General features: G+C 35.5%; 1 long non-coding RNA gene across 1 annotated transcript; it reads right to left on the reverse strand.

Moving 5' to 3' along the window:
• Positions 1 to 10,516: 10,516 nt before the first annotated feature.
• On the reverse strand, positions 10,517 to 43,263 carry LOC149252510 (uncharacterized). Its single transcript, XR_016266065.1, has 2 exons — positions 42,181 to 43,263; positions 10,517 to 11,066 (listed from the first exon to the last, which is right to left on the reverse strand). It is a non-coding gene; the product is annotated as an uncharacterized LOC149252510 (long non-coding RNA).
• Between the last annotated feature and the right edge of the window lie 28,826 nt (positions 43,264 to 72,089).

Genomic DNA, 72,089 nt, shown 5'->3' on the forward strand with positions numbered 1-72,089 from the left:
GCCATAAGCTATTGCTAAGGAAAAATATTTACAAAGCTAATAGTAAAACTGTACTTGCAGAGTGATAGTTCTACGTGATACAAAGGCCTGAGACCCAGTACTCTGAAAACCAACCAGATCGATACAACCTGAGACCAAGTACTCTCAATACCAACCAGATCGATACAACTTTTGTATGAGCTGAATATCCATGTATAAGCAATGAAACATAAAGCAAGAACTGTCCGACAAGGCTGCAATTTTTCTTATAAAAATATCTCCCACTGCAATGAGTTCATAACAGAAATTTAATGGCACTCCCCTGCAGTAATAAATTGAGAGGTATGGTGTAAAAACGATACCCCTCATGATTTTTATTTTTCATTATTAAACATATACAATACAATTAAATCAAATCTGGTATAACCTGCCCCTTACAATGAACTCTCTTCAACTAAAATTGATATGTTGTCCATCAAATTTCTACAATCTACAGACAAGTGAACCTTTCACAAAATTCTGCAGTTGCATTCACAAGTACACCCCCTCTAGTTATCCACAGAATTTCCTGGCTCCTGAGCTCTGGGTAGTTACTATATTCATGGATAATAATTTAGCTTCAGAATAAGTGGCAGGATATACCTGAGTTTAATCTGGCCTCAATCATTTGGGATATCTAATTTCTTTTCTATTTATAACAAGGGAAACCTCAACACCTGCCATACCAGAGAAGTAGTAGCCAAAAACAGTAGTCGGAGTTGCTAGAATGCCTTAGTGTTCCATTTAAAGAATTAAAGGCTCAGTGAAGGCATTCGAGGTCGTTGGTGTATGTGGGTTGGTCGATGTATGTATACAAATTAATCCCCTTAAGCTGAAATTCCCCGCATCACATAACTCGCACTCAATCAATATATGAATTCAAATTTATCTTTTTGAATACTGCTTGATACCTACCCTACATGCATGGACAATTATCAAGAGCATTTGGTATATGGTCAAACATTAAATGTCTCTAGTCTACCTGATTTATTTTCTTGTTCTCAGTGCCAATGGCAAACCTATATTAAAATAACCCACATAGGATTTCCACTAGCATTTGCAACAACAGAACAATTTGTCAAGACCAGAGTTTGTCTAAGGAAGAAAGACGAAACTATTTCATCATAGGAGATCACCAAGCAAAACAGAAAAATCCATCCACGTAAATATCCCATGCTAATAGTATGAAAGACAATGAATCTAGTTTCTGGATACCAACAATGACTGTAAGGACTAGTTCCTGAATATCAGTAATTATTTTGCAATCATGACCTATGTTGAACCATAAACTCTCGTTAGGAAAATGAGGCTTCATTCCAATTTCATGCTTAGTGAGGCTGACAAAGAAAATATGATGTTAACTTCAAGGAGAGTACCGTCGAAGTGATTCTTACCTTCTGCTCCAACATATTGTTGCGGTACTAATGATAGACCTTCAAAAGAACCTTTTGTAATGAATGATTTGAAAGCACAGTCAACAGGTTTGTTTTTAGAATTGCATGTCTTTATGTAATTAGAGTAATCTGGTGCAGCCAAACAGGTCTCTGAACCTCTAAATACATTGCATTCTATTGCATTATGTTTTACATATATTTCACCAACTTCTTTCAGCACAACCTTCTGTGACCATAGTGGCAAAAGAGCAATGCCTTCCACTGATTTCTGAAAACTTTCTAATTGAATGAAACCTGCACTCAAGATAACCAAAAGGTTTTCATATCAACACAACATTTATTCATTCGCTAACAAATCATATAATTTATAAATGATTGGTTTCGTGCCATCTGTGCGATAAAACACGGTCAAAATCCTACATCATGAGCAGCAACTCAATCGTATTCTATGCAAGCATAAAATGGAAGACAGATGGACGAAACGTATATAAATACATATATATGCATACCAAAGTTACCAGACTTGCTTTAAAGCAATCAACTCAGCGTGGCAAGACAGTCAACAGTTGACTCAGGACTTAGCAAGCCTATGCAGTTGACTTGGAACATGCTATAATTGGGACCTTTTCCAGTTATTTTTCCCCAGAATTTGACTAAAAATTTAGAATGAAACGTTTCCAATCATTTTTCTTCCTGATCATTTTTGCCTAAAATTTGGTTAAATAATTTGTAAAATAACTGGAATCATAGATATTAATCGTTGAGATTGCACGACCAAGATACAATAAAAGTTCACCAACAATTTTTCTATAACCAAATTCCAATAATGATTGCTGGAAAATCCAAATCATAGAACACTTAAGACTTCTAGGAAAATATATTAAAATTCATACAAAAAAAAATTGGAAGTTTACTCCACAAAACTTGGGAGCTGACTCCGCTTTCTCTACAGACTTGGGAGTTTGCCTAGACTTGGGAAAGCAAACGGCGTAGGGTTTAGTATATATATATATAATATGAAAAGTTAAGAAACAATAATTTTTTAAACTTTGTTGGTTTATAAGGGCCCTGTATAGTTTTGCAGCTTGCGCCACAGCCTTCCTACGCTTTGCTTTTTCTCAAGCAATCTGCAATTTCTCATATTCTTGCTTCAGTCCCTGGATATTTCATCTACTGTCTCTTTTTCCTTTTGGTATTTCATTTTCAACGGTTGCAACTTATCTCTCAAATCATCAAGCTCCATGGGAACCTATAAGAATCAGAAAAGAAAATGAGTTATTTAAAGGTTATGGTACTAACGGTTCTTATCGACCAACAATTTTCACTATGTCAAACAACAGTGAACACCCCCAACATACAAAGAATTTTCAATAGACATCTTTACATCAGAGAATCCCCATCATAATAAAAATGCCTACAGGCTGATCACTGATCAGAAAGACAGCGAAGAAAATGCAATAAGGTTATCTCAAGTACAAACCTCAGCCAAACGAGCTTTACTGGGTTTATCTTTCTCCTTTTCAAGGGCATGCAACTCAACTTCTAGTTGAATCCTTTTCCTTTCAAGGGTGTCGATTTCTTCAGGTTGACTATCTAGTTGAACTCTCACATTTGCACATGCTTCATCCACAAGATCAATTGCTTTGTCTGGAAGATGTCGCCCTGTTCAGACAAACGGATTATAATGATTTTCAAAACGCCTCAGAGGAGTTATTGATCTCTCAAGAATTAAGAGCAGAACATAAATTGAGAAAGAGGATCTCCTTTTTAACTTGTCATGATATGTTTGTCAGGACAACCCGTGTTGAACTTTTGCTTATAGAGTATGTAATTGTATAGTTATTTACTTGTTATGAATCTCGACTATGTGTGCCCTAACGCGTGTTTGTGGGCACTGAACCAAGGCCCTGCGTGTGTATAATGGAACACAATGGATAACTTAATCATTTGTAATTTGATTAAGTATTTATTTTAGGTTAAGTCCAAGACATTCACAGTTCCAGTCGATGGTCTTTTCGATCATCCCTCGCCAAGTCCGAGTTTGGTGACCAATGGGAATGGCCATTCAAAACCTAATCCCAAGAATTGTAGGTCCAAACTCTGTTTTAACTTTGTAGAATACCTTTTGAACTGCGACCCCAATTCCAGGCCTGTTCTAAAATACTCTTTGATTTTTGGTCCGGCCCAACATGTTATAAAAAAAATGACCAGCTAAAAATTCATTTAAATAGTAGGCAGAAAAATTGGCTTAAAGCCCTTTTCTAACTTTTGGTTTCGATCAAAACCCTATTTGATTTTATGTTTGGCTGAAAATCACTCGAGTACTGCAAATTATTGTAGATTGTAGAAGTTTCAGTCTTTGTTTCTTTAAGGGCCCTGTATAGTTTTGCAGCTTGCGCCACAGCCTTCCTACGCTTTGCTTTTTCCCAAGCAATCTGCAATTTCTCACATTCTTGCTTCAGTCCCCGGATTAGCCCAGAGGAACAAAGTCGTCCATAGTCTCAAGTAGTAGAAGAAACTGCAAATTTGCCAAACCTAGAATCTCCCTACAAAACTCTTATTCCTAAACAGAAAACCAGACTTAACCAAAATCTACATAAAAAATGTTAACCAAACACATTCAAATGTGTGAGCATGTAAAGTCAACACAACAACTAAGGTGAAAATTTTGCAAAACAACCAAATCAAAACATTGATAGTCATCATACACCCATACGGTAACGAATACAAGTGAATAACAACTCATTCCAGAAATCTTCAATCTAGAGCAACCCAACAAGTAAATTTTTGTTTCCATCATAACCCAATACAGGAATAAGCATAATTTTGTGATTTTTTTCTCTCACGTTTTACTGAAATAAGTTCAAATCAATGTTTGCGATGACCAAGAAAGCTCAAGCCAGACTTGGAGTGCAAGCCAAGGAAGAGGCAAGGGAAGAGGAATGATGTGGCGTGGGACAATGTCAAGGGCTAGCCGGGGAATGGCAGGATCAAAGGCTTTGGGCTTTCATCCAGGTATGGTTTTCTGGTGATACTTATGGCTTTGACAGGATTGGAATGGGCCCTGTGGATGGGTTTGCAATGCCAGATATGTTTACTGCTCCAGCGAGTCAAGGCAGAGGATTTCCTCCTTATGGCCAACCAGGTCCTAGATTTGGCCCAGCTTCAGGGATCAATAAGAATTATCAATTCCCTACACCCTTGGAAAGCAAAGTGACATACAGAAGCTTGTTCCATGTATCAAGGACACCCGGTAAACACCAATGGCTACAATCTGCAAACTGCTCAGGACACTGCTTCTCATCACTAGTAACGGTACTACTGTAAATTGAAGGGTGACCATCTTTGCGAAATTGGGATAGTCCTGTGATATCCAGCAGATTAACAAGAAAAATCATAGTCCCTATAACTTCCTTCACTAGGGACATCTGAGGAATCACTAGAGGCGAGTATCCTTCAAATTGCACTGGTTCAGTCTGACCATAGCATTTCTGCCCGTTCTTCTGATTCCAATAAATTGGGCTGCACATTTACATCAATTTTATGAGGAAAACCATTTGTGTATACCTAAAATAAGAGCCATAGCTACTTGAATAGATTTCATGAATATCTTGGAATTTGATCTATCATAAGAACAATTATATTTTTTTAAATCTTAAACTTCCAATTCCAAAATATTCATGAAAACTGCAATCCACATCAAAAATGCCCTATAATATATACAATGTGTGTTTGTATAAAGATTTACCTGTAATGTGTAGGGGACGAGGTGCTAAAGAAGACAAGTGATTTTTTGGGATCGATATTTGCAGGTATCCAGTTTGCCCACGTCGTCAATGCCCTCTTGTAAGCCACAAGTGGATCCATGTTTGTGTAAAGCTGATTGTTAGCCATGATCAGGGCCCATCTGTCCAACCACATTCCAAACTATTACATTTTTAATATCATTTACAACACTAAATTTGGCTGCCCCTTGTTGAAAATTTTAATCAGAAAGTTCAGAGTTTTGATACTTCCCACCTTTGATCTTGCCACCAATGGGATGACTCAAAAACCAATACATCAACTCCTTTCCAATAAACACCATTATCCGCAAGAGTGTCCAGATTGAGAATTCTCTGGTTCTGACTGTTATTGTGCAGATCACACCAGAAGTGGAGCCCAGAAAAACTCCACAGAAGCATCATAATCCTTTTCAGAGAAAGAAGATTGTAAGACTTCATTACTCACCATATAATCAAATGCACAACTATCCATGGAAACTACATTTATCAGCTTACCAGGGCCTTGAATATTGAAGCTTATTGACTAATATTGCTAGGAATCACTGCTTGAAGCATGCAGACCATGGATTCCCATTGGTTTTGACTTATTGAGTCTCCAACAAACATTAATCGCTTTCCTCTTAACCGCTCTAGCAGATTTTTGGCATTGAAACTGAAACACCATATACAGAAAAGTCCAAATCCTTTTATTCTCATATACAATATCACCCTGTTTTTTATCCATTTATTTTCATATGCAATATCACCCTGTTTTTTTGCATTTCATTTCCTTTTAGCATAAATGCAATGCAAAAGAGAACATACTTCTAGGTAGGTAATTTGTTTGCATTTTTATTTGCGGGGTTTATTTTGATTTCTGAAATATTTTGGAATAGAAATGATTGAGGTAAAAAACTGATATTTTTTATTTTGGAATGGGATAAATAAGAGGAGATGTAGCACCGAAACTCTTGGCAATCCCCATAGACCCTTTGGAATTTCTCCACTGAACTTATTGTTTGCCAGTCTAAACCGAAGAATACTTGTACAATTCCCATATACCTCTGATATGCTACCATTTAGCCTATTGTTGATCACATTAGAATTTGAAGCTTTCCCCCATTACAGAGCTGGGTTGGCAATGGCCCACTTAACTGGTTTTCAGATAAATCCAAAACCTCAAACTGGTTCTTGCTTCCAAGCTTCTGAGGAATTTGCCCAGTGAGCGAATTGCGAAACAATTTCAGAGTTTTCAACAAGGTCAGCTCAGCAATCCCTGGAGGAATCTCGCCGGAAAATCTATTTTCAAACAAATTCAAAGATTTTAGCCTAGTTAAATTGCCTAAACCCTTTGGAAGTATTCCTGAGAGCATATTATCCGAAGCATCTAAAAATTCCAATGCCATCGTACCAATATTCTTAAGAATCTCACCCTCAAGTTTATTCTGGTAAAGCTGCAAACTAACCAACTTTCGAAGCCTGTTGAAATTATGAAAATCTATTACAGTCAATTTGTAGGTTAGATAAAATTCTAGCATTGCCAATATCTTTAGAAATGCTTCCTTCAAAGCTGTTAGAACTGAGATGTAGCACCGAAACTCTTGGCAATCCCCCTAGACCCTTTGGAATTTCTCCACTGAACTTATTGTTTGCCAGTCTAAACGGAAGAAGACTTGTACAATTCCTATATACCTCTGATATGCTACCATTTAGCCTATTGTTGATCACTACTAGAATTTGAAGCTTTCCCCCATTACAGAGCTGGGTTGAAAAAAATACAAAAACAAACGACTGTTACAGGCCTAAAACATCAGAAAGGCAATCTGTCCATCAAATCAACCAAATTTAGAGATTTTTGGTTTGCCATACTCATGTGACCGAAAATGAAGCATTAAACTAAAATATCAGAAAGGCAATCTGTCCATCAAATCAACCAAATTTAAAGATTTTTGGTTTCCTATACTCCTATGACCGAAAATGAAGCGTTATAGTTTAACGCATAGCAACGCGTTTGGGAAAATCCCAAAATATGGTTGGTCTGACTCGTAGCCCTTGTGATTAGAGAATTTATGTATGGTTAGCATGCCATTCCATTCTTCTCATTGGGTATTGAGTGCCATAGATTTGTTTTTGTTGTTCTTAATTAGATTTGTTTTCTTTGTAACCCTCCCCATTTTTATTTTCATATCAACAGGGAAAAAGGTTTAAAAATAGATTTCAGGAAATCGATCTGTCATAACTGGGAGTATGGAAATCTGCGGCTCGAATGCTACAGCCATTCAGCATTTTCCAGTATTTAAGGCATAAAAATCAATAAAAAAAAACAATAGAAATCACTGAACTAACACTAAGATTGCATTTAAACCAAAAAGAACAGAAGCATGCCCAGATATTATGCTCTGTGATATCATGCATAACAAGATTATATGGAAAAAGGATGAAATAATAATTGATTAAAAATTGGGGAGAGGGGACAGTCTCCATCACATTGTCTTTCTTGCAGAAGGAGATAAAGAAATTGCAGCCTAAACAGCAATACAGAGTATCTCAAACATTGCATCGGCGTTAGATGCAGAAACTTGCATGGCACGAGACGAGGCGCCCTGTACCTCATTTTTGGGGCAAGTTATATCAGAGTGAGTGTTGTTGTTGGAAGTTGGATGATAATACATACGTGATGTCTGAGGGCAGTGAGAATTGAACCTGGCAGCGATCCTTATACCCGCGTCCACCATTTCCATATATTTCGCCATCTCGGCCGATCCCGCAATAAATGATGCTGCTACTTCGATTACAAACAGACTGTAAGTAATCAGTAGGAGGAGGTGCCAAAGAGTGTAACAGGGATCAATAAATGATGCTGCTACTTCGATTACAAACGGACTGTAAGTAATCAGCAGGAGGAGGTGCCAAAGAGTGTAACAGGGATCTGAATGGAACGACAACAGCAGTTCAGGATGTGACTAATTAATAGCAAATAGGCGTCCACCACCAGCAATGGCAGCAGGAGGAAGACAACTATTTGGGCATGAGAACATATGAAATGCAATCACATGTTGAGAGTGTGGAGATCGTCGAAGCTATATAAGGTTAAAGTAGGAATTGGCATAATAGTTTTCCGTTGTGCGAGGCCTGGGCAATAGAACTCGCGCCAGCTGAAAATATTTTCGATTGAGACCATGCCAAGTAATTGAAAAGGAGACGCTGAATGCCTGCTGAAAAATATTAAAAAGAGGCCTAATACGAAAACTGTTTGCCCGCTGAATGTGGACGACACGTGTCAACTGTAGAGAAAAAAGACGATGTGTCAACCTTAATGATGCTGGTAAGAAGGCTCTATTTATCGAGTACAAGAACAGAAAACCAGCAGTGGGGAAATGGAAAACCAAGGAAAGGTACCTAACATCAAAAATCTCCTAAGCAAACGAACAGAAATAGGACTTTCACCACCACTGCTCAGTGACTCAAAAGACAACACCAGGAATCACTGCAATCATTGCAGTGTTGATTTATGGGCACACTGAGAAATAATGCTGGAAATTACATCTGAAATTATATCCTACAATTTGGAAGAAAACATCTACGAGAATGTTGAGTGACAAAACTGGAAAGTTTCCAGAAGAGAAGAATATAGCTTATATGAGTGCAGACCACCAACTAAAGAGGACACATTATTTAATCCATTGTCACATATTTAAAGGCATATGTCCATCTGCGTGCAATTTTGACTTGTCTAGCAGGGTATAACTCATGAGGTACTCACCGATGAAGCTTGATATGCATTATCCAAAACAAGCAGCAAACTTCACTTTTCCAGCAAACAATTAGTAAAATTTTCATTTTCCAATCTTCTTAGGCAAAGGATCGATTCAGCAACCCCCAAAACCCTCAGCACACTCTGTTTAAAAAAATAGCAATTAGTTTTGGGTTGGGACTATAATCCCTCATCAAATTTTCGACCGCAAGTCCACTGGAGGGGCATCAGATAACAAGGTGTGTTTTGCTTAATTTTTGTGAAATGCGCTCACCAATCAGGTTCCAACCCACAAGTGCTCACAGAGATGACTTAATAATGGCAAGTTTAAGTTGTCAGCAGAGAGTCAGACTCATGACCTAGTTAACTAAGGTCAGCAGCAGAGCCCAGCTGGGTTTCACCCAGGAGAACCCTGAAAACTCTGTTTTTTTCAACAGAGCTGGTTGGTAACATAGCAATAAAGAAGATTAAGAGCTCAAGCCCAACCCTATGTTCTTATTAAGATCTACGACCTCGTTCTAATCAAAAAAATGGGAGCTAATGTTAAAAAGAGAAGCCCAACCCATGTTCTCCTTAAGGCCTGCGACCCCACAACTCAAAAAATGGGGAGATTCCGTATAAAAAAAAGGCCCACGACTATGTTCTTAAGGCCTGGGGCTGCCCACCTCTCTTCCTCGCAAATAGTTGGCCTCCATCTAGACCTTCTCATGTTTAGACGCCCTCCATCTAGACTTCTAATCTTTAGAGCCTTTTGGGTTCCACCTGTGTCTAACCAAAGGAGGGTGCAACGAAGTAATTTTGGTACTCAGAAATCTCAAGCAGAGAACCGCTTATCCAATTGGCTAGTGAATGTTCATTTGCCAAAAAGTACCCTTGGGTTCAATGTGATTGGACTGAGCAACTGATTATATAATATGGGCCCCATTGTCTATGGCACAGATGGGATTGTAGGTCGTGGAAGAGGAAGAGGCCGTGATTTTCGATCAGATGAACAAATGCATGGAGTGCCTGCGGTAGCCTGATTGTCTGATACAGTTAGCCTTAGAACATATGGATGCCTGCTCTTGGAAGCTTAGAATTTTAACGAGTATATGAATTTTGTGTATTCTCACATCTTTGACGAATGAATCGATTTGACTGAGTTAAGCATAAGAGTAGTCAATTCATGCTAGTATTTTCCAATTTCTCTCCCAACAATCTAAGTTTAAATTGATCATGCGGATTCCCCCTGGGATAGGCAGTCTCCTTGGTCGGCAAGGCCATCAAGGTGACAGTGAGTGGCTTGCCTATTATGCGTCTAGGCTATCCCATTGAGGTTAGGACTTTTCCTCCTAGGTGATAATTTGAGTGGTAACAGTGAGTTTGGGTGATATTTATGAGTTAAACTTTAAAGAATAAGTCGGGATTGATTCAGATTCAGCTGATTAGACTCTGTTTCCTCTTAAAACATAGTCAAACTCGCGACTCCACTTGGACTGGGAAGAGTCTGATAACACTGCCAAGAAGCTTCGTATGGCATATGGCATAAATTGCAGAGCAGTAAAAGCATTAGTGGACTGAAAAGAAAATGTCATACAGATCAACTTGGTTAATAATTTACTCAGTCCATCTATATTTAAGAAGCACATCTATAATAATTGAAAAGCCACTGACCTTGAAGAAGAGGGGATGGTTGAGGTTCTGTTCCTCCATCTGTTTGAGGACTGCAAGCCAATCTACTCTTTTGGGCTTCATTATTCTCACCCACTTCATGATTAATTCAGATGGATCATCCTCTTCTGATAAACAAATTATATGTTTCATCAAGGCCTTGCTCCTTCCAGACAACTTTGGAGGCAGAGCTTCTATGAGCCTTTTTTGCGCCTTATCCAATCCATTGTCGTCTACATCAACCCACCTCAATCCCTTGCCCTTTACTTGCTGGTTGTCTTTATCTCCCCCAACATCAGAATCTGATTCGTCCTCTGCATTTTCAACCTCAACTTCATAATACTTTTCTTCTTCGGTTGTCGCTGTTGCTGTCGTTAATGGGTGTCCGGGGCAACAAGGTCGGAGTGCAGAGAATCGAGAATGTAATATTCTGGGAGGCACGGAAATTGCAAAGCACGTGGAGCATAAACTGCAATGTACAGAACCCTAGAATTGCATTGCACACATAAATCCTAAGATAAGTCAGCTGGCATCAAAATCAGAAAAAGCATAGCACTTGGAGTGCATTAAATTTTGATGTGTGGAACCTTAAATTTGCATTTGTGCACAACATAAATCCTATTCAGCATGGGAAACCTTTCAGGGAAACATCCTATTACATATAACAGAAAGCGCAGCACCTGTAGTAAATTCCAGGGAAGAATAAAGATGACCCTTGCAATTATGTTCAGCTTCAATTACACAGGCACACACAAAAATACAAAATAGTTCCATTTTAACCCTCAGTAGATTCAAAGTAGCTTTGTGAATTTGAATGATGAACCTTGGGGTCCACAAAAGAAGTGAGTTAAATTTTGGAAGGAAAATAATGCTAGAAACAAGATGTGACCTGATCATGATTTCTATTCTGTTATGATACCATTGTCAGGCCAGTGCTTTAAATTAAATTTAGATGATATGATTGCAGGGTTAAATTTTTCTTTTCTCCTTACCATAACACCCCTTATTTTTTGGCCAAGTCAGGGACTGATTTCCCCAATCTGCTGCTAAAATCTATTCATATCAGAACTGCACTTCTGGGTATATGGCTGAGAATTCTCTTATTTTTCCTGGGAGCCCAACTTGGGCCAGCAATAGTAAACTCCCACATTTTTACAGTGAGACCACAACTCAGCTGACATGGCACTAAAGTTGGTACCAACTTATTATCAGATGCATCTCATGGAAAGTGAGTAATTGGAATTGGAAAATAATATGGTACATATGACCATAACCATGTACACGGGATAGTCCTTCCCATTAATATATACACTACTAAATAAATAAAAGATGAACACTTCTATTTGAATCTGGAAAAATGACTTCTAAATCAAAGTTTTATTGCATCAGATCATTGCTATAGCTAAGAAACAAAATGACAAATTCTTTTATTTGTCAGATCACCACACAATGCATGGACAATGGGCTATTTATATGTTTCAACCAAACTAACGGTATAAGCCATCAAGCCTTCCAAGATAAAATACGAGTTCATCAGCGAAATTTTGCATCCTGGATTTAGAAGGTAAGTTCGTAACTCAAGTCCAGATATTTCTCGTAGCTCAGAGAAGGATATTTTCTCAATTCAACACAAACAGAGACAGATGTAATTGTTATTACATAAATAAACAACAAACGTCAAGACCCCCGGCGCTCATATTTCTGCACAAATTCGAGCGTAAAATCTCGTTGGCGGTATCAATAAGCCCTCCTAAGTCCACAGTTCCATTGGAGCCTCGTTCTCCTTGTCTTTCTTCTCCTGGGTTTAGCCCTCTACGCATAAACTCAGTTTGCCTTCTCAAAGAAATTCCGTAGATATACTCTCTCCGTGAACCCTTCTCCTCATCATAGAGCATGAAATGACCGTGCCATTCCCAACGCGGTAGCCGGGCTCTGGGTCCTCGTGGAACCCCACGCAAACCTGGTGCTCGCCAATGGTGACGGCCTGGCCGGAGTTCGCCTCAGTTTATCAGTGTCCCGCTGGATAAAATCTGAACGATATTCTTCCCAGCTTCGCCTCCTCTCTCTCCAATGGGCTCTTGCTCTTGTCCGCGATGAAGCGATCATACGAGTTGATAGGAAGGTAATGGGTCCAGAAAAGGCTGCGCATATTTATTACCGACTCATCATGGTGCTCACAACCAGGCTTTCGAAAGAGTTTTTGGTGGAATACTGGTTTGCCATTTTTATTTCCAAATTTCCCTCCGAGGCCGATATCCACTCTCCAAGACTTCCTTCGATGGATATCAATATATAAATTGCAATGGCCAGGCATATGTGGGCTCTCAAGGAATTTAACAGCTTGGGAATGAGGAAACCAAAGGGAAAGGGCGAAAGCAATAAATTCCTTTGCCTTTATCGCCATCAGAGTATCAGTGTTTTATCTTCAAGCCTGACAGTTAAACCCCAAAAATAGCATCCATCAAGTTCATATCCTCTGGCAGCATTTAAACAGCTTGGGGATTGGAGGAAACCAAAGGGAAAAGTGCGAAAGCAATAAATTACCAGGAAGCGCAGGCATGGCGCGCAAGATGCCACGGGCTTGGGACTCTTCTTGACCTTGACGAGACACATACGGCATTTTACGGCGATAGAGAGGCAGGAATGATAGCAGAAGCGAGGGACAGGCTCGAATGATAGCAGAAGCGAGGGATATCGACCCCCGCTAGGCACGATAACAAAATGCCACCATTTCCGCCTGAAGGATGAAGACCAAACAGAAATGATTGAACAATTTCCGTTGAATGTGGACGCCAGGTGTCAGTCTCAAAAACAAAAGGACGACGAAAGTTTCCTTTCAAAGGAAGGCCTATCGGCCTAATAATAATCGATTCCTTTCTACTCGTGTTTTGAATTTCTGGAATTATTATATAAGAAGTCCCATTTTAACGAAAGCTCACCTAAGGGGGATTCTCCCTAAGCACACTAGCATTTCCTTAGCTCTTGTTGTTGCTAATTGAAGTCTTTTTTGCTGAAGTAAAATGCAGTGGCATAGATTATCTGTGTTCTATGTTCCCAATCCCAGTTTTCATAAATATTGTTTTTTCCATTGTTTGCAGAGTGGTATCTATGTTCTAACAAGACTGATTTGAACACTTTAAGTCAACGTAGAGTGTTACGTTGGTATCAGAGCTCCCCCTTACATAAATAAATCTCACAATCTGGAAGATGCAAGTGGAATGGAAAACATCTCGGTATTGGCTAGTCCTCTGTGCTTTTATTCAAGTTACTCTAATATGTTACCTGGTACAATTATGTTTTGTTCTAGCTCCTTGAATCTCTTGGCTGTATTGACTAAGTTGTTATTTGCAGCATCATGGTAGTTCACTGTGCACTTAATTTGAATTCCTCTTACTTAGATGCACTCTTTCATTCATTTCATTTGCTTTATTGATACAGCCATATCTAATTAAATCTCAACCACTTAAAGATTAATATCCAAAACTTACCCTTGATATTGACTGTCCATGGACAACCCAAGAGGGATTCATTCTTTTGGGCAGATTGTCTCGAGCAAACCAAGAGGGATTCCTTTCTGTGCTAATTGTCTCGAGCAACCCAAGAGGGATTCCTTTCTGTGCTAATTGTCTCGGTAACCCAAGAGGGATTCCTTTCTGTGGATTCCTTTCTGTGGATTCCTTGAGGTATCTTTGAAATGCATGGCAGCAAATAGCATTTAGGACACAGTGCCCAACGCATCCATGAACCAACAAACACTTAACCAACTTGGAATTGCATCTGTGTCCAATGCTGAAGTCAGTTGCAACCTCAATAAGAGTAGCTTCTGACCATGCTCACTTTATCAGTTGCGCTTCCACTTGCGCCTTTAGTTAAAAGAGACACTTCCGCTGAGCCTGCGATAGAACCATTTCAGTGCACCATATAGTGTTACATCCAGTACCGTAGCACTTAATCTAAAGGAACCCTTATCTGATGTTCATATCTTGGGCCCGCAAAATCGGACCTCGGTATTCTCTATGCCAAGCTCCTCACTATGGTATGTCACCCCCCGTGAAAAAACGAATCAAGGGCGATCTTAGAAGCATACAATTTAGTAGGATAAAGAAATCATGTTTGAAGCCACACTTGGGTAGAACTACCACCACTCTACTGACCCCTTGATAATTGTACTAGTACTTCCGACTACTGCACCAGGCTGACTACAACTGCTAGAATAATGATTGTACCAAGGCAAATAGAAAGCAAACCAGAAAAAGAAAGAACCATAAAATGACTTATGGATGTTGAGTGGTCAACACTAGGGCTAGCTCTGTGGTTTATCGATTACCTCTTCGACAACGGGTTTTCAGAATCTCTGGCTTCCTTCATTATCAAGAAGCAGACATTTAGTAGGCTAAAATTCAATCAGGATTGCCTTACAGTTCTCGATGATAGATTTTTACTGATGAACAGTAGTTTCATGTTCTAACTCTAACCAGGCACTATGCTTTGCTAATCATAGCACTATGTTTTTATACACCTATAGGGTTTATCTAAATATTGTTTTGGTTCTTTAGACTTCTTATGGAGAGAAAATCTCGTCTGAAGTTCTTTAGTGCAGTGTGTTACTATCACTGGTCCCTCCAACATACATATGGAAACTTCCCTTCTGTAGATTTGCAACTTGAGGTCACATTGTTCTCCATGTTCTTTATGGTTTTGAGGTGTGAGGGCCTTGCCTTTGAGACAAACTATGCCAAGATATAGAGTGTAGAGACCCATATGCTTCTGCATGATAAGAGAAATAAAACAATTCTGCATGCCATTGTTTCAGGTAGAGTTTGTGACCCATTCACTCTGGCTTGAGACCATTTTTAGATTAGTCTAGTTGTTGCATCATATTTGCTATATCTTTGACACAATATTTATAGATGTTATCCATACTTGCTTTTTATATACCTATTAGGCCATAGCCTGAATAGAGACCCATTGATTTGGCTTCATCGTTGAAGCAAACTCGAATAGACCCATTGATTAGCTCCATCATTGATGCTTTCAAAGTTTCAGACCATCGTCAGTCAATTGGCATCTTGGTGGATTCTTTCTGTTTCACATATAAGGCAGGATGTCTAGGCTGACTTGACCTACCAAGTGGGTTAAAGGGCAAAATGGCCTTTTTTAGAGTTGTTCCCTCATATGTTATGAGGTATTCAACCTGGATTTCTCGATTGATCTATCAGTACAGTGTATGGTCTCTTCCATTTGAGCTACAGGTGTGGGTCTTTGTTCCGTTGGTAGTTCCAGGGCTCCCTCCAAAGTTCACCCATGCCAAATGGAATAGTCAGATGTTTGTGCCCCTTATTTTTCATCGTTTAAAATCCTTGGAGCATCTTTTAAGGGATTGTAGAATTATAGATCACGCTGGAGGTTGTGCAGGACTGGCATTTTGTTCTGCTTCGTGGGCAGCTTGATTCGTGCACACAGTTTATCATTGGTGTGCAGTCTTCTTGGGTTTTTTCGTGCTTGGTTTCAGCTTTCAGGGTTTTGGGACTGTATTTAGATTCACTTTGATCCACATCTAGAAGCTTCAAAGCAATTATGCTAGAGGACAATTATTGTCAATTAAATTTTTTTCACTTCTTTAGCGAAAAGAAGTAGGTATGAAATTATTTGTCAAAGGATATACCTCCTAATAAAGGATGCCCAAAGAGCTTATTCCTATCGACTTACTGAGGTTATTGCTGCCTAATTAACTCATCAGGAAAGAGATATGATTCATGTATGAATACACTCTTTTCTATTTATTGGTTTTTTCTGTTATCAGATACTAATTATAATAGAGCAAAATTTTATCACTCCTTGTGGACTTCCACTAATGAGCAAGGTAATTTGCCTATTCTCGTTCTACACTACATATTAACACTGTAAAGCCCATTGCACAGTTTGTATAATAAATTACACTAATATTACAATGTAAAGCCCATTGCACAGTTTGTATAATAAATTTGCAATTTTTTTGGATTTTACACTACATATTAACAATGTAAAGCCCATTGCACAGTGTTTTTAATAAATTATGCAATTTATGTAAAACATACCTGGGTAATTGCAGAGATCTTATAGATAAATTATAAACCTTGAGTGAGTAATTGAAGTAGCATTAAAGTCATTTTTTTCAATATAACAATAGTGTTTTCAATGGCCCAGAACAAATGGGAGGTAGCAAGTCATTTAAGCATTCAAATATTATTGTTGAAAAGGCCTTGCAGGGGCAGGGGGTCAATGTTTTATTGCCTCTTCACTGTTAGACTATATGCAACTGTTTTCCTCTTATCATATCTTTAATATCTGGGATTGCTCCAGAAAGGAAGGTTCTCATCTACATTTACATCGAAAACCTGTTTTCTAGCCCAATCACAATTGAGAATGAAAAAAAAACTCTTGTGAAAACAATACCTATTTGTATACAATGTCATCAATGCTATTTTATTTCCATGATTTTCCTATCTTACCTAATTATAATTTTTTTTTCTTCGAGATTTTTATTTGAGAAATGAATTATTAGTTAGTCCTAAACTACCTTTGAACTATATTATGTTATGTGGGCATTAAACTACCCTTGAGGTATATATATACATGTGTACTGGGCATAAACATACCCTTGAGGTATATATAATATGTATGTGGGCATTAAAAAGTAACTTGAGAAAGTTGTGCTTTCACAAAATATGAACATGATCCATTGGCAGAGAGCTTGTAAATAAATTTAAAACTTAAGGGATATAATGGCTTTGATTGTGTCAGAAAATTTCAGGGAATAAAAATGATGGCAGTTTGAACATGTTTGAACGTATAAAAAATGATCTTTGCTTTTGAATACCGAATTATTCTGAGCTGATTTGTCTGGTTTAATAATATGACCATATTCACATAGGTTTATTATTGTATAGAACACTATAATCTATTAATGCAATAAATTATTGTTGGGTAGGTATGTCGTTGCATTGCAGCCTTGTTGTTCTATCGAAATCGTTTTCATTCATGTTTAAACAATCACACATTTGTTTTTATGTTTCTGGGATAAATATTAAGCACTTGTAAATTTTATCACTCCTTCGACTTTACTACTGGCAAAATATTTTGACTATTAATTCTACCTACATATGCAATTTATATATAGCACACTTGTACATTAATTAACTTACAACCTTGAACCCATCATTTTGTAAATAAAAACATTTTTGTTGATTCATATCACAAATTTTGGAGGAAGTACTCTATTTTATTCCATTTTATTATATTTGTCAATCAAGCCATAAAATCCTGTTGGGCACTAGGACTTCTATTGTTGGAAAAGTAACTAGAGTTATCTGAATGATTATGGGCAAAATCTTGAGTAACTGAATTGGGATAATAACAGAATCAGGGTGAAAATGTTGATGTTTAATATATCATGGGAACTCTGGCTTCTGATTACTGCCCTCAAAATCAAAATCTTCTAGAAAGTTTGGCTAACAATTTGTATCAACGTTTTATGGATACAGGGATCCCGATCTGGTTAAAAGAATTGGAGCTGCCATAGCTCTGGAAGTTCGATCTACTGGCATTCAATACACATTTTCTCCATGTGTTGTTGTAAGACTCTGGCATGGAAGTGCTCGATGGAAGTTCATTCAAAAATGAGAGTCAAGTTTTCACTGTTTAGAATGTCTTGTTTGATGCGAGCAGGTTTGCAGGATCTTTACAAAGGGGGTGCCGTATGTGGCTGGACAGTAAGTTTCAGACTTTTTGTTTTATCCCTACTTAGAACATAAATTTCTTTGATCAATCAATTGTACCACAGTTTTCTATATAATTGGACATTAAGTTGCAAACCTTTTGCTTTATCCATGCTTAGAATATGAATTTCTTTGATCAACCAATTGTACCACAGTTTCCTGAAATAGTTTTCTAACCATGTGATTTATTGATGTTTGTCAGGTCAAATATTGTAGCGTGTGCTAAGCACTTTGTGGGCGATGGTGGAACAACCCAGGGTGTCGATGAGAATAACACTGTCAGCAATTATAAACAATTAGTCAACATCCACATGACCCCCTATTTCGATGCCATTGCCAAAGGAGTCTCCACCGTTATGGTTTCTTACTCTAGTTGGAATGGACAGAAGATGCACGCTAACCGTTTTCTCATTTCTCATGTTCTAAAAAAGCAACTTAGCTAATAGAATTCCCAAATCTATAATAGAATTCCCAAATCTATTTTATATCGTATTGCATATTGTAGATTAGTAGATTGATCTGAAATTTAATTTTCATTACTGGTTAAAATCATGTACATACTTTTATGACAAATCAACTTTCCTCAGAAGCATCAATTAGTTAAAAAACAAATGGAAGCCATTAGAATTCTCTGTATTTCAAATATCGGACTAAATCAGATTTGGGCGTCTTAATGTATTTGAATTCTATTTCCTGTGCTTCAAAAGATTTGTAGGCTCCAAGCTGTGATATATATCTAGTGCTTTAAGCAAAGACCGGTTTTCAGTATACCTAGCCTCGTTTCTCTGGTTTGAAGCGATGCAATTGGGAGTGGAGTCCCATTAATATTCTATAATTGCACTTCAAATCTAAACTCCTAATGAATTCTGAGTGCAGGCATTGAGGGTGTCTTCAGTCTCATATATCACTGCGTGGTTCATTATATTATTTTCAAATGTTTGTTAGGATCCCCATTCAGCTTAATAACAACGAATGTAAACACATAATTTAGGAAATTTTAAGGTGTAAATTTCAGTCTTAAATTAATTTTGTATTTTCTAAAATGATTTGACTAGGATAAAAATATTTTACATTAAAAATTTCCAAATCTTTTTAAAAGCTATATAAAATCCTTAAGAATTCTAATTTTTCTAAAAACTACATGATCAAACATGTTATTATTAGTATTTTAAAAATTAATATTCATAAATTTGGAATTAACTTATATCTATGCTAATAGACTTGCCAGCTTGAAGCATTGGCTTCTTTGAAAGCTGAAATTCAAAGCCTTTCACACATTCATTTGATTCCTTAACCAGAAAACCAAATCCAGGTATTTGGCAATGTATCTACCATATACTTTTCATTTCAGTGGCTTGTTAACATACTTGCTATAGGGGTGCAGAGCGGGTATAGAAAATATAATTGGATCCTGCTATACGGGTGCAGGGTGGGTTATAGAAAATATGATTGGATCCTGATGTGGTTTTCCTATTTCATAACCATAGAAGGAAAAAACTATAAAGACACTTGTATCTGGTTGATGTATAGAAATTGCATCAGATACATGAATTGTCAGCACTGTGTGCATATATTTGCAGGGCAATGATAAAGGCACTCAGTACAAATCTGGCATATATTACTATTCAGCTGATCAAGAAAGAGCTGCACGGGAATCAATGGAAAGGCACCAAAGGCCACTGCATAAAGAGATCGTGATAGAGATCCTGCCAGCGAAGAAGTTTTACAGAGCAGAAGAGTATCATCAACAATACCTGGAAAAGAGATCAGCTGGTGCCAAACAATCTGGGGCCAAAGGATGCAATGATCCAATTCGATGTTATGGTTGAATAGTGACTCGATCAAATTAACTGGACTTCTCTCAAAATTAAAGTATTTGTATCTTCTTGTTTAGTTCAGCTAGATATTACAACAGAGTGCTGTATAGGGGAATAGGGGAGTATTATGGTGGTGGAAATTTTGCGTCATGCCTCAACCATCCATCTTGGATAGTGTCATCCGATTTCAAGCTCTTAAAGATGATTTTGATTTCAAGCTAGTAAAGCTCATGGCTCAAGTATAACTCTATACTTATCTTTATTTGTAATCCTGCTGTCAAAATAAGTTTAGCTTATCTAGTTAACTATGTTGTTAAATGTCATTTGGATTTTACTTGAAAGAAACAGAGGAAGAGATGAATTGTTGCATATTTATTGATATAATTTGATTCTCTTCAAAAGAAACTTTATGAACAATGATAGTTAATAGTTCATAACTTTAGGACTATTATCTTCTCTCAGGAAATATGGTTTCTAAGAAAGAGTACAATGTACTTATATTCTACTCTTGTACAGAAGGAATTCCTATTAGACATTGGAAGACTGTTTGTGGGACATGGAGTTAGACTTACTTGTTTTACTGTATGTTTTTGAACTTGATTAAATATGCCATTAGAAGACTGTTTGTGGGATATGGAATTGGACTGTTTTCATTTTTTGGATGCAAGAATTGACAGTATTTTCTCTTAGCATCATGCCCTTGGGCAGGGACTTGTTACTCGCAACCCATCTTGTTAAAATATCAATCCACAGTCCAAGCGTATTTTACCAAAAAGGGTAAAACATAAACAAAACAAGAGACATGACTGCATGGTGAATAGAACAAGAAATAGGACTCAAGGTTTCTGGCGAATTATAAGCGTAAATCACCTCAGTGACGGCGTACATTACCACTATAAAATTGAGTTTTGGAGATACAAAACCTAATTTACTAGAAATAGGAAACATAAACATAACTAGAAACAAAACAAAACTAGAATCGTGACTATAGAATTTTAACGGATAAGCAACTTGAACCCACCCATCTCCCTGAATATATCATGCACTTAAAGACTGGTGGTGTTGTAGAAGTGTAATCCCAACAGAGGAATGGAAATGATAATAGGAACAAGAACTGAATGGAAAAGAGGTATACTAGTCACGCCTCTACTGACATTGATCTGAACAATGTTGCATGTCATTAAATGGGTATGTAGCACAGGGTAGAGAAGTCCATCGGTCAGGGGTAGACCTAATCTTCCATTCATTTCCCATCGTAGTTTTAACAAAAATTTACTTGGGAATATCGACATCCAACCTAAACCGTTCTATTGAATGACATGCAAGCTATTAGTTATTTCAAAAGTGAAAAACTCTACATAAGCCACCAATAAGGCATTGGTTCACTAGTGAGGTCAGCAGAGTTTAACCCAACCACCAGGCTTTACTATCACTGTTGTCCATGCCACCTAAATGGCATAACAGAAAAGCACCGGGCGATTTTGGTAGAAAAATTACCATCCAGACTTATCACCTAAACCAACGGAAGTCACTCATGGGCAAGTTTCTTGCATTAATTCTTATAATTAAACAATAAAAATAAAATGTAGTTACCTACCTCTTGAGTGGGTTTAGTATCCTCTGGAAACCTCTCCTCTGGCACAGAGCCTCGATCCTGCTTGTCTTAGCTCACATCCATTTCCTCGGCATCTGATTTCATTGCTCCGGAACTCTCGGAACCCTGTGGTACAAGCAAATCTGAGGCCTTTTTTGTGTCTCTGACATTTATAGGGACGACTGGATCATCACAATCCACCTGTGGCAGAGCATCTAGATGGTGACCTCCTACAGTCTTGGGACATTTTATTTCCTCGTCTTAATCAACGCATTTTTGCTCTCTTTTCTGCTTAATTTCTTCACTGATTTCAGGGTCGGAAAGACACCTATCGCTTCTTTGGCACATAACACATACCTTCGGCTCCATCTTCCTCTGCGGAATCTTGTACATACAGCCTCTTGAGTGCCTCTTGCACTTGTCTAGAAGTATTTTAAAGTTGCAAAGAGTGATGGAGGCTTGGGGATGGGCCATCGCACAGGAGTGTGGGGAACCTTGTGCAGATCCCTTCGTAGAATGAAACCACCACGATTGGAGGCACCTAGAATCCAATTTCTTGTATTCAACCAAATGTATCAAATCAAACCTGCGACAACATGGCCGCGACCTTCCTCTTTCTTCCCTGCAAAAACCCTGCAACGTGAGGGAAATGAATAAATTTTGATCTTTGAGAAACATAATGGGATGATATGGCGACCTTCCTCCCTGGAACGCGAGGGAAATGAAAAATTTTTGATATTTGAAAAACCCTGGAACGCGAGGGAAATGAACAAGTTTTGATATTTGAAAAGCAGAAATGCCGTGAAACCTTGAATGGAACTTAAATGAAATGCTATTGTGTTTTTCAATTGGAATTAAATGAAATGTGTAAGTGTTTTTTTTGGCTTAATGGGGGAGGTATTGCTTATGGTAAAGAATTTTATGCAGGAAAAATTATTTGAGGGGATTTTAGTTGAATTGGAATTAAATGAAATGTGTAAGTGTTTTTTTTGAGTTAATGGGGAGGTATTGTTTATGGTAAAGAATTCTATGTAGGAAAAATTATTTGAGGGGATTTTGGTTGATTTTTTAATGTAATCATGTTACATTAAAGGTGAATTATGGTGACATAAAAACAAGTTGTGTGTGGTCAAAAAGTGCAATGAAGTCGTAATATTATAAGATTAATGATTATTTCTAATAAAATGTTTGGTTTAGTAAGGTTAACTAATCTATGGAGATGCTCCAATATTAGATAAGAAATTGTAGATAGAACAGAAATCAAATGGAAATAAGGAATTTGTCTAGAGAATATCAGATAGAAGAATCCGAGAGGAATTTCCATGGCGGTCTAACCCTAGGGTTTTTTCTGGTGCGAAGATGGGTTTTCACCTACACCCGAGAGCGATAACAGCGTGAGAGAATGGTCACAACGCTAGCAAACAAGGGTCAATACACCTGGTTTATATTTATCTGCGGTGGTTTGGCAACTTATGGTCTCGCGGGTTTTCTCGGTCAACTAGTAAGGGGATCAAACAGTGGAGGTGAACGTTTTGTTCGGTTGGGCCAATGTCTCTCGGAGGGTGTTGTGCACAGCATCACATGGGGATAGTATAACAGAGTACATGTGAACATCATTTTATATCGATGAGGAACTTGTGGATTATTCTTCTCATTCTATGGAGGCTTCCCAAATTTGGGTTGAGGGGCCACATCAACACCAAACTGGGGTTTCACCGGCGATACACCATGAACTGGAAATCCAGGTCAATGCATTTACGTCAGAGATGGATGATGTGAAGGTTTCCCTAAATTCCCTAGGGTTTTCCCACCCGGGCTCGATGGTAAATCCAAACTTTCTTCAACTGCAGGAGGACCAGGCTCAACCGTCCTGAATATCCCATCACCATCGGAGTTACAGTATTGGGAACTCGAACAACAAGGTCTCGCAACAAATGTACAGGGGGCGTCTTATGTGGTGGTTGAGGGCACGAGCGTTCATGGAACTAATACATATGGCGTCGTAAATACTGGGAATAATGTACCATGCTCACTAGGAGCAGACCCCCAAGGCTAGCAGCCTGCTCATGTGGCTCGCACTTCAGGACATTTTGATGGCATCACTCGTCAGGAACCTTGTATTGAGGATACTAGAGCAGCGGATTCGAATGAGTATGAGTCAGCAGAGGACGAACAACACCCAATAGACCACGCATAGAGAACGGGGGGGAAGAAAAAAACAAAATGCACCAAGGTGCATGAGAAGGGACGTCTATTGGTATTCAGAGAAGGTATTAGTATGGCCCAACAAGCTAGACAACTTCAAATTGTATGTCCCTTTCCAAAAGGGGCTTCCTCCTAACGGCCATCTAAGAACTCTAACCACAATTGGAGGGATCTTAAGGAGAGAAGGGGATCTAAAAATTCAACTAGACAGGGAAGAGACAACCCACAACATCCTAATACATTGAACAATAAATCTTAATGCATTCAGAGCATATTATTTTGGATTAAATATTCCTCTACACGTTTCACTATAGAAGTAGATATGTCCCTCTAAAGTTGATCTAGTGTCTACTAGTAGATCTGTGCTTGAGGTTGATTGCTACCTTGTTCCATGAATTAGGATAAACTTTGGGTCCTCTTTTAGTAGACACTCAAGCAACTTTGGAGGGACATATCTGCTTCTATAATGAAATGCATAGAGGAATCTTTAATCCAAAACAATATAATCCAAATGCATTAGAATTTATTTCTTAATGCATTTATCTATGTTCAATATCATCTTTCTATTCATCGTGGTACTCACAACTTTGAGCCCAAGAACTAGCATGAGGATAGGGGATATCGGTTGAGCCATATATAGGGGATATTGACCTACAATGTGGATAGCATAGGAGGAAGACATCTAGCAATTAGGTCAATTTTGAATAATGGTTTTGGCATATGACCATTATTAGCTTAGTGAGAATAAATTAGATGATGTGGGAAATGTGTGGGTTAACCCAATTCATTGTGTGCACTAATAAGTCTTGATTGTGGTTTGATGATTTGTCATCATGGTTAAGTAGAGATCTATGCTTAAACACAATTGTGGAGCTCAATGCTAGTGTATGAATTATGGTGCATGTACTAAAATAACTCTGGATAGAGAGATAGAAAGAGGGAGTGAGAGGGATAAAGATATGTATAGAGGGAGAGAGAGAGAGATAAAGATATAAAGAGAGAGTGGGCATGAAAGAGTAGTAGATAAAGAGAGAAGCAGAGGAAGGGAGAAGGAGAGAGGGAGTGAGGGAGAGAGAGGGAGAGGGAGGTAGCGAGAGATCTAGAGAGTGGGAAAGCGTGGGAGAGAGAGGGAGAGTGAGAAGGATACGGTTCTCAGATATATTTGAGGTCATTAGGTCATATCAGATATATCATATTCTTTGGGCCACTCACATAAGTGTATCTTCCATCTTTGTTTGGCCTCCAATACCTCCATTACACAACAATACTCTTTTCCAAAAGATTCGAGAGAGAATGACCATAGGTAGAAATATCACCAGTCATCCAACCCGTGAAAGGTATATTTTTAATAACATTAAAATTAAAATTAAAATTAAAAATTAAATGCTCGAATAAACTTTGAACCAAAGCCTTATTATTTCCAGCACAATACCCCTTTCCAACCCGAGAGAGAATAAGCCTGGGAAGAAATATCACCATAGTCATCCAACCTGTGAAGGATAGGTTTTTAATAACATTAAACTATAAAAAACTAAATTAATTGCTTGGATGAACTTTGAACGAAAGTGTTACTAATTGCAGCTGGTGAACGCTTAATATCTTTTCATCAGTGAAAATCACAAAGTCTTAAAGAAACCACGAAAACAAACTCAAAGGCTTCTATAGATCGCTTAATTGACTTTTTCTCAGTCTGGGACATTGAAGCTTCATTACTATTGTTCAAGTCGTTGGGATTCAACCATAGCTTTGAGCTAGCCTCCTTCTCCCCTATCTGTCGATCTTTATTTCGCTGGATTTGTCCACAATTTCACTGTCAAACCCTTAGTGTTAGGGTTTTTACTAAATATATTTTCTTTCAATCCTGAGCTTTACTAGGCTTGTTAAGCTGGAGTGGGTATGCAAAGACCAAAAAATTATTAGATTTAGTCATAGGTCGTTGTTCCCAGACCCCGTCTTGTTCGAGGTATCCAGTGATGTTTTTTCCTATGGGAGGAAGAGGGCAGCTGCAACAGGGGGCTAGTAGCAACAATACTCATCACAGTAATAACAATCACAATGCGAAGGTGCATTAGTCCTGGGGATTTCATGGACCAGGCAATCGGTCCATCGGGCAGACATCCTCAAATATGGGGAGTGAGTGCATGGCCTAGATAGGGCAAAAATAGGACATTGCTACTAGTCAATGAGTTTCTTGTCACCCCTTTATGTCTTCATAGTCCTTGTCATGGAGCCACAGTAGCTCACAGGACCACTCACTTTTTATGTCCTCTGGTTATTCCTAATAACACTATGATTCTAGGTTTTCCTTGTTATCATCAATCTTTAGGAGTCTCATAGTTAAAATTTGCATGGCATGGCCCCATCATGGCACACCATATGGTACCTCAACTCCTCCATGAGTTCATGTACGAGAATCCTTTTCTTGTGTCCAAAATAGGCACACATTGACATGATTGTTTTGATTGAGTTGTGATTGTACCTTGTACATAGAAGTGTGTGTGTTGTTTTGTATCCTTTTGGTTTGATGTGTGATGCAAGAACTTTTCTACTATATAATTTTTGACAAAAAATACCAAAAAATTCTAGGGAATGAAATATTCTAGAAAAAATATATGGATGTTGGTTAGAAATGACTAATCTGATGCTTTGAACGCCAAACAATACACTAAGTATGGATGTTGGTTAGAAAAGACTAATTTGACGCTCTCAAAGCCAAACAATACACTAAGAACGAATGGAGGAGGCATATTCCTAGTGTTGATCTAATGTTCGTGCTCCAACAAGCTCAAAATGAAGGGCCCAATATATGCAAAAGGGTAAAAAACATAATGATGACTACAAATAAATATAAGGAAGGAAATTGGTTGATAACACTTCATATTATTTTCTTATGCCATACACAATACACTAAGATTATATTTAAATTTTAAATTAATATTAAGTATAAAATTTATTAAATTGCATAATAATTGATAAATTCAAAATTTGTCTTCTCAATTAATATATGTGATGAGTCTCCCATAAGGTTTTTCTAACCACTCCTAGGCACATAAAGGCCATATTGAACCTAATTTTGTTCACTTAATAATACTTTCTTAGCTTAATGAGCTCTTAGGAGAGTCCAAGATATTTTTCATACTTTATGTGCATCAATGACGAGGTTGAGATCTCCAGCCACTATTATATTCTGAAGGGAGTAAATGTCTAAGAAATTAGACAAGGTTTGCCAGCATTCTTTCTTCTCTGTAAGGTAGACTAGAACATCAAGGTTGAAGAGAGAGATGGAGAGCTTACTAGAGAGGTGCCGAAGTTCGGTGAATATCCAATGTTGGGTCTCAAAGGAGCTTTCTAGTTGATACTTGTCCTCCGACCACAATGTTGCTAGGTCACCAGAGGTACCTCTTGCACTAATGGCCTTTCCTGCATTTTTTCCCCATTTTAATTTGCTGATCTAAAGAAGGGTTTCCCCTTCAATCTTAGTCTCTTGGAGCATGAGGATCTCGGGAGTTTCTATTTTCAGAATATCTTTGATTGCTTCAGCTTTCGAAGGGTTCCCCAAGCCTCTGCAATTCCAAGAGACTAGTTTCATTATTTAGCGGGACTGGAGTGAGTTGATGCCCCCTTAGAGGGCCTTGTTCTGGTGTTTCTCCCGATAGACATTTCAATGGTGGATTGGTTGCCTTACATTTTTTGCCTCTCGGCCTCTTCTTCCCTGGCTTCCTTATGAGATTTCCTTCCAACTCTTTTAGAGGTTCTCTCGAATGTCTCGTCTTCCGATGACCCAGAGGTTTCCGGGGGTTTTTCTTGTCATTTCTGCATATGTGGGTGAGGAGGAGGTTCCTGCTGGGGAGTGAAGTTGGGTTACTTCCATGTTCTTCTTTTCTGCTTTGAGTGAGGGAACTTGTCGCTCAATCTCCTCTATCTCTGTTTTTGGAATTTCAATTGAAGAGCTAAGGGTTTCGAATGGGTTTATTGTGGTTGTTGTCTTTGGCTATTCTCCTCTTCCTTCCATTTGAACCATTCCTGTTAAGGGAGTTCCAGACTCCATCGATACCTCTTTCCCTTTATTCCTGTTACTCACCTTGGCTTGGACTGCTTTCTGCACTTGGATCCATTTCTCTCCTTTCGACTTCTCTAGATCTTCCTCCTTTTTTTTTGCAGTATCTTGCGAAATGCCCATATTCATGGCAATTTCTGCATTTGAATGGTAGTTGCTCGTAGTCTAACTCTTGGATATAAGACTAGTCTGCTATTGTTAACTTTATGGCTTCAGGTAACCCTATTTCCAAGTCAACTTCGACACATATTCTTGCACATGAACACTGATCCCTTCTCTCTGCTCTGTCTATGTATTTTCCCAGGGTGTTACCAATCGTTTCTAGTGACTTCGGGTTCCAGCAGTCAGTGGAAGATGAGGGAGGCGCACCCACAATGGAACTGCTCATGGCACATCTTGTGTCGGATCGAAATCTGGTGACCATGAGTTTAGATACAGACCCTGAGGTCCCATGAAATATGGTCCATTCCTAAAGATGAGATTTCTGTCTTCTACTGAATAAAAAACAAAGACAAAAAGGCCCTTACCAACCAGGAAGCTTCCGATGCCTTCCTTTACTAGTGATTGCCAGTTCCTATGTGCCCACGCCTCGACAGCCTTGGGGGAAGGCCATAGCCTTGTAAATTGGCTGATGAGCCCTCTTTCAGCTAAGTTCAAAGCAGATCTGCAAGAATCTTCAACGGGCAGGGTGACTGTGGGAATGTTGTCCAGTTTCTTTACAAACTTGCACTGAGTTTCCTTTGCTGGGCGTTTACTACTGTCGCTGATTAGCTTCCTGAACGCAAGGATCTCTGGTGGAGGAGGGGCCTCAGGGCTCCCTCCTAGGGCCATGGCGATGGAGGGAGTATTCAGGTCGCAGCAGGGGCTGCTGCTGTGCGCGTGAAAGAGGCCTTTTTTAAAAAGTTCGCAATCATAATAACCGAAATTAATCGATTTCGTAGTTGTTGGATTCCTGTTTCCATGATTACTTTGTTAGGTTCCTATACCAATAAGAGTCATAATTTTATGGGTTAGGTTTTAATTACTATCTTTTTTATGTAATAAATTCATTTTTATTTCTCAATGAATAACCATGAGAACTCTTCGATCCTTAAAAAAATACAACCTTTCAAACCCATTTCCTTTTTATCTTTCCTAAAAAACAATCCTGGCTTAAATGACAATAAGCTTGAAAATAAAAAAATAAGAAATAAGAGTTAAAAAAAAAAACACATAATTTTACATTCTGTCGCACCGTGACCCTAATATCTCCGCAATTTGAGTAAAAGAAAGATAAAATCTATTTAAGAAAATTAGAGATTATAATGATTCCAAATTATTCCCTCCAAATTTACGAATTTGAATTATTGCCTCCAAATTTATGAAAAACATAGGTTGCCTCCAAATTTTCACAAATCATCACTGTGCAATCCGAATTAAACCATGTGCACAGTTTCAGATTTTTCCATAAATGAAATAGTCATAGCCTCTGTTGCCCTCCTGAACCGATTTCAAAATCATTATCTAGGTCAATCTTGCCCTATAGTGGGCACAGTTTTTTCAGTTGAAGCGTCACCAAGTAGGAAAAGAGAACCAGAGTCTGCATTGTCAAAGACCGATATAGAAATGGGCACAAAGGCCAAAACTGGAGAAAAACTTGTGAAGTTTGCTATTTGGGGCTGTGTCGTCTTCAATCTCATTTTTCAAATTGGCAATACACGATTTTGTCTCAGATTGGTCGAGTTGAAGCGTTTCAGATTCTTTTCCTCTACATGTTACACAGTTCGGCATAGGTATCTTTTTTCTTTCAGTTTTATATTCTTGCCCTATAGTGGGCACGGTTTTTTCAGTTGAAGCGTTACCAACAAAAGTAGAAAAAGAGAACTAGAGCCTGCATTGTCAAAGACCGATATAGAAATGGGCACAAAGGCCAAAACCGGAGAAAAACTTGTGAAGTTTGCTATTTGGGGCTGTGCCGTCTTCAATCTCATTTTTCAAATTGGCAATACACGATTTGTCTCAGATTGGTCGAGTTGAAGCGTTTCATATTCTTTTCCTCTACATGTTTCACAGTTCAGCATAGGTATTTTTTCTTTCAGTTTTATATTTTATTATTTTCTTCTGATTTTGTTAAATTCAAAACATTTTGAATTTCCAAATGTGGTTCTGATTGCTTCTACGCATATTTTAACTTAGTTACTACCTCTTTGCAATTCTGGGTTCCGAACACCAAAATACATTATTAACATGGTTTTGAAGATGCATGCAAAATAGGGTCCTATGCATTGAGGATGTAACCCACCCTAACCAAAGGTGGTTACCATCCTAACCTTGAATCTCAATGTGTATATGGGTGACTTCACCTTCTCCAGCGATGCCGTGTGGGGGCAAGGTCATTTTTCAAGGTTTGCCTTCAGTGTGGGGCAAGGTCATTCTTTGGGAATTACATATTTGACTGCACACAATTCCGAAAGTCACCTCACATAAAGACAACCATACATGCACTACATGTAACCAAGAAATGCTTAAATGCATAACATGTTTTGGCCAGTCTTGGCCTCTGCCATCAACACTTTCATATTAATAAGCATAGTCACCACTGGATCTAATATGCCTATTGATGTGCCCCATCATATGTCAAAATATGCTCAATTCTTTAATTTGAACCTTTGTTGAAGGTTAACAAGAATCCAACTGACATATGGATAACTTGCAGCTTACTAAAAAAAGGATTTAGTACTCGGGATCTCCTTTCATCTAGACCAAGAGTTTACAGAGAATTATCAACTGCAGTCTCCATTTACATTTCAGCAAGTAGTATACCTATTTCTATGAACAAGATTGGTGTCGAAGGAAATAAACTAGTATCTCTTGAAACAACCATGTGAGTAATGATAACAAGAGTATGCATCTTCTACCTTATTTACGCTCTATATATCTTCATTACTTTTCAAGTTGACAGATCATGTAAACTGCGCACACCGAGATGGAACTATGCTCAATCTACTATGGCATCGATTAAATTTGGCTTATGATTTTTCTACAAAGTTAGGCTTATGATCATTTTTAACCAGGTGCAAGTTCAAGCTCCCAAACTTGGCCGAAATTTGAAACAATCTATAACATATTCCAGTCATGTCAAAGAGTTTGCTCCAAGTTCTGTGTTCCACAAGTATGCTCCACATTCTGTAAGTATAATCCAAGCATAGTAATCTAAGACCAATATGATGACCTAAAGACAATAATGAGATCCAAAATGAAGATCCAAGTTCCTTGGATGAATCTCGAAGTTCTGTTTACTAGAACATTGTCTACAAAATGATCGTGAGATGGAGTTCGAAGTGCACCCTAAGATGGAGTGAATCTGAGGTTCTTTTGTGAGGTTTGGCCTAAGACATTTTCATGATCCAAAGTTGCTAAGAATTTTTGAAAGAGCCAAGGATGATCTGGAGTCTTGATTTGAAGTAATCTGAAGTCTTGACTTGGAGTATTGATCTGCTTTGAATTTGAGGTTTGGTGTATTTTCTAGGGTTTTTGGACAAAACCATAGAGTAATCTATCCCTTGTGTAAAAGTACATTTAGGTTTTTGACTTTTTGATTTATAGGGTTTGCAAATTTAGAAAGGCTTGATAAGAGAATGCCTAGGGTTTTGGACAAAACCCTAGGATGAGATGCTCCCGCTAAAAGAAGAAACCCTAGGTCATGATAATGATGTCTAGAGCAAGAATGTTGATCTATTGGATAACTGCGAAAATACAAGATCAAAAGGGAGTTGTTACTCATCATAAAAGATACGTACTCTATCTCTCTTCCTTTAATATTATTGATTTCTCTAGTAATCTAGTCTCGTTTTATTTTCATTGCTTGATTGTAACTATTCTTCAGTGACCTCCTAGAGAGGATTGCAAGAACATGTTGAAGGTTGTCTAAGGTTGGAAGAAGTTTCTGACAAGTCCTGGATTCAAAGGGAGCTTTGAATCTTGAAAGGGTTGTGAATGTAGAAGGAGCTTTGAATCCAGAAAGAACTATGAATTTAAAAGAAGCTTTGATTCAGAGGGAGTAGTTTAATTCTTATGTATTTAAGTATTATTTTTAAATTATATTTAATGGCTAAAGCTGTGATAGGCCTTTGACAAGCCTTTGTCCTGGATGAAGTACATGTACTTCAGGGACAAGCTTGGACACATTAAGGTAAGTTCTCTCAGAAAGAGGGAGCATTAATGAGATAACAATAGGGGTAGAAGTTTGGCCCAGACTATTGTTGAAATCATACATTCTCCTAATTTAGAAAGTATGGTCTTTAAGGCCTAGTTACTCAGAAGAGTACGTACCTTTCTATGATTGGAACAACCACTCTATAAGAGTGAGTGCCTCTATCAAGCTCGTTTACTTGTTGAGTGAGCCTTTTGAGACCTTTGGCCAAGATAATGTCAACCCTGTGATGTGAGGATTTGTTAGGGTTTTGACCCTGTGGTGTGAGGAGTTAAATATGCTCTAGGGTTTGGCCAACCCTATGTAGTTGGAACTTGGAACACAGATGTTCTTGGAGTTTTGACCTTGGTGATGGAAAACCTATACTAGTTTGTATACGATGTGGTTGAGGCACCGATCAGATCATGGTGACTAGTTGTTGTACCTTAGGCTAGGTAGCCTGTATGATGGTACATAAAGTTGTGGTACCTTAGGTTGAATAGGCTGTATGATGGTACATAGGGTTGGTACCTTAGCAGTAGCCTAGATGGTACCTAGATCCCTATAAGATGTTGGGTTGGTACCTTGGCAGTAGCCTAGATGGTACCTAGATCCTTGAAAGATGTTGGGTATGTACCTTTGCAGTAGCCTAGATGGTACCTAGATCCCTGAAAAATGTTGGGTCGATAACTTGGCAGTAGCCTGGATGGTATCTAGATCCGTGAAATAATGTGTTGGTTTAATGCCTTGGTAATCACCTAGATGGTACCTAGACCTATAGATCAACATGTCTTTTGGATTGGTGTCTCAACAAGAGCCTAGATAACACCTAGAGTCTTGGAGAAGCATGTCTGTTGGGTTGGAATCATGGCTGTGAAGAAAGAGTAATTATCATTGTGAACTTGGTTGAAGAAATTTTTGGAGGCAACTTTGATGAGCAAGTTCCTCCCAGTATCATGCTCAAATCTTTCTACAGTGAGCTTGTTTGGTATTAGGCCTAAGACGAGGCCTTTGGAGTTTCACCTAGACTATGTATGGAGACTAGTTGTTTGATGGTGAATCTCGATCATAATTATGTTATAGTACCATAGGATAATGGTATTATGAAGTGTGTAACCTTATTCTTAAAGAAAGATTTTAACAGAGAAAATCTGGATAGTCATTATGAATACCTCCCTAGCTAAGAGGGAGTGTTGATGTAGTACAACCGTTCATAGTCCCGAAGATTCCTACTCTCATAAGGTATGGGATGACCACTCTGCATCAACACTGCCCCAATGCCCTCACCTGATGTGTCACACTCCAGTATAAAGGGTTGGGAAAAATTCGGTAACGCAAAGACTGGGAAAGTACTCATGACCATCTTGAGGTGCTCAAAGGCCTCTTGCACTGTGTCTGACCAACTGAGTGCCCCCTTCTTCATGAGGTCTATAAGGGGTGCGACCAACTGAGAAAACCCCCTCACGAAGCGCTTGTAATATGTGCATATGCCCAGTAATCCCCTCACCTCCGTCACATTACTTGGTGTGGGCCAATCAAGGATGGCGGGAATCTTCTCCTGGTGGACTCTAACTCCGTCCTCTCTTATCACATACCTTAGGTACAACATCTTGGTTAGCCCAAATTCACACTTGGATGTCCTGGCATAAAATTGTTGCTCCTCCAGGATGCTTAAGACCTATTCCAAGTGTTGTAGGTGCTCCTCCCATGTCATGTTGTAGATAAGCATGTCATTGAAGAACACCAAAACAAAACTGCACAAGTGCTTGCAGAACACATGGTTCATGCAATACTAAAATGTGGTTGGGGCATTGGTGAGTTTGAAGGGCATCACCAAGAACTTAAAGTGCCCCTTGTGGCACCTGAATGCTTTCTTCAGAATGTCCTGCTAACACACTCGAATTTGATGGTACCTTGTGCGCAAGTCTACCTTAGAGAAGTACTTGGCTCCTCTAAGCTCATACATCAGTTGATCTATACGGGGCATGGGGTACTGGTTCTTCAAAGTCTTCTATTTAGCGCCTAGTAGTCGATGCACATGCGAAGGGTCCCATCCTTTTTCTTCACTAGCACCGCCGATGAAGCAAAAGGGCTAGTACTAGGCCTGATATGCCCTAACACCAATAGCTTCTAGATGGACCTCTCAATATCGTCCTTGCAGGCCTCAAGGCGTTGATAAAGAGTAGTGATAATTGTATGTACACCCTCTTCCAACTCAATGGTGTGCTCAAACCCTCGATCAGGAGGCCTTCCTGGACAGATCTCCCAAAAAACTGTTTGATGTCTCTCCAACAACACAAAGATGTCTGGATGACCCAGTCATGCCTAAGTTCTTGCCTCTGAAATCATGAGCACCACCGCTCACTCTATACCACCACGCCACATGTCTGCTTCCATCCGATGGACGTATATTGACTATGGTAGGTAGGAGTGCATACCCCTCAACACTACCAACTTTCCATTTGGGCCCATGAACTCCATCTCCAGTTTCCTCCAATCGGTAGTGACCCACCCCAATGAATATAACCATTGGACACCCATCACCACATTAGTGTTTGGAACATCAACCACAAAGAAATGGTTAGTCATGGAATAGTTCCCCATAATCAAAGTTAGACTAGGGACATATCTCATGCACCGCATAGTTCGGTCTCCTGGTACCAATATCAAGACCCCTCAAATGCCTCTATATGTATGCCTCTCTGGTCCACCATCTAGGAATCAATAAAATTATGGGTAGCCCCACTGTCCACTAATACTAACACACACTGCCCCTGCACTGTGCCCCTGTTCCGTAGTGTCAAGTACTTTGGAACTTCCTGAAGTGAAGCAAGAACTCCCCTGGTGGGAACAATTAGCCCTCCTCACCGAGGTGGTGGCGGCGGCGGTGGTTCTCCTCCTGCAAACTGTGGTCCTCCGTCGCCATTGTCTATCTCTTGCTCAGCCTCATCCTCCTACTCACCATCTGAGTACACCTTGATGTAATGGGCCTTGCCCTTGGTGCACTTGTGCCCTGGTACCCACAGATCTTGGAACGTGAAACACAACTTCCTCCTCCATAGGTCCCTCCAAGTCTCGTCATCCAACTTGACCACACCCAATCTCCCTCTAAGGATGATGAGTATATTTGCTCCCCTAAGGAGCCACGGGCACAGTGGGTATAGGGGCCTTGGTATTGGGAATTGCATCAATCATGTCTCGGGTCTTGGAAATGATGTCCATCAATGTTGTGGGCTTGTAGGCCCTCATCCATCCACACAAGGGATCTGATAACCCCTCTACAAACAACATAATCAACTGAGCTTGAGAGATGTACGACACCATTACAGCTAGACTCTGGAACTACGATATGTAAGCCTCTATGCTGCCCATTTGTCTCAAGTGTGCCAACTCCATGAAATGCAGCTTGGGGTCCCAATAGAACATTTTTGTAAAATTAGATTGTCCATTATTGAGAAAAACCATAGTTTTTGGAGATAGTAAGATAATACATTCTTTAGCTAGTGGAATCAAATGAGAGGGTGCTCGTAGATGAAATTCGATGTTAACAATCCAATGAAATCGATGATTTTTCGATGAGACTCATGGTTACAATTTAATGGCGAGATGCAAATCCCTTCCTAAAGCTCTTTAGGGAGACAATGGACATTTGTTGCTTGGGCATAAAATATAAATCGAGCGACATAATTGAGTTTTGTAAGTTTTTGCTAGTGCGTTCAACCAAGGACCAAGTGGGAAAGCTACCCAAAATCACCAAATTTATTGTCTTGAATAATAGAATCTTAATGCATATATTACATTGTCCTTTATTAAGCAAAACCCTAGTTTTGGAGATTTGCAAATAAAAACCTTTTTAGGTGGTGGAATTAGATGAGAAGGTTGGCACTAGTTATAATTCGATGTCAGGAGTTCAACATAATAGACAATTGTTTCGGTTGAAGTCCCATTTAGAGTTTAAACTTTATTGCAAGTTGCAACTCACTTCCTAAAATCATTCAAGGAGATAATGAGAATTTGGTATGGAGGTATAAAATCCAAACCAAGTAGCATAATTGAGTTTTGTAAGCTCTCACAAGTGTGTTTGCCCAGAGACCATGTGGGCACACTACCCACAATGTCGCGACATATTGTCTTGAAAAATAGAACCTTAGTGCAAGAATTACATTGTCCATTACTGACCAAAACCATAGTTTTGGATATTGTCAGATAAAACATTTCTTAGCTAGTGGAATTAGATGAGATGGGTGCGCCAAAATGTAGTTTTATGTTAGGAGTTCAAGCTGATCGATAGTTTTTTTATTGGTATCTTGTGTAGGGTTTTCTGGCATGTTGCAACTTGCTTCTTGAAGCCTTATTGGGATAGAATGAAAATTTTGTTTAGGGATATATAATCCAAACTAAGAAACATGATTGAGTTTTGTAAGCTCTTACAAGTGTGTTTAGCCAAGTACCATGTGAGCACACTACCTAGAATCGCCCAAGTTATTGTCTTGAAAAATAGAATATTAATTCAAAAAGTTGCATTGTCTCTTATTGAGCAAAATCCTAGTTTTCCGAATTGTCAAATAATACCTCCTTTATCTAGGGGAATCAGATGAGATGAGTTTCCCTAGCTATAATTTGATGTTATTATTCCATTGCAATCGAGGGATTTTCAATTGGATTTTCAGTTGGAGTTTTATAGCAAGTTGCAACTCCCTTCCTAAAACCATTTGAGGACACAATGAGATTTTGGTCCATGGGCATAAAATATAAATTGGGAAGAAAATGTAGATTTTCTGTAGATTCACAAGCTCAAGTAATCTGCTAAAACAAGAGACAAGAATCTACTTCTACTTTCAACTAGCAGAAGCTAATAGATCGATGAACACAATAACACAAGAAGAAGATAAAAAAATGGCACAACACAAAAAGTTTTTATGGGGAAAGCCACTGCTCAAAACCCCGCTTATCTGTATTGCATTAATCAGAAATATGAGTGAAGATACAAAGCTTGTTCTCACAAGAACAATTCCACACAAGTATGCTCAACTCTCTCCCTCACAAGCCTGCTCTTAGCCAACACTTAGCCAATTTCCACTGCCTGCCAAGCCCCTATTTCCTTGCGCAATTCCTAGGATGAATAGCCCATATTAATGGGAATCTAGTGCACCAAAACTGCGCAATCCAATCTAGGTCCTCTTCTTGAGTGCATGCATGATCTATACAGCTCAAAAAATTATACAACAAATAGTAAACTGTCCCTGCACTCTAGTTTCAACTGGGTCTTTCTCAAAAATGAGTTTTCGATGAGAGAATCTTCAGTTAACTGGAGTAGCACCTGTGGATACACTAGTGCATTAACTGACTGCTAATCCTCTACTAGTTCAACAAACAGTTAGAAACTAGTTTAATTGTCTATAACTCAGTAAACTGAGTTATCTAGTTCCACTCAATCTAAACTCATACTGGACCCTTAAAACTTAGGGAGAACACTTACATGACTTTCAAAAGACTTCCAACTCGAAATTCCTAAGTTAATTAAGCCAATTAAACTTAATTAACTATTTACAAGTTGCTATGAGAATAGAATTCTATTTTAATTATCAGTTTAAATTCAAGGACAAATTTAATCTGGAATTTCTTGTTGCCATTTCTCAACAGAAAAATTGAATTTTCTATGCTCTTGCAAGTGTGATCAACCATGGACGACATGAACACACTGCCCATAATCACCTGGGCTATTTCCCTGAGAAATACAACCTTAGTGCAAAATTTACATTGCCCAATATTAAGCAAAACCCTAGTTCAGGAGATTGTCAAATAAAATAGTTTTCGATAGTTGAATCAAATGAAATGTGTGCCACTAGCTGTAATTTGATGTCAAGAACCCAACACAATCAACAATTTTTAAATTGTCATCCTGATTGAGTTTTATGGCGAGATACAACTCGCTCCCTGAAGTCATTTAGGGACACAATGAGAGTTTGTTCTTGGACAAGACCTCTGGAATTACTGGTCTGGACATTGGGATAGGTTGCATAAGCTAGGGGGTGGTAGTTGCATTGTTGGTTGCCAATGGTTGAAAGGAGAATCATAAACCTTGCCCCAATGCCCACACTGTGCTGAGTGTTTAATTAACTGAGATGCCCAAATATGTCCATGCATGGTTACAAGGTTACATTTCTGCGTGTGTAGGTTCTAATTTGTAGAGAAGACTAATGGATATAAATTTGTAAACATGAGTGTGACTGGTAAATTTAAAACTGTGTTGTTTTAACCCTAAGATAAATCTACAGATCTCCTGGATAGTATTACCCTTAAGTAATATTGATATAAGGCAAGATCTGTGGTTGAGGGTACCTTGAAGAAGGGAAGCCTTAGGTTGTCTGAAGACTAGGCCACTAGGTGTTCTGATCCTTCAAAAGTCTCATACATAGCATTTGCATGGTGTCCACTTATTGCATTAAAAGGCTCATTGGCATGATATCTGGAGGTTTGATGGAATCCCGATGAAAGTTGTCTGTTTATGACACAAACTTGTCCCAACTGACATATTGATTGTAGGTACACTAGACCTATACACCTTTGTTCCCAGTATTCCCTGCAGTATCCCCTGCTCCTGATAAGTGCCGCATTGTTATTGGTGTCTCTGATATAAATATGCAGTAGTGAAGGTAACTTCTGTACAAATATTTGAGCTCCTTACACATATAGTAAAGAGGTATTCCTCTGAGCACATGGAAAATGACAAGTATTACTCATCATAGTGTATTCAAAGGTCTTTGACTTTCAATGTTAGATGCAGACACCACTTTCTAGCCTGAATCCTGCAACGCATTCTACAGTAAAAGACAAACATCACTTCCCAGCCCTCAAGACTGTAAATGGTAAACTTTTGAGTTCAAATTTAGCAGTAATTACAGTAGGTATGCACAGAAATGAGATGATTCCCTTAGCTCAGAAATGATGACTTGCATGTGTATCGTTGATATTTAATTGCAATGACAGTGTGTGCGTGAATGGAAGAATTTCCTTTGTTTGTCAACTATGTCTTGTACTTAGATTGCTGATATTTAATTGCAGTGACAGTGTGTGTGTGTGAATGGAAGGATTTCCATTGCTTGTCAACAATTTCTTGTACTTAGATTGCTGATATTTAATTGCAGTAACAATGTGTGTGTGAATGGAAAGATATCCATTGCTTGTCAATAATGTCTTGTACCCACATTGCTGATATTTAATTACAATGACAATGCGCGTGTGAATGGAAGGAATTCCACATCTTATCAATGGTGTCTTGCATGTGTATTGTTGATATTAAGGTGTAACAGTAGTGTGTGAGTGAATGGAGAGTTTCCATAGCTTACCGATGATGCCTTGCATTTATATTGCCAATATTTAATTGCAATAACAATGTGTGTGTGTGAATGGAAGGATTTCCAAAGCTTATCAACGTGCTTGGAATTTGTACTACCGATATTTATACAATGGTATATGCAGGGAAGTAATTTTCCAAAACATGAATGATGCCTTGTGCTTGTAGTGAGGGTATTCAAAGTTTTCAGGTATACTCTCTAAGGAGATGGGCAATATCATTGCCATCCACAACACATGCCAAATTTCATAAATGAACTAACACTGCCATGAGCATAACCAAGCAGCCAAGGTCAGATTGCTACAAGAGGATTTTGCCATATGAAGCAAGGTCATCACATTATGTTAAAAGCCCATCCATAAGTCAGAACCTAAGGATAAGATGGTGACCATTCCTTAGGCAAGTTGACTCTCTACGTTTGAAAAGTTCTAGGGCTTTCATTAGAAACTCCATTGCCAGACATAAAGGATATCACGAAGGATGCTCCAACAAGCACCATAAATCCATGCATATGGAGGTACATGCACAATCAGCTGCCAAGAGGAGTCAATGGTAGGAATAAGGAGACCATAAAACTCTGTGAATAAGGAATGGCAGTGAAACTCAAATAGGACGGCTTCACTGCCATTCACATGATCACCAAACACATCTCCTAATTAGTCTGGAAACAACACGCCACCAGTCCCATGAGACCCATCACTTTAATAGATGTCAAATTGACTGTCATGGATATGTCTGCCAGAAAATATCCAAGTCCTAACGTTTTCACCACAAATTTCTTCCACCACATTTGGTTCGCCATTAAAAATGAGGTCTAGGCATTGAAAGAAAAGTTACACCAAATATCAGGTGCCTTTCCAACCATAAAGGCTATCTTCATCACTCTAATTCCAAAAGAGGACAAAGCACTCAATCCATCCAAATTCCAAGCTATAGGTCTCTTCTATGTTATTTACAAAATGAGATGAGAGGGGTGCACAAGCTGTTGCTGTAATACAATGATTGCAGCCTGTAGATCTAGTCACCTCTTAAGGTTTCCATCTGACACCTCTACTAGATCTAACACTGGTGGATTTTTACAATCAAGGGCTCTATACCTTGGCTCATTGAGGTTTTTTACTTTTCAACTTCCACTAGATCTACTCCCTTCAACCATCAAAAAATTGTGACGTGCATATTTTTTCACTAGTGTGCCTGATTACAATCAAACTGCAAGATGCAGAATTTTGGCTCCATTTCCACATTGGGGTCATAATAGTGATTTTGTGTAGTATTGTAGGTGTTATGCCCTCAAGAGGTTTTCCCTCCTTACATATCAAAGCCCTATATTGCAAGGTAATTTTTTCCTTGCCTAGGAACTAGATTGAAGTCTGCCATCAAAGGCCAAATTTATATGCCACTTCTGAATTGGTATCATAATAGTGATTTTGAAAAGTATTGAGGAAGTTATGACTATTTTATGTTACGATTTTGTTCAAACTCACTTGGAGTCACAATCCTCATGGAAAAGGGAGATCCATTGGATGTAAAATTTTCTTATTTTTTTTACAAACTCTAGATCTATTTATGTTGCTTCATGGCATACTGACAGTCACAGAATTAGATTTTTCTGTGCAAGATCTAGCATACCAGAAAGATGCATTTGCACAACCACCACATTTGGGAAACCATGATGGTCATGTTCAAGACCATTTCGCATGTCCTCCAACCATCATTGATCTCTAATCAAGAGATCTTACTCCTATGACTTTTTTTGTAATGTCAATGATCTTTATTTTGCTCCAACATCTTCTCTCTCACCTAATTCTCTTCTTGCTGACCCCTGCATGCTCAGTAGCAGCATAACACTTTGAGCGTTATTATTCATTAAGTTTTGTACCTCTTGAATTGGAATTAGGTTAGGTAGCTACATAGCAACTTTGAGTTTTCTTCCAAGTCTGGGTACTTGTCTACGATTTCTAGCACATATGCAAGCCTTGAAAGCATGAGAATGTGCAAGAATAAACTCTTGGGATAAATACCCATTTCATTGTAAGGGCTTATGTTACGTTGCTGTTTTCTGCTGGATCTAATCTTGCTCATAGATTTGTCAAGGTTAACTCATGACTGGTTCATAAATCTTGCTGGTGAGGCTACTTCTACACAGGTTTAGGAAGGCCAACTGACTCAAAGCGGCAATGGCTTTACGCCATGCTGTCCTTGAAGCTACATGCCCATATAACATCAGATCTGTTATTTACATAGGTGCCAATGTAATTGTGGTGTCTAGTTGAATGAATCCACAAACACTATCCCAAAATTACAGATCTGTGGTTAAAGATGAGATCGATCTAGTTGGATTCAAGCCAAAAAGATGACAGAGAATCAAGATGGGTTCAGCAAGTCAAAGGAGCTGGAATACTTCCTTTAAGGCCATTCAAAGTGTGGACCCTCTCAAACTTCCAAGTTTTGCCCCTTAAAGGTGAGTAGAATTAGACAGTTCCTTTGAAATAAAACCCCACTGTGAACTAAAACTAAGGTCATGTATTCCCAGAGCGCTTTAAGCTACACAAACTATGATGGAATTCTTTCAATGACAATTTTTTTTATAAGATTCAGAGTGCACAATAACTAGAGATTGTGAAGCGATGAGGAAATGATACCTTCCAATCCTAATTTAGAGAATATTGTGGCAACCAATTCTCTGGTGTGTTGCATACACCAAATACCATTCCAAGGACATGCATTCTCTGAGTTTTCAGAGGTAAATTTGGACATCAATCAAGTTGAATCAGAAGGACAAAAGAGCCCCCACGTCTCTGATTTCTCACCCCACCCGCGTCTATCATTCATATGAACGGACTTGCTTTCTCCAGCATGCGTTCATTCAAAACAAAAGCAAGTTACAAGAAAACTTCCACCCAGAAGATCATATATAAAATCTTCTTAATGATCTGAATATGGCTTCTCAGAGCGATTAATAGTTGCAGCAGTTACAGTGGCTGGAGCCATGGTGGATGCCCAGAAACTTCCTGAAACATTTCATTCTTTATTTCTTGTGTCCATAAATAGATACAGGTCTGATTAGACCTTTCTAGTGGGTGGAAATATCAAAACAGAACTGATAAGACCGGGTCTGATTAGACCTTTCTAGTGGGTGGAAATATCAAAACAGAACTGATAAGACCGGGTCTGATTAGACCTTTCTAGTGGGTGGAAATATCAAAACAGAACTGATAAGACTGATTTACTATAGAGGGCTGAACTGGATGGCCAGTAGACTGAACGGTGTCCATAAATAGCTACAGGTCTGATTAGACCTTTGTAGTAGGTGGAAATATGAATCCAGATATGATAAGACTGATTTACTGTAGAGGGCTGAACTGGATGGCCACTGAACACATAAAGTTTGGTCAGGTCAAGTCTGGATGCACCAAAGAGAACTGAACTCACACCTCGAAATACTTTATGTAGTTCAACCAACTGAATTATCCATAGCACTAGGTGGTGCCTTTATTTTGCTAAATAGTTCTAGCGCACTACCTTTGCATGTTGTATATGTACTTGTATGTTTCTTTGGTAGAGATTTGTCCACCATGAGAAAGACTGCCCCAAGAATGCCTATCTGCCCTCTTAGACAGAGCAATATCTGCATGATAGAGATGAGATCTGTAATTTTCCCATTTGACATTGAGCTCCATCAGAAGAGCCAAATTTTCAGCATGTGGCCAACTGGAAGAGGAGGAAATGACAGATTGTTGGCAGCCAATATCAGCAAGAGTGAACAGCTCATGCCCGTGAAGAAACTAGATGATTGGGGGAGGAAGAATGTGATTCCCAGCCAATCCAATGATTGCATCAAGGTCAATGCGAATTATGTCGCCACATCTAACCATCCATATTATATATCCCTGTATCCAAGGCTTAGATTTCGTCAAGATATTCCAAATGAAAGACACATTATTCTTAACCGGAGCCCCAACTAGGATCCAGTTTTCCAGGGTAGCATGATTGAGATATTTTTTAATAATGATTTTTTGCTAAATACCTTGGCACTTGAAGGCCGTCCATAGATTTTTGATGAGAAGTACCAGATTGAAAGTGTGAGTGTGTTTGATGGCCCAACCTCCATCAATGGGCTTGCAAATTGAGTCTAGTTTAGATAGGTGAAGCGTATTTTTGTAACCGGACCCAACCCATAAGGAATCTGCCATGGTGGAGTTGATTTTGTGAATAATTGACATTGGAAAATGAAACAAATGCATCCAGTAGACAATGATACCTTGTAGGACTACCTTTATCATGACCATCCTACTGTCTAAAGAGAGCCATCTGTTTTCCCATAACCACAGTTTATTTTCAAAATTTTGAATGAGCCAATGCAAAAACCTCTTCTCATAGTTACTGGGCTTCAGCAAAAGGCCTGACTCTAATCCCAAATAATTCTATAATTTTTTTAGTCTTCCCATCCTCCACACAGTGGAGAAATGACAGATCGTTGGCAGCCAAAATCAGCAAGAGTGAACAACTCATGCCTGTGAAGAAACTGGATGATTGGGGGAGCAAGAGTGAACAACTCATGCTCTAGGGTGCACTTGTTGTGCTTTTCCCGGCAGTTGCCTTTGGAACCTATTCTAAATGACAACAGACAAGTGATGCTATTCTAAATGACAATAGACAGGTGATGTTTTTCATTGACAATGATCTGCCTGATTGTTGTGCACTATTCAATTTTGCAATTATCTTTAATGCCTGCACCTGTAAACTTTACTGAGATGACAACTAAATTGATTATATAGTTGTTTGTCTTAGTGCCTGTATTTCTGAACTTTACTGGTAACTGTAGTAATGCTAGAGTTGTTGCCTTCTTGCCCGTGCTTTTCAGCTTTGTTTGGACAATAACATTACTACATTAATAGCTAGTTTGTAAATTGAGTCCGTCTTAAAGGAATTCATAATAGATCAAATCATGGTGCTGGTGCTAAAAATGCTTTGTTTGAGCATTTCTCTAATTTGTCTGCACAGGATGAGTGAAATGCTGACTGGAGAGCACTTGTGGATATTAGCCTTGGTCTAAGACTGCAAATTCTGCTTTGATTTTTCATTCACACTCTATCTAGTACTAGATGCATGGTTGGTTGGGGTCATGTATTGAGCTTGGACCCCACACCAACACAAGAGGATATATTTTTATACTTGATGCCCTTCTTTTTCCTAGTCAATCCAATTCCGGGGTGATCCAGATTAATACAAGTCTTTTTTTTCCTGAAAGAAGGCCCTTTTGATTGTTAGTAGCTCAAGACCCAACGATTCATCATTATTAAGGTTTTCCACATATGTATCTATTGAGATAGGGGAAGTATCCATTTCTGTATTTTTATATGAGGGAGGATATGAAGCCGAAGACCTCAGGTCTGGATATAGATTGGAATATTTGTCTTTGGCAATGTGTCAGTGTTGACTTGCCATATGAATGATAATATAATCTACATTATTTTCCATTATGCTATGTCTATGTGGCACCGATTGGGAGTCCATTCGAAGGATTATCTTTCCAAGAGCCATTTGACTAGTGTCCTTTATTCTGCAATTATGGATGAGAGCTTACTGGGCTTCAGCAAAAGGCCTGACTCTAATTCCAAATAATTCTACAATTTTTTTAGTCTCCCCATCCTCCACACAGTGGAGAAATGACAGATTGTTGGCAGCCAATATCAGCAAGAGTGAACAGCTCATGCCTGTGAAGAAACTGGATGATTGGGGGAGCAAGAGTGAACAGCTCATGCTCTATTGCTTCGTAGTATTCATTGGAGGTACCCAGATCAATGGATGGATAACGAGCTGCTTCAATGGTTTCATAAAATCATGTATTGAGCTTGGACCCCACACCAACACAAGAGGATATAATTTTATACTTGATGCCTTCTTTTTCCTAGTCAATCCAATTTTGGGGTGATCCAGATTAATAAACGTCTTTTTTGCCTGAAAGAAGGCCCTTTTGACTGTTAGTAGCTCAAGACCCAACGATTCATCATATATTTAGGTTTTTCACATCTGTATCTATATTGAGATAGGGGAAGTATCCATTTCTGTATTTTTATATAAGGGAGGAGATGCAGCCGAAGACCTCAGATCTAGATATGGATTGGAATATTTGCCTTTGGAAATGTGTCAATGTTGACCTGCCATATGAATGATAATATAATATACATTATTATCCATTATGCTATGTCTATGTGGCACCGATTGGGAGTCCATTCCAAGGATTATCTTTCCAAGAGCCATTTGACTAGTGTCCTTTATTATGCAATTATGGATGGGAGCCTCCTTAAGCACAAACATACGCAGTTCATTTGAGGGCTCCCGAGGGGTGTGTTCCATATTATATAAAGTAGGAACCTGATTGAAACCAGGAGCCATTCCATTCCTTTTGATACGATCCCCACAAAATCTGAGTGAACGTTCCGATATTAGATGTCTGGTATTATGGCACCCAAACATCTAATTGGGATTACCAGTAATCCACATGTTGTGTGGTTGAGTGAGGACCGTAGAAGATGTCAAGAGTTTCTAGCATACCTCCTTTGTAATCGAATTCAATAAAAAACCAAGCAACCCGTTTGTCCAGTGCTCAAGATACTGGCCCATTGTAACAGATACCTCAACGAGTTAAAACTCAATCCATGGACCATTGAAGAGTTAGATCCAGCATTCAGTATTGTAATGAGAATATATGAAAGACACCAATCTTATCTATGCATTCATAAGAAACATGTGATAAACAACTTTGGCAACTAGCCTTTAGTTGTTACTAGAGATGCATGAGAATATATGAAATACACCAACCTTATCTTATGCATTCATAAGCAACATCTGACAAACACATTTGGCATCTAGCCTTTAGTTTTTACTAGAGATGCATGAAGCATTATATAAACACAATGCAATCTTTTGGGAAGTCCATTCAAATGTGGAACATTATTATGGAAGCCAAGTCAAGCATTGATTTTAGACCTTGCATGCACATTTCATGGATTGTTGTAGTAGTGATATAAAAATGGACTAGGTCAGTTATATTATATATGTCAAAGATAGTTTAACTCGAAGTATGAAACTGCCATTTAAGCTATAAACCTAACTAAGTGGTCCAAACCTGAAACTGTGACCCTTGCAAATTGCATGTGCTACCAATTAATCATAGTTAAATGGTTTTAGATTGAATACGAGAGTAATCTTATGGAGGACCTATTGGGTTTGGAAAGTCACCATAGAACAAAGGCTAGTGGGTTAATCTCCTAAAACAAGGTGTTCACATAGTCTGCCGAGAGGTACATTTTGCATCAGGATAACCCCTAGACTGCTATCTTTTTATGAGGAAGCAAAAACATGGAAAATGTTTGGTTAGGTAGGAATACAACTTGTCAATTTGGTCTAGCTTGAGTGATTAAAAGAGAAGGTTGTTAGGCTCTCCACCATTTCATGGATTGATATAGTGATGAGACAAAAGAGGCTCTCTCTTGAGACTTGACTAGGTGATTCACAACAATTGTGGTGTTGGTGCCTTAACTTAGCCAGAAAATGCCAAAACTCTATTGATGCACAAAATTTATTACTGAATCTACCTCAGAGTATGCCATAGTCACTGAATATGACATGCATGGTTTTACCAAGGAGGCCCTAAACTTTTGAACAATGAAACTTTACATTGGTATCCTGGCAGTAGCTGCATTGGTCTTATTAGCATTACACCACTTTTAATATAGGTCTTCACAATAGAGAATCACCATTACACTTTCTTGATTTGTGTTAAAAAGAAACATAACACAATAGATTTCTTTTGGCATGCAATGTTGTTGTTGGTAGTTTTCTTGTATTTGTGTCACATGTAAGGCTAACATGCGTTAAATTTCTTTCACCTTGCAATATTTTTATTGGAAACGTGCTTGTGTTTGGGCTAGAAACTATGCTAGATTTCTTTTTCTTTGCAATATTGTTGTTGTCAATTTGGTTGTTTATGATAAAAGGAAATCTAGCAAATGTTAGATTTCCTTCACCTTGGCAATGTTATTGGAAATGTTGTGCTTGTGTTTGGGCTAGAAGTTGTGCTAGATTTCTTTTGCTATGCAATATTGTTGTTTTCAATTTGGTTGTTTATTATAGAAGGAAATCTAACACGTGTTAGATTTCCTTCACCTTGGTAATGTGATTTTGTTTGTGTTAGAAGGAAATATAACATGCACTAGATTTCTTCTGGCATGAAATGTTGTTTTTGGTAGTATGCTTGTATTTATGCTACATGTAAAGCTAGCATGCGTTAAATTTATTTTACCTTGCGACGTTGTTATTGGAAATGTGATTGTGTTTTTGATAGAAGTTGTTGAATTTTGTTTTCCCTACAATGTTATTGTTGGCAATGTGCTTTTGTTTGTGCTAGAAGTAAATCAAGCGTATGCTAGATATCTTTCACATTGCAATGTTGTTTTTGGCAATGTGATTGTGTTTGTGCTAGAATAAACTCTAGAATGTGTAAGATTTCTTTTACTTTGAAATGTTTTTGTGAGTAATATGCTTCTATTTACATTAGAAGGAAATTTAGCATGTGGTGGATTTCCTTTGCCTTAGAATATTCTTATTGACAATGTGCTTGTTTGTCATAGAAGGAGATCTAGCATGTGCTAGATTTATTTGACCATGTAATGTTGCTTCTAGCAATATGCTTATGTTTGTAGTAGAAGGAATGATATTGATTGTTAGCTTTCATTTGAGGAAACAATGTTTCATTACATACAATATTACTACCATACTATTTTAAATTTTGTATCTATATTACTTTTTTGTAAGTTGTGTGTTTTTGTGAAAATATAAAGTCGCACTTTACACAGTTCAACCTTTTAATTACAAGTTACGATTTAATTTTTGTTACAGAATTGATACAAGCTACAATGGAAAATATAATTTTGGCAAAAGAGGACTATGTTGATCTCCTTATTAATGATCAAGTCATTGCGCTAGGAAGGGTCGAATCTGCATAGTTTGGAACTTATTATGTTGGAGAAAGGGTTAATGCTGGTTATGTTACAATTTTGATAATTGATGTAACTCAACCAGATTTGATTGATGAGGATGTTAATGAAGGGGACATACATCCATGGAAGATCATGGATTTGAGACACAACATAGGTAAATCAAAATATTGAAGCATGTGTTATATATTATTGATAGCATAATAAATGTTTTTTTTGAGTAAATACTAACCTTATTTACATTCTTTTATAGGTGCAAATGTTTCTTCCACATTTTCTATTGGAAACAAGGTAGATCTTTTGCAACATGGAGTGAAGGTGGGCGAGGGCTCCATATTCAATAAAGAGCTTGGGCATAAAGTGCATGGAAAGATGGTAAAGAAAGGATGCATAATGGTTAAAATCGAGAAGGTGTTAAAACATAATGATCCTCTACCACATCTAACAGGATTTGAGCATACAATTGGGGGTGCATTAGAATCTTATGAAATTTGTCGAGAATCAGATTTGGAGCCTCACTGTCATGATCATGCCACAAATATTCCCCAAGATAGGGTTATATTCATATGTACAAAGGTTTCTCTTACACATGAATGCATGGGAACAAGCATGTGCATTGCCAAAGGAATGCTAGTTAATGTCCACGAGCATGACATTGTTGAGGGTGAAACACTAGGTGAAATGGATTTTGGTGTTTTTCTAGAAGAGATAGACGGAAATTGAGATATGAAGAATTGGGGATATGTCTATACACTGTTTGGTTAGATGGCCAATAAATAAGTTGGTGGAAAACAAAGGTGTGATATTAAGGGTCAAGGAAAAGTTCAAGGAGCCATCCAAGGAAATGGTGATATGGGATGTTATAGAGGACACAAATCCATTAAACAATTGGGATGGGTACTTTTGTAATGAAAAAGATAGAAACTCAATTGATATGCATGTAACAAAGCCATATAAAAGGATTAAATGAGTTATGGCTACAAAAAAAATTGCAAAATGTCAAACAAAAATAGATGAAGAGAAAGAAATTCGAGTTTTGGCAGCAGATGTATGTTGTAGAAAAGATTGTCTTCAACATGTGGATAGGAAGGCCATTGCAGGTGCTAGAAGGGATATGGGACAAATAAATAAAAATGGTATTAGAGAATTTGTCTTGAATTCACTCATGTCAAACACAGTCATGTCAAAGGGCCATGGCCATGGCCTAGTACCTATTTCTAGAAATGTAAAGGACATGAGATTTAATGGGAATATTATTTGTAAGAAAGCATGGTATAAGATACATAAAATTCCTCAAAGCACATTCTATAACTACCAGCATTATTTCCAACATGGACAGATCAAAGCTATTCATGGTAACACCAACACATGCAAAGCAAGAGCTCACACAGTGGCAGCGATAGAAATATTGCACAAAATTGTAATGGATACTTCAGTTTTTTCACCAAACCAAACACGTCAAGTTGAAGAAGATGGAACATATGCTTCTTTAAGATTGCTTCCTTCGACTTACACACAAAATTCTTTGTTAAAAGAGATCAATGAGGCTCTTCAAAAGCTCAATTACCCATCAATATCACAGTCAATAATGAGCAAGATCTCGAATACTAAGTTTCGAGATGTGGCATTTTCAAAGAACACCAACTTCAGTAAATGCAGTGAATGTATTCTGTTGAGAGCACAAATGAAGTCAGCAACTACAAAAGAGATGGAAGAAAAGGCACGAGGTAGGTTGAAGAAACATAACAAGATTGTTATGTGTGGAAGATATTGCTACTATGCCCATAGAATTATGTCAGAGCGGTTTCCAAAGGAGTATTTGAGCATTATCCATGATAAAATGGACAAAACAAAGACTTCAATCCCAAGGCTACATGTCAAATCTAAATCTATTGTAGGAACAAATTTAGGTTTGTCATTGACAGGTATGCTTACACATGGGCATAAGGCAGGAGGTTTTGGTCATTTCTCCTTACCATTTGTCCATATGGGATCACAATTTACTATTACATCCCTTTCAAAGTGCTTAAGGGACCTTGAAGACCCACAAATGGATATGTATGGCGATCTACTTTATGAAAGTGGAATTTCAAGAAACCCACTTACAAATGCATTACTTGACACCTCTATTTACTCAAAATGTCAAGGGTACAAGGATAATTTTAAATCTCATGGAAGTTCAAAAAGTCAACATGTTGATTTTAAACCTCTTCCTCCACATTTGTTGTTACATTTGGACAATGCGGCAAGTGATAATAAGAATCGCTATCTTTTCATGTTTCTATCTCTTTTAACTGCACTTGGTGTCTTCATCACTATTGAGGTTGGGTTCTTGCCTGTGGGGCACACCCATGAAGACATAGATGGAACCTATGGAAGAATGTCTTCCAACCTAAAAAGTAAAGATATTTATTCTTTACTTGAAATGATGGATACATATTTCACAATTGAAGAAAATCGAGTGTTTCCACCTACACTTATTGACAAGGTCTATGACTTCAAAAGTTTCCTTAATGGATACATCAAGGAGGGAAAAAATGCACTAGTTGGACATCTTAGTGTCCAATACTTCCAATTTCTTGTACTCAATGATGTTCCAATACTAAGGTACAAAGAATCAATTAGAGATATTGAGTGGTCAGAACCAGTTGAGTTATGGAATATAGATGATGAAGGCCGACCTATAATTCCCATAGGGAAGCCATCTTTCTTAGCTTCCAAACAAAATGATGTCTATTTAAAAGAACTAAAGGAAGGGATAACATCATACATAAAAATGTGGAAAGACACTATTGGGAATGAGGATTCACCAATTGTTACAGAGGAATGGAAAAATAAAGTGGTGTATTGGGAAAAGTTCTTGTTACATTAGATGGAATCTATAGTGATCATAGAATAATAGATGGGAGTGATTCATCTTCTGAGGATTTCTGGCTTAGGACAAGGCACATTGTTGATGTTGATCATAATGCACTCCAAGTAATCTCAAGTATTATGGATGGAGATTTTGATAATGTGATAGATGAACCAATATATGTTGGACCCAAATGCAACAAGCCAAAACCAACTTTCAATCCGATGATTGATGTTGAGAAAGGAAAGATGTTGCTAGTTAGATTAGGAAACGAGGATGCAGGAGAGATGATTTGGATGGCAAAATCCATCTCAGATATCTTTAGGGATAATGAAAGTGAGAATATTCATGTAAAGGTTGACTGGTGGAAGCCTGTGTCAGGGAAATACAATGGAAAAATTTTAGAGCAATATTGGGTACCAAATCCTGATGAGATAGAACTTGGCTCTATTCCAATTAATATCATAGTATAGGCATGGATGCCAAAGAAAGAACATTGCAAGAAACCCAAGATAAATAAATATGGTGTAGAAGCCATTCTTGATCTACTTGAGCGAATATCTTAAGAGTAGGTTTATATGATTCGTGAATGTAATTTTTTTTGAAGGATCTATTAATATACATTCAGACACATTTTATCAAATATTCTCTTCATATTATTTTTGGAGGAGTTTTATATTATTTAATATTTCAATGTAATCATGTGTTATACAAATTACATGACAATGCCATAAAATATTTAAGTTTTCAAAGCTTTATTTGACCAACATGACTTCTCACCATATCAAATATGCATAATCAAATTCAATAATGCACTTAAAAACATCTTCTATACTTGGTCTATTAAAAAAACAATGGAGTACTTAATTAGTATTCTATTTAATATAAACCATTTAAACACTTAATGAATAAATGCTAGACACTTGATATAATGTTTGATGTGAGTTTTCCTTATTATAATTGATATAAATCAAATTCACTATTTTGTTGCCCTCTAATTTATAAAAGAAATATTTTGATCATTGAACAACACAACTAGCATTATAAAATATTTCCTCTTATAGATTTTGAATTGGTGCCAACATTGTACTAGTATAATTAATTTGTACTCAACTTATGAAAAGTAGTTAGTGTCAATTTAAAATGGTCAATAATAGTAAGAAAAACAATATTAGTATATTGTTAAATAACTTTATAGGTAAGTTTTTTTGTTTGTTTGGCAAAATCTATTATTCACGAGTCAAATTTAATACATAAATATAAATGTTAATGATAATAGAAATAATGTAAGGAATCTAAGTTTTAGATGAATGTTAATATGTTCTTTTCCATATAATATGCTTAAACACTATAGGAATAAAAACTAAACATTTGTAATAAATATCTTAGTCAATTTTCTCTCTTTCTTGTTGTATTTGAAAATAATCAAATTGTACTATTTTGTTACTATTCTAATTCATGATTGATTTTGATCATTAAAATGATTAGTAATTGAGACGAGAGGCTCATTTTAAATCCCAATATGGGGGGGGGAAATAAAAATTATGTTCTAAATAGAAAAATAAAAAAAATGAATATTTTGTAAAGTAATTAGAAGTATATAAATGTGTGAATTAGATGTTTAAATCTTATACTTTTCAAAAATATTTCAGCTAGAGATACAGAGAAACTATTTGAAGATTTATTTTAACTAATTTATGTCAATATCAACTTCATATATATCTATATATAAGAAAAAAGTTTTTTATGGTTAAAATTTTTATTTGGTCGTATATATACTCTATTTAGCATTCAAAAATACAGTTTCAACAATGAAAAATAACACATTGTATTTTTCACTCAAAGTGTTTGCACGTGAAGAAATTTGATCCCTACATCTGCACTTAAAATGGATCTATGATGGTATATATTGGACACATTACTATGATCATTTGTCATTAAATAACTTTATACTTAATATATAACTTGCATATTAATCTATTATTCATTAAGTAAGCCTCAAGTTTTTAACATAAAAGTAAAAATAATAAATAAAAATAAATTATGCTACTACTCACATTCAACATTTAATTTGATCCTAAAAAAATATTTTCTTCTCAACTCTAAAATGGTACAAACTTCCTACAACATTATGTAATGTTGATGGTGATAATGATGATTATCATCCACTAAGACCAAATATGGTATATAAGAAGGTAAAAAGATATTACTAAATGTTATTTCAAATTTTATTGTTATGCTCAAAAAACATTAAAAGAAGTGTTTCAAGATCATCATAAATTTTTTTAGTTAAACAATCAAGAAGGTTGGTAGCATGACAAATATTTTGAAATTTAATTCCAATATGAGTATAAATTGGATGATCCATGAGAGTTTTTTAATTTTCAACCATATTATTAGTGTTGCAAAGGCGATAGACTTTTAAATTGTGCCAACACTTTCTTAGTAATAACTGTAGCTTAACACATACATGATATTTACTATATCTGATTGTAATTAAATGGGTTAATTATAGTAACATACACATCATTATTTTCTTAAAATAACCTTTAAAAACTTATCTTTTAATATAAACCATAAAAACTATTAAAATAGATAATGTAAGGAATCCAAGATTAAGATGTGAAAGATTTGCTTTAGCAAGTTTATATAATTTTTTTATAAAGTTTATCATGATATTTTTTACAGAAAAAATGGTGAATATCTACATTAAAATTAGTGAGCTAAGTGACTTTCTAATTCCTCATTTTGAAAAAATTTAATCTAGTTAATGTTTTAAATAATAGTATATATTGGACACATTACTAAGATCATTTGTCATTAAATAACTTTATGATATATATTAATCTATTATTATTTAAGCAAGCCTCAATCTGCTACTGACATTCAACATTTAATTTGATCCTATTTTTTTTTTCTCCTCAACTCTAAAATAGTGCAAACTTCCTACAATAGTATGTAATTATGATGGTGATAATGATGATTATCATCCACTAAGACCAAATAAGGTATATAAGAAGGTAAAAAGATATTACTAAAAGTTATTTTGAATTTTATTGTTATGCTCAAAATGCATTAAAAGAAGTGTTTCAAGATCGTCGTAATTTTGTTTAGTTAAACAATCAAGAAAGTTGGTAGCGTCACAAATATTTTGAAATTTAATTCCATATGAGTATAAACTAGATGATCTATGAGAGTTTTTTTAATCTTCAACCATATTACTAGTGTTGCAAAGGTGATAGGCTTTTAAATTGTGCTAACACTCCTTTAGTAATAATCATAACTTAACGCATACATGATATGTACTATATCGGATTATAATTAAATGGATTAATAATAGTAACATACGCCATTATTTTCATAAAATAACCTTAACAAACTTATCTTTTAATATAAACCATAAAAAATATTAAAATAGTTAATGTAAGGAATCCAAATTAAGATGTGAAAGATTTGCTTTTGCAAGTTTATATAAATTTGTTTTATAAATTTTATCATGATAATTTTACACAAAAAATGGTGAATATCTACATTAAATTAGTGAACTAAGTGACTTTCTAATTCCTCATTTTTGAAAAAACTTAATTTAGTTAAAGTTCTAAATAATGGTATATATTGGACACATCACTAAGATCATTTGTCATTAAATAACTTTATACTTAATATGTATCTTGCATATTAATTTATTATTCATTAAGTAAGCCTCAATCAACTTTTTTATTAACATAAAAGTACAAATAATAAATAAAAATAAATTATGCTACTACTCACATTCAACATTTAATTTGATACTATATTTTTTTCTCCTCAACTCTAAAATGGTGCAAACTTCCTACAATAGTATGTAATTATGATGGTGATAATGATGATTATCATCCAGTAAGACCAAAAATGGGTAAAAAGATATTACTAAAAGTTATTTCGAATTTTATTGTTAATATGCTCAAAAAGTATTAAAAGAAGTGTTTCAAGACCATCATAATTTTGTTTAGTTAAACAATCAAAAAGGTTGGCAGTGTCACAAATATTTTGAAATTTAATTCCAATATGAGTATAAACTGGATGATCTATGAGAGTTTTTTAATCTTCAACCATATTATTAGTGTTGCAAAGGCGATAAACTTTTAAATTGTGCCAACACTTAGTAATAATTGTAGCTTAACACATACATGATATTTACTATATTCGATTATAATTAAATGGGTTAATTATAGTAAAATACACATCATTATTTTCATAAAATAACCTTATAAAACTTATCTTTTAATATAAACCATAAAAACTATTAAAATAGATAATGTAAGGAATCCAAGATTAAGATGTGAAAGATTTGCTTTAGCAAGTTTATATAATTTTTTTTTATAAAGCTTATCATGATAATTTTTACACAAAAAATGGTGAATATCTACATTAAAATTAGTGAACTAAGTGACTTTCTAGTTCCTCATTTTGAAAAAACTTAATCTAGTTAAAGTTCTAAATTCTAGATCCATTGAAAACTTCCAAATTTAATGAAATATGTGTTCATTCCTTCCTCCATCTTATCGTAATCATGCAGACAGCCACTGTGCCCTAGGCTTCAAGCGAGTAAGAAATGATGACACTGCCTTCGACCATACTTATCATAATGACCCTCTTAATAAGTCTTCCAACTACCTCTCACCCCAATTAGAAGTTATTAAATTTTATTTATTTTTAATTAATAATATTACACGCCTCTTATTTTTTATTTTAATTTAATTTACTAATTTAATATTATTTTTAACCCAATCAAAGAATTTATATTAACATTACAACTAGAAAGTTACTCCACACACAAATGTATATGTTAATCTATGCCACATTTGATGTAATGATTATAAGTAGGATGCATACCATTTTACTTGGAACCATTATCGACAACGTAGACTCTGAATATCGTGGATTCTAAACAGTGGTTTCTCTAGTTGTGAGGCAAAATGTTCCTAACGAGGCATGTAGCGCTACGGGTTCATTGTGGTAAAAATACAAAGAATTGCATAAAAATAATATAGTCGACGATATAATTTTGACGGGTGGATTTTTTTTTTTCCCAACCGTCTAGGATTTTAACCCGCTGGGTCAGTGTTTTAGACTTTTAGATTTTATCCGGTTGGGTCAATGTTAAAGCGTAGTTTATTTGATAGATGTTTACAAAAGATTTTTCGGCGAAAATCACATGAAATATCATTTGTTGACGCGTTTCGAACCAACCAGTGTGGTTCATCGTCCTGACCATGAACCACACTGGTTGGTTCGAAACGCGTCGGCAAATGATATTTCATGTAATTTTCGCCCAAAAATCTTTTATAAACTTTATATGGATCACATAAGCCTAAACTCTATAATTGATAAATATTTTTAGATTTTTTTTTATTAATTTAAAATTTAATAAAAAATTATTGAATTAAGTTATAAGTTTTTTATGATTTAAATTTTTATAATTTTTTAAAAAACAAAATAAAGAAATATATATAATTTAATTAAAATAAACATTTGGAATCGTTTACTAAACATTTCGACCCACGTTTCATCACTTTCGCACGGGGAGAATCTTTTAATGTTTTGAATTGCTTTGATATACTTTGTTATATTTTAATTTCAAATAATAATAATATCAAGGATCAGTACGTTTATTATATTATTAAAATATCAAATAATAATAATATTAAGGATCAGTACATTTATTATATTATTTTTGCCATAACGATAAGTTGTTGAGTATTTTAAAATTTAAAATACCAAGAACTATAGCTTAATAAATTTATAATTATATTTTTATAGTAAAATTAATAAGAATATATATAAAAAATATTTCGATGGTTTGAAATTTTGGTTATAAATTTTATTTATATAAATTTGATTTATTTGAGATTTTTTTAGTGGACTGCTGTCAATTTATTAGAAAGTAGGATAGTTATAATAATCATTTTAGATTATGATAAAATGGTTTGTTTGTTTTTTATTTTTTTGGTTAATTTTAATTAAAAATTTGCTACAGATTTAATTTGTTGTTTAATTTGTAGAACTCTGATGTTTCATAATTTTTTTTAGAGCCCAAATCTATTTATACATTCAAAAATGTATTTTAAACAATACAAAATCACTTGCTTGAAATTATATCCTGAAATTTTAGTGAAAATAATTATTTCTTCTACACCTCATAAATATTAAACTAAATATTAACATCTCATATTCCACAGACAAAGCATTTAAGGGGGTTGAATCTATCTATTCATTAAAAATTATGACACTATCTATATATTTAAAGTAACAACTTCATTATTTCAAAATTATAATTTTGAAAAAAATATCTAGCTGAAATTTGTGATGACAAACCCAAAAAGATCATAGATTTAAAATTTGTACCCACCTTCTAAAAAACAAATTAATATATTATAATGAAACTTTACATCTTTTAAATTAAGCTATTTTAAATTGAATTGCATCTTATACAAATATGTATATATGGTTTTTATTGTTTAAAAAAAAATTGACAAATTTTTCTAAATGCAAATTTCTTTTTAGAAAATTAATGTCTGCCTGGGGTAGCTCAAGTGGCGATGGCCGTGGAATGAAGTCTCACCAAACTAGAGATCTTGAGTTTGAATTTTGTACTACGTTTGTGGATGAATAATAGACATGTAAAATAAAAAATGAAAAAGTCCCCTAAATTTAACAAAAAAAAATGAAAAATTAATATTATTTTTATATATACATATTAAAAATATTATTATTCTTTCAAATACTTTTCAATTTTTATTTAATTTTTTTACCAGTAACATTATCACCACGTCACTCTTACTATAATAAATATAAGAAATTTGGTATTTTACAATCGTAAAATATTTTAAAATTTAAAATACCAAAAACTATAAATTAATAAATTTATTATATTATTATTGTAAAATGAATAGGCAGTTTGGTATTTTAAATTGTGTTGGATTTTCAAATTAATTACTTTATTAAATAAATGATCAAGTATATCAAATTTTACAATTAATAAATTTGTGATGTAATAAACTTTATAAATTTGTGATGTAATAAACTTTATATTGCGTTATAGGTCTATTAATATAGAATAATAATACTAAAATATGTAAAATAAATAAATGATTGAGTATATTGAATGTTAATATTTAAAACAAATAGTCAAGTATTTCAAAATTTGAGGTGTATAAAAAATTAATTATTATTTTATTTTAAGAATAATAAGAATAATTAATAAGTTTATATTTTTAGTTTATTTTGTTGGATAAAATTTTTTGGGTTTTTAATTTTTAGTAATTTTTAAATGTGATTTTTGGAAAAGTTTTTTCGTCTATTTTTTGATTTAATTTGTGTAGAATCGAATAGGGGCTTATTCATATCACAAGTTTGATGGGTGAACTCTTCACAATCGAAGTGCTCTAATGGTTTTTGAGGGTGTTGAAGCCATATATGTAGCTAAAAAACGAGCTTAAACAACACAATTCAAGATTTGACCAAAAAAAATAATCAAATTCTAGCCAAAAACCCCACAAAAACTCCAAAAAAGTCTAGTTTAAAAACTACTCCTTTAATTTTATGCTATTTTTTAACTAATTATTTATTTGTATCATTAAAATATTATATAAATAAAAATATTTAAAGTATTAGTTTCTATTTATTGGATTTTAAGAAAAAATAATGAATTGTTTTAATTTTTTTAATTTGTTAAATAAAGTTTGTATTTTTATAAATCTATTTGTGATTTAAAGACTATTTCTTTTAATTTTATGCTTATTTTTAACTAATTATTTATTTGTGTCATAAATTATTATATAAATAAAAGCATTTAAAGTATTATTTTTTATTTATTGGATTTTAAGAAAAAATAATGAATTGTTTCATTTATTTTATATGTTTTAAAAGTTTTAAGAGAAGTATTTATGAATTATTATAATTTTTGTGACTTAGATTGTTAAAGAAAATTAATTTTGTTATAAATATTTTGAAATTAAGATTTAATGTGGGTGTATGGAGAACATTATAAGACAATATTTTCAATCTTCAATTTTCCTTTTACCACAAAAATGACAAATGCTACTTATCACAACATTTGCCCAATATTTTATTTATTTATTTCCAAGAGAAAGAATCTATATTTATAAAAATATAGAAGGAAATACATTGTCAAGTACCCATGGATTCATACTATTATTAAACCCCATACATCGCATTCTTATGGTCCATTATAAAAAATAAAATTTAAAGTTGGTTCATTTTTTATTGTGTGGTAGCCACTGCATAAGGAACATAAATTACCTTAAAATGGGTATACTAACCATTCATCAATATATTTTTTTAAGTCCATCATTATAGAAAAGTTAAGATAGAAATCGTAATGGTGAAAGTTAGATCCAAGGTTCATAAATATATTCTACAATCTGTCCCTTTTAGATAACTAAAATAATCCACTTTCCTCACTCTAGCCCAACTCCACCTTTTGAAAGCCCGTCTATAGCACTTTTCTTATCCTTGCAAACGTGGGGTAGATTTTCTATGGAAACGTGTCAGTATATTTAGAACTACAATGTACAAGTGTTATAATGTAAAATTCCTATGAGAAATATCTATGTGCTTCGATTGGAGAATCGTCTTTGAATCTCCAAAAATTTGTAATCATATTACATCAAATTCTTATGATAGTTTAAGGATTAGATTTAAAGTCAATGATTCATATAAGTTGTTAGTTTATTCACCATATTTAAAAGAAATAATGATATATGAACATAAGTATAAAATTCCTTGTGAAACTACTTTAAATGAGTTCCCCTATGATGCACTATCAAAAAAAGGCCCATGGTTATCCTTATTTATTGTCATTTCATATTGCATGTGTTATGCTAGTGACAACCCCACTTTACTATTTTGGATACGTTTCTTTTGAAGTATAAAATAGTATGGGGCTTCTCTTTTCATTTTATTCCTATTAAATATGCATCGTGCATTATCATTTTAAGTTTGGATCATCATAAATATTTTTATGATTTCTTTTTTATAATATAATTATCTATTATTTTCATATAAAGGAGATTTAATGCAGAGGTCCAATCAAAGGTGAGATCAGGAGATTAAGAAGAAAAAGAGAACAAGTTGAAGAAAAAAATTGCAAAAGATCAACCCAATTTGAGTGCCATGAACCATTCACAGTTGTCAATCCATGTTTAAAATAAAATCAAAAGTTGACATAAAATCGTCTCAAGGTGATATCGACACTCTAAAGCTATATCATTGGTTGTATCAATTAGAAGTTTATTTTAATGTCCATAATATAGAGGAAGAACAATTTTTTTTTTCTCCATTGAAATTAGATGTCCATGCCCTTACCTGGTGGGAAAACCACACTGAGTCCTTGATGTTAGAATGATATTCTTCATTGACTAAGTGGGAGGATTTTAAAACCCTCATAAAGTCACATATTTACCCTATCAGGTATGTAGAGGACTAGTGGGTCCAATTGCATTACATTAGGTAAAATTAAGGGTAGAGTGTATAGGAGTACACCCAAAAGTTTAGAAAAAAATTCCATAATGTTAGGTATCTCTCTAAAGAACCCAAACACACTCCTAAGTAATTGGAGGTCTACATAGGCATTTGCAAAATTAAATGATGCTCTTCTAACCTAGATTGATGTATATGGCTTGTGTCCACACATAATGTATAAAACCTAGAGAACATAGGCTATAGGAAATGGAAATCAAGTGGTTTGAAGCAAAAGGAGCACCAAGACACTTCTGAGGAGGGGAAGAAGAAGTAGAAAGAGGGAAAAGATAAAAATATGGAAACCACAACACACTAGTGCTAAGATGCTAGCAACAATTAAAACCATTGTAAAATTTATAATTATATAGAGGAGAAGTGTTAGAAGTTGCATACAAAGCTTAACACAAAGAACAAAAATAAATATGATAAGAAGAAGAATCGCATGGCCACTAGTTCAAGAAACTAGGTTAAAAGTAGCCCAGACGTGGATGAGAAGGTCATAAGTATATCAATGTATAAGGAGGTGAATTTTACTAGCATTAAACAACAATAAGAGGATGAAAATATCAAACTCGTCCACATAAAGATACAGGTTAAAAAGGCCAATATTAATGCTCTGTGTGACTCAATATCATAGGAAAATCTCATTGTAGCAGAGATGGTAAAAAAATTAGGATCAGATGTTCGTGACCATCTAATCCCATATCAATTAGGATGGACAAATAAGGATGCAAAAATAAAGGTAACAAAACAATGCAAAATCTTATTTTCTATCATCGTTGATTGTATTAGAGAAGTAGAACTAGATGTAGTTCCCATTGATGCATGTGGAATAGTGTTTGGAAGTCCCTATATGTACATGCAAGATGTAATCTTCATGTGGAGATCCAGCTATTACCGCCTCATCAAGGATGGAAAATCCTTAACCATTAATGTGCCTAAGGAAAAGTCCAAAATTTCATTGGTAAGTGCCAAACAAGCCAAGAAATTGATCAATTCGAACAAGAAGTATGTACTACCATTTTTAAGAGAAAATAAGTCTATAGAAAAGTTAGTGAGATCAAAGGCATCCTTGAATGAGTGTACTAGGAAATAGGAACATCAATTTGAAGAGTTTCTATAGGCATATAGGGATGTGTTTTAGGAGCGTAAAGGGCTAACACCCAAGAGGGAAATGAAGCACAAAATCCAACTGTTGCTAGATTCTCCATTTCCAAATGTTGAGCTATATAGAGAGTTTATTATAGAAGCAAGTGAAGTAAGGAAATATTTGCAACAACTACTGGAATAGGGCACCATTCAACTAAATACATCACCATGTGGGTCACTCATCATCATTGTGCCAAAGAAAGACGGGACTTGGCATATGTGTATAGATTATAGGAATTGACCAAAATTATGCTTAAGAACATGTGCCCTTTCCCCAAAGCAGATGATCTGTTGGATTATTTGAAACAAGTGAAATACTTCACCAAGCAAAACTTAAAGTTTGGATATCACCAAGTTCAAGTCACAGAAGAAGATACATGGAAGATCACCTTCAAAATAAGGAAAGATTTGTATGAGTGGTTAGTGGTTAATGAATGATATAATGTGCTCTTTTATAGATTCATTTTTTATTATCTATTTGGATTATATAATGGTAAACAATGCTACTTGGGAGGAGCACATATCACATTTGAAGTAGGTGTTGGAGTCATTAAAGAAGCAACAACTACCAGGGAATCTCAAGAAATATAATTTTTCATAGTAGTATTTGGTGTATCTAGGATATGTGATAGGTGAAGGGGAGCTAAAAATAGATCTTTGTAAGATGGAAGCCATCTTTAAATGGTCAATGCATACTAATTTTTTTGTGGTAAGGAGTTTCCTTGGTGTAGCAAAATTCCTGAGGAAATTCATAGCCTCATTTTTAGCGATAACAACACCAATACACAACATAACGTCAAGTGTAAAAAGTTTCTGGTGGGGAAAGGGTCAGTGAAAAACCGCTATGTTAATATGATCTTTGTAAACATTTGTGTGTAAGTGAGGATTCCAACACAATATTTGATTACTGGAAGAACCTCTGTCTTAATGTAATAAAGACCATTATTGATGAAATTTGTCCTTATTTTAATATTGATGCCAAGATGTGTAAATACATTATTTAAATATTAATTATGTTTTCAACACTCGGATAGATAATTAATTAAGTTTAATGTTCCAATTAATAAGTAATTATATTCATAATAATTAAGCATCTAATTAATCTTAATTAATTTTAACAATGATTGATTATAATTAATTAATTGTAATAAGTTAATGACTATAATTAACTTGTAATCATAATTAATTATATTTAATTAATTGAAGTTATATGGTGATCATGATGAAATTGTAATTCATAATTATACATAATATACAAAGGAGGGAGAGTTTACAATGTGAGATGGGGTAGATTATGGCATGAATTACTGTCCTCGCCGTCTTAAAAAATAATTAAATGCCAATATCATGGTAGAAAAAGGGATTATTTCTTAAGTGGTCATTACTGCAGTTTTGTTGCCCACCCCTAGGGGATTACCTTCTCACACATGGAAGATGTAATTATTTTGGAAGGCAATGTGAAGAGTTGCTGAGGGAGAAAACCCCCATATGGTTTTAAAAATTTAAATTGAGATGAATGACGGGTCTAAGGTGTTTTGTATTGGAAGGAGAATTTATGAAGAAAAGTATTGTGCACAACAACTAGGGTACCTATTTCGTTGATCTATCATTGTCCTTTTTTCGTTCCCAGACTTCATTCAGTGTGGTAGGACCTAAACGTAAAGAGAGGTTGAATTCTCTAGCTAGGTGATTGTTGGGGGTTGATAAAGCAATCTCTATAACAATTTTGTCTAGGGATATGTCAATTATCTTGCTCTTAGCCTTTATGACTATAGCCAACATCTTAGTTACCGTTGAATATTTCTAATTTCCATGACTCCATGCCCAAGGATATACCTTCTTTGCCTTACCGTCATTTATAAAACCCTATTAAACCCAAGATTTAGCCATTCCATTTAAAGACACAAATAATTACTAAGAATTTAGTGATTAGGTTGTTAGAGAGAGCCCTCTCTGGATTTAAGGGGCTAGCCTTCAATCTACAAGCTTGGCTTGAAAATGTTACCTTAGGAGTTTCTCTTTCAAAGCCAAAAGGACATTTATGAGTAATAACAGGGGTGAGATAGAAAGAAAAATGAGATAGAAAGAGAAAATAGAGGAGAGATGGAGAGAAGGGAGAGAGAGAATGAGAGATGGAGGGAGATAGTCAACAAAGTTGCAGGATGAAGCTTGAGAGAGAGAGAGAGAGAGAGAGTGGCGAGGGGGAGAGATAGAGGGAGGTGGGAGAGAAAGCAAGAGAGAGGGGACTTGAGAGGGAGGGAGGGAGAGAGAGAGATGGAGTTGGAGGGGGAGAGAGAGGGAGGGAGGGAGAGAGAGAGATGGAGTTGGAGGGGGAGAGAGAGGGAGGTAAGAAGAAAGACACACACACACACACAGATATAGAGAGAGAGAGAGGGAGAGAGGAGAGTAGGAGGGAAGAGATATAGAAGGGGATACAAAGGGAGAGAAGGGGAAGAGAGAGAGAGATGGAGAGGGAGAGGCAGGTGGAGAGGGAGAAGGATGGAGATATATATAGATATGGAGAAAAAATCTGTATTCTTACGGTGTGATATAGAGAGATGAAGAAGGAGAGACAGAGGGAGATATAGATATAGATGGAAGGGGGAGAGAGGGAAGAAGAGAGAGATAGATGGAGGGGGGCAGAGATAGATAGATATGAAGAGAGAGCACATGTGTGTTTGGGGGGTGAGATAGAGAGACAAAGAAGGAGAGATGGAGGGAGATATCAATATAGATGGAGGGGGGAGAGAAAGGGAAGAAATTTTTTTGCACTATATGCATTGATTTCAGTGTACAAATGTTGATTTCTAATCCTATTTGATTTCTTGCATTAGATGCATGGATTTATGTGTAGATGCTAATTTCTAATTATATTTCATTTCTTGCATTAGATGGATTAATTTCATTAAAGATGTTAATTTTTTATCTTGTTTGATTGAGCTTGGATTAGATGCATTGATTTCAGCGTAGATGTTGATTCCTAATCCTATTTGATTGCTAGCACTAGATACATTGATTTTAGTATAGATGTTGATTTCTAATCATATTTTATTGCTTCCAACATTAGATGCATTAATTTCAGAATAGATGTTGATTTATAATCCTAGTTGATTGTTTTCATTAGATGCATTGATTTCAATGAAGATTCTGATTTTTTTTTATGTAACTAGATGTATGGTGTACATTAATTTCAAGGTAATTAGTTTAACATTGTACATTGATTTCAGTGTAAGCACAAAAAAATTATTGATGATGTGCATTATAACTAAGCTTTTGTAGATAGCCTTAAACAAAATAAAATCAAATAAAACTTGTAATTGTAACTTTTACATCTCCACATATTTTAAAATTTAATATAACTTATTTCAATCATATTTGAGTTTTTAAAAATTGAATAAAACTTATTTCAATCATAAGGAATTGATTGAAATACTTCGATAACTACTTGTAAATTTAGGAAAGTTGATAACATTATATAAAATTATAGAAATTTTTTCACATATTGTTTTTTGACCTATACGTTAAATTTCAATACGATTGACTTACATCATGTTATGACTAATATTTTGTAGATAATATCAAAAAAAATAATGTTGAATAAAACCCATTTGTTGTTTACATTGCATCTTTTAAAATTGAATAAAATGTATTTCAATCCTATCTATGTTCTTTAATTGAACCTTGAGATAAGAAATTGATTGAAATACTTAAAAAAATTGTCCATGCAATGGTATATGGGTGGGTCACAAAAAAATAAATATATATATATATATATATATATATATATATATATATATATATATATATATATATATGGATGACTTTATAATTCATTTTTTTTTTTAATTGAATTGTAATTCTTTCCATGTTCAATATTAAATTGATACATGATATATTTTAGTTCATTTAACTATCAAAGTGACTTGCATTAAAACTTAAGATTGTACTTATTTTCTAGACTATGAAACTGGAAATCAAAATTGTTATATTTTACTAATAAAAGTAATAGTATATAGAAAAATAAATAAATTAACGAACAAATTTTAACAACTCCATAAACTTCAAAAATTAATGAGCATCCATAAACAAGGTTAATACAAATCCATAAACTGAAATAGTCTTCAAAAATTAATGAGCATTCATAAACAAGGTTAATACAAATCCATAAACTGAAATAGTGAATACATGTATCAATAAACTATCCATATGAAAATATATACAATTACAAATATCACATGAACATCCATAAACTGAAATAATAAGCATCCATAAACTAAAATATTGTTCATGAATGTACATCCATAAACTATCCATGTATGAAAATATACAAAGTTTGTATCACATGTGAATGTGCACTATGAAATGAATATGAAAATATACAAACTATTCACTCTACGTACCACCAAAACTCCTATGTGAGTTCTGTCACACAAAGTAAGTGTTCATAAGTTGGTACTACAATATAACACATTCAAATTCAAACTAATTAGATCATTATTTGTACAAAATAAACAATATGGAAATAAATGATTTTGAACAACATTTTTAATTATATATACATAAATCTACTAATCGTAGTCGAAGCCAAATGCAAGTTAGGTAGGATGGGGGCCTGATGAATCTGAGTTTGGTGCTCCCTTGTCTGTGGCTCAAAAATTGGAGCCTCCATCAATGGACTTGCATAATTAGAGCCTCTAAACCAAACATCCCACTCATGTGTCCACATAACAACGACATCAATGACACTTTTCATATGGGCATGTGTACACAATGGAAAGAACAAAATATAATTAGTCTACAAATTAATTAGCATATATGTGTAACTTAAAAAGAAGAAAATGTTGAAATCTTAGGAATAATTTTTTTTACCTCATCTTCTGGTCCATGTGGTTTTACATAGTGACTCTCCTCCCCATTAGTGTTATGAGGTGGAGGTGGAGGTGGAGGAGAATCCATGGAAACATGATCTGGTCGAGGATGGCATCGTTGATCAACTTACCCCTTGGATGACCTCATAGGCTCATCCATGTAGTTGGGTTGTGTCTATATGTTATAATGAACTTATTAATATAAATGCAATCTAATACAAACTATGAATTAATATAAATAATTATGCATAATTTGACAATAAGAGTGAAAAGTTTCATATATATATATATATATATATATATATATATATATATATATATATATATATATATATATATATATATATATAGATATATATATATATATATATATATATATATATATATATATATATATATATATATATATATATATATGTATGTATATGTACTTGGCCTGTGTGATACTCGTCGTGCACCCTCCAAGTCTCACGAATGACAGTAGGATACGTACATGCATATGTCAAAATTTGGTTAATGAGTAAACTCATGAGAAATGCATCAACATATAAGGGCATTGGTGGGTCACGAGGCAACGGTGGTGGTCTCCTAATATATCCATCCAATGCAACATGTGCACTAGCCAATGACGTATGCATGTTATCTGCAATAGTCTCCTTGGTCTCACCACCGAGGTGCGACAACTCCTCTAGCTCTTTCAGTAATACCAAGCTCCAATACAATAGTCACAAGAATATTGGAGATGGTGGTACATGCCTAGGGTCCCTACGAGCCCTCTCATGCTCATATGTATGTCCCAAGATGGGTCCATAATAATGAGTTTTGGTATCTGATCAGTGTAATCTGACCTCATATGTAACATGAACTTTTCATATAAATGCTTGGAAAAATAAATGGCGACCTAGTCATGGTGGGGGAACTGACCCCAAGCTCCAATGAATCTATCATACACAAAAGGGGCTGCATCAATATTCCTAAAATATTTTAGTGGAATCATACCTCTATGTCTAGTAGGGTGATTTGGAGGGATTTTGAACAACTCCCCATAAACAACAATGTTCTTGGTGGCCTCTTTCACCACCTCCCAAGTATCTGGGTCTCTAACCTCATGCCTCCTAATCCTCTATATGGATTGTAAGAGGTTGATTTGTGGTCCTGATCTCCATTGTGTCTCAATTAACCTATTGATGCTATTCAGTATCAAAGACAAACTACAATGATTCATTGAATTGGTAGGGATGTTACGTACCTCTTGTGTGATCCACGTATGATGGGTCATAACATCCTGCAATGTGATATGATTTGTAGCATCGTTCCACGGAGGGATCGATGTTGCACTCTAATCCTCGGCTTTGGCCTGTTGAGGGCTTGCAAATCATAAACATAATTTAACATATATAATTAACAAACTAGAAGCATAACAACATATACATTAAATTCAAACACATTAGTTGAAGAAAAATTAAAAACAATTTCAAGACATAAACACATAAAGTTTAAAGAGGATTTAAAAATGCAAAAGGTGTACTTGAAATAGGTGAAGAAGGTCCACTAGAGGTAGCATTATCATCAAAAGAGACAAAAACATTGCCTCTAACACTCCGACTAGCGTTGGAGGTAGGATCTATGAGTGGAACATGCACTCTAGGTGGGCTATGTGATCTATCATGAGCTTGACCATGTATAACAAATCCCCTTGCACTATGATGGCCTACAGTTGGAACATGTATATGGGATGCCTATGCATATTACATATAATACATATAAACTAATCCAAGAAAAAATGTTGACTAAAGTATTACATATAATACATATAAACTAATCCAAGAAAAGAATGTTGACATAGAAAGAATGTTGAAAAAAAAAACATTTTTGAACTCAAGCAGAATAATCTAGCTTGAAGTCCTAAACTTTAGAGTCCATTTTTTGATAATTTATCAACCAAAGTATTGAGTTTTGTGTACATACAATCGAAAGAAGTGATCAAATCTACCTTCACACTTTTTCCCATTCCTAAAGAATGCTTTTTATTCATAGTTCATAAATATGTAAATATATATGTAAAAATTTGAAATAAACCTATTTAGAGAACTAATAAAATTTCATGCCAACCAAATACTCCAATAGACTTTAAGTTCTTAATGTTTGACTTTGACATATGACATGTACTAGGTGCAAGCACATGAAGACAATGTTTCTTGTACAACACACTACATAATGAAACAATAAGGTACAAATTAGAAAAGAGTCTAAATGCTTTTATTCATTGGACTGAATGCACTTTTCATAATGGATTTAATGTATCTACCAATAATGCATTGTTAAAATATAAACTTATATACATAATTATATATAGTTATATGTTAAATGATATATATATATATATATGTTTTAAATAATTATGTTATGTTAAATGTTATAGTTATGCAAAATATATATATATATATAATAGTTTTATGTTATGTTAAATATTTAAATAGTCTAATATGTTAAATAGTTATAAAATTATGTTATGTTATAATAATATATATAGAACTATAATATATAGTTATGTGATGTTCTAATTAAGTTATAATAGTTAAATATATATAATTATATTTTTAAATATATAATTATGTTATGAACTATAATTATAGCTATGTTGTAACAATGTTAATGTTTATATATATATATATATATATATAATTTTATGATATGTTAAATAGTTATAAAACTATGTTATGTTATATTTTATATATAGAATTATAATATATAGTTATATATGTTATAATTAAATATATACTTAAATATTATATATAACAGAGTTAAATGTTTTGTTATATAATGACATGATGTTATATAGTTTATAGATATATAGTTAATAAAATTAATTAAATAATAAAATTTTCTAATTTAGATTTTTAACTTTTAAGATTAATATTTTATTTTTGAAAATTTATCTTACAAAATTCTTAAAGAAAAACTTTAAAACATAAAATAATTAGAAAATAATATTTTTACTATTTAAAATTAAAAAATATGTATTTAATAAACAAAACATTGCAAGTAAGAAAAAATTTAAAACCTAAGTTATAGGCTTTTTGGTGGGTTCGAAAAGTTTTCTTGGTTCTTTTTTTGTAATTTTCTAAGTTGTTTTGAAGGTTTTTTTTATGGTTTTTTGTGGTTTTCTAGGTTGGTATTGTGGTTTTCTAATTTGTTTTGAAGGATTTTTTTTATGGTTTTTTGTGGTTTTCTAGGTTGGTTTTGTGGTTTTCATGGTTTTTGTATGGTAATTTTTTTTCTCAAATTAATTTAGTTAATTTTGAAAAATAAAATAAAAAAGATAGAATACCTACCTTCGTTTTAGCCTCTGGACGTTCACACGGTGGTTGTGAGATTGGTTTTAACGCTCCATGCTTCAATTGTCGATCAAGCTCCAATACTCTTAGTCGAGCTCTAAAATGCCTTGCAGTTTGTGAAAATGGTGTTCGTATACCCCTGGCGGGATATTTAATAGAAAAATCGAGCGTCAGAGCTCGATCAAACCCTAAATTTTGATCGAGGGTTAAAAACAAATCCTCGATCAAGCTATTTTTTTAGTGCTCGAGGAGCTCGATCAAACGCTTAAATTGCTCGATCGAGCCATCTTTTTTTCCACCTAAAAACACACTTTTTGCCAAAAAGTGTAACCCAACTCAATGTTATCACCTATATGTGTGTGTTTTAAAATTGAATGGGAATAATGTTTGATCTCTACATTCATAACAAAACCAATGTGGAAAATACAACAAATTAGGCCCAAGAAATACTTCATTTCTCCTTGTATAGTAAAATGGCTTGAGATGTACCAATTGTCGATGTGATGTATGGTTCAAGACTTGAATAGATTCCATGAGGAAGATCAATAAATTAGTAAGTGGAAATAACACGCCCAAACAATGGCTATTGAAGGGATTATTTCCTCTCCTTATGACGCACCCATATCCATCCCTATAAAAGTCTTATTTCATGCATATAAAGTTACCTCCATATATAGTATATTTTCAATTCATTCTAATCACCAAGTTAAACCATGAATCTCAGTATGGTATCTAAGCATTGGGTGATAAGAGTCATACTTCCATTAGTTCCATGGACTTTGCCTACCCTTTATGCCCTCTTTTTTCCTGAGGACTGAACAATATTCTATTGATTTTGGGCAAACTAAGGTGGGTTATGTATGGGGAATTTGACATAGGCTTACCCATTTAACTTGTGTTGTACATATGCATTAAACTATCGTGATTATGTATGATGAATTTCGGCCTTGGTGTTTTCAACATGATACGGTGGCCATATAATGAACATATTAAAGAATAATATTCCCTCACAAACTAATATTAGTTTGTGAGGGAATATTAAAGAGTAATATTCCATCACAAACTATAAAGAGTACACACATATATCATTATTAAATATTGTAGATATGTGATTTTCCTCCTCATTCATCATGCTTAAGTGGTTGAGGGGGGTGAAGACTACTCTTTGGTCCATGATTATTTTAGAGTTTTTGTCTTTTTGGAAAAAGACAGATCAAGCTTCTTCATAAAAGGTCAAGGATACAATGCTAAATGATGGTTGGTGGGAGACTGTATATATTACCATTAAGATCATGGACCCTATCATCTCTTTGTTATGATGTGTAGACACAAAACATCCCATCCTATAAAAGGTTTATGAAGAGTGGGATTCCATGATTGAGTCCATGAAGACCATTATGTTATAGAATGATTTCCTTGAGTATAAGATATTAATAAGCACATTTTTCACCATCATACAAGATATTGTTATCAATACGTGGGGTGAGAATTGTACACCTTTGAATTGCATGACTTGTTGAATCCCAAATACTAGAAAAATGATTATTTTAATGGTGGGCCTTCACATCGATTCCCCACTCACATGGTTGGTGAGATTTCACAAGGGAGGACAGATAAATTACATGGATATATTAAGATAGAGAATCCCTTGATGAGGTGGAAGAGGTATTCATAGAGTTATCCACTACCACTAGGAGATTTATAGGCTATGATGTTCTTAGAGATAGGGGGGATAAGAAGCCGTATGCTTTGGTGAGAAACAAATGGGGAAACATGCCCTCTTTTATAACAATTAGCCATGAGACTCCTCTCTCA

Source organism: Pinus tabuliformis, chromosome 7, assembly GCF_031772625.1.
Source record: "Pinus tabuliformis cultivar Carrire ecotype Pingquan chromosome 7, CPIR1, whole genome shotgun sequence".
NCBI lineage: Eukaryota > Viridiplantae > Streptophyta > Pinopsida > Pinales > Pinaceae > Pinus > Pinus tabuliformis.